General features: G+C 39.6%; 1 protein-coding gene, 1 long non-coding RNA gene and 4 other non-coding genes across 6 annotated transcripts; all 6 read left to right on the top strand.

Annotated features, from left to right (window-relative positions):
- The first annotated feature begins 6,439 nt into the window (after window positions 1-6,439).
- Window positions 6,440-15,559, top strand: LOC133460787 (uncharacterized). Its single transcript, XR_009784153.1, has 6 exons — window positions 6,440-6,566; window positions 7,611-7,707; window positions 10,367-10,463; window positions 12,306-12,402; window positions 13,624-13,725; window positions 15,329-15,559. It is a non-coding gene; the product is annotated as an uncharacterized LOC133460787 (long non-coding RNA).
- On the top strand, window positions 7,751-7,882 carry LOC133461661 (small nucleolar RNA SNORA9). The gene has a single exon (XR_009784219.1). It is a non-coding gene; the product is annotated as a small nucleolar RNA SNORA9 (small nucleolar RNA).
- On the top strand, window positions 10,507-10,638 carry LOC133461659 (small nucleolar RNA SNORA9). Its single transcript, XR_009784217.1, has one exon. It is a non-coding gene; the product is annotated as a small nucleolar RNA SNORA9 (small nucleolar RNA).
- On the top strand, window positions 12,446-12,577 carry LOC133461664 (small nucleolar RNA SNORA9). Its single transcript, XR_009784222.1, has one exon. It is a non-coding gene; the product is annotated as a small nucleolar RNA SNORA9 (small nucleolar RNA).
- Window positions 13,768-13,899, top strand: LOC133461665 (small nucleolar RNA SNORA9). The gene has a single exon (XR_009784223.1). It is a non-coding gene; the product is annotated as a small nucleolar RNA SNORA9 (small nucleolar RNA).
- Window positions 15,560-16,511: 952 nt separating the features above from the next.
- LOC133461359 (uncharacterized) lies at window positions 16,512-35,564 on the top strand. Its single transcript, XM_061742245.1, has 4 exons — window positions 16,512-16,590; window positions 18,160-18,282; window positions 31,923-32,148; window positions 34,258-35,564. The coding sequence occupies exons 2-4, from the start codon at window positions 18,208-18,210 to the stop codon at window positions 34,782-34,784; spliced, it is 828 nt and encodes a 275-aa protein (XP_061598229.1). The 5' UTR covers window positions 16,512-16,590; window positions 18,160-18,207; the 3' UTR covers window positions 34,785-35,564.
- Window positions 35,565-60,948: the final 25,384 nt, after the last annotated feature.

The following is a 60,948-nucleotide window of genomic DNA, read 5'->3' as shown; positions in this document are numbered from 1 at the left end:
CTGACCGAGCCGCCTGATAACATCAAGGACATTGGCTGAGGAGCAGCTCTGAGCGAAGTTCACGGACTTACCGCTACACACACACTTGCTGATAACCACACCTCCCTCATCTCAACGCCTTCCCGGCCCCCCCCTCTTATCAACCCCCCCCAACAGTGTCCGGGTTTGGAGCGCCACGAAGCCGCGGCGATCACTTGGATATACTGTGCCGGGATGATGATTCTGATTAATTTTATATGTTAATTGTTTAATAAAAGATGATCTGTGGACTTCAGTCACCATGATTCAGGGGCCCCCAGGGGTCTAGAGACGGCCCTGGGTACCAGGACCACCTGACAGGAAACCCCCCCGTTTCCCTGAGTCACTCTGAGGCGAGTCATGTGACCAGGTCATGTGACCCGACAGCTGCGAGTCATGTGACCGGGTCGTACCCCGTCCCCCCCGTCCTGCAGCGAGCCGCATGACTGGGATCAGGCTAATACCTGACAACTAAACCGCTGGACATAATCCCGCCTTTATGCCCCGCCCACCCGCAGGTTTAACCTGTTACCGTGGAAACGCTGCAGGAAACCTGGGAAGGATCAGAGGCTGAACGGAGAAGTTTAACAAACGCAGCCCCCCCGTCTCGGGTCACCTTCTACACACTTTAGTGGATTTGTCTGGGAGGCGAGAGACGGCCGCAGGAATCCAGAGGTTCAGGTGTTTTTCCGTCACCTGCTGCTAACGACTCCAGAGACGTGAGTAAAGGCCTCGCTGGGACCTGAGGAAGTTTCCACCGTCGTCTCTGGTGTTTACACCGAGCAGATCCATCACCCCCCTGGACCGGGGAGGAGGGAGGTATCGCCATGGCAACGGCCTCATCACCGGCGCCGCTGCTCCATGAGCGGTGTGTTCTCTGAGCTCCAGAACAGTTTGATCCTCTGGTGCTGCTTCCTCTCAGGACAGACAGGAAGTTCAGCTGATGGATGGAGGAGAGGAACACGTGAGGGTGGGGGGGGGGGGCTAGGAGACCGTGGGCGGTGGGGGGTAATGACTCCGAGAACATCCTCCTCCTCCAGCCCGAGCAGATAACAGCTCTGACTCACTAGCCCCTTTCACACAGAGATTCCGCAATATTGGTGTAAAGAAGTCCTGCCAATACGCCGCCTTTGTTGGTTCACACAGAACCATACAACGCCGGCATAACGCCGCTCCCGTCTGTAAATTCACACAGCATGCCGGCGTTCCGCAATCAGAGGCGTGACGACAGCGTCAGCGTCTAGTGGCATGCCGGCATGCCGGCTGTGTCATTCACACAGACCCCGTTTCGGCTCTGTGACTACCTCCGCTGCCGGCTTATTGGTGGGGCCACTTGGCCCCCCCATTCCGCCTCCGTGACTTTCACACAGAACAGCGAGGCGGCTTAAAGGCGCAACGTTCCCGCCTCGAACTGGCTGTGTGAAAGGGGCTATTGTTGAGCTGAAATCACCTGCTGGAAACTCCTGGGGGGGCGGGGCTATAATCCTGTCTGCTGCAGGGCTGGATGATTGGGGGTGTGGCTATGATGAGTGACAGCTGCACAAACAGCTAGCAGGCACCACGTTAGCAACTTCTGAGTGACGTCCAGCGCAGCTTTCTGAGCTAGCTTTGTCTGCTAGCTTGGTCTGCTAGCTTGGTCTGCTAGCTTGGTCTGCTAGCTTGGTCTGCTAGCTTGGTCTGCTAGCCACCACTCCTGGTTCTGGTTGATTATCGTGGACGGATTCAGAACTATCAGTCGGGCCGGTCCAGCGAGGGCTAGACAGTTTATCTAAACCAGGGATCAGCAACCCGCGGCTCTAGAGCCGCATGCGGCTCTTTAGCGCCGCCCTAGTGGCTCCTGGAGCTTTTTCAAAAATGTTTGACCTTTTTCTTCTTTTTTTCTTCTTTTTTTTCTTTTTTCTTTTTTTCTTTCTTTTTTCTTTTTTCCTTTTTTTAAATCTTTTTTCTTCCTCTTTCCTTTCCTTTTTAATCTCAACATTTTGACTTTTCTCGAAATTTTGACTTTTTTCTCGACATTTCGACTTTTTTTCGAGATTTTTATTTTTCTCTCGACATTTCGACTTTTTTCTCAACATTTCGACATTTTAGATTAAATTTTGACTATTTCCTTGACATTTCGACTTTTTTCTCGACATTTCGACTTTTTTCTCAACATTTCTACTTTTTTCTCGACATTTAAACTTTTTTCTCGAGATTGTACTTCAACATTAATCTCGCCATTTCAAAGTTTTTCTCGAAATTTAGACTTTTTTCTCGACATTTCGACTTTTTTCTCAAAGTGCATAATGCAAAAAATAAATCTTTCCCCAGTTCTAACTAATATAGACACATCCAGCATGTGTTTCTTAAGGCTTATACAAGACTTTTCATTTTTTGCAGCTCCAGACATATTTGTTTTTTGTGTTTTTAGTCCAATATGGCTCTAAAACATTTTGGGTTGCCGACCCCTGATCTAAACCATCCATCACCTATAAAGGCTGAATTATGGTTCTGCGTTAAACCTACGCTGTAGAGTAGCGGTTACTAACTAAATAAACAGGAAAAAACAATGTTAACAAAACTGGCAGCCCACCCTTACTACACCCAAGTAACTAACTACAAAACACACACAAGGTCTCAGGCCAAAGGTGTGTCCGGTTTGGAGAGGGGGAGGATGAGAGTCTGCAGCCCGCCGGCGGCCATCTTGGATCCTTATGTATCAGATGGTACCCGGTTTCAGCCAATCACCGCCCAGGGCATGGAACCTTCCCACCAATAGGGCTTGGTCGCCAAGTTGCGTTCTGGGACGCGGCGGACATTTTGGCAGCGTTGTGAGTGTAAACAAACAGCAATGTAGTAGCACCAAGTGAACAGACGGAACGCAAAAAAAATGTTAAAAAGCTGGAAAGGAACTGGAATTTACCGGGATACCTTAAACAAGGAAGTCAGGGAGCGGAATATGGAGAAAATAATGATTATAAACGGTCTGGATCCATATGAAATCCCTACTGAAGAATGGAGCTCCTCGTCGGAGCTGCACTCTTTATAAGGATTTACTGCCGCAGTTCTGCAGAACCCACGTCTTACTACCTTGTTTAGGAGTGTTTGGCAGCTGCTTTGGTAAATGTTTGACTCGCCATGTGTTTCAATAAATTAGTATAATAGTACAACATACAGTACATGTTTTGTATGACTCTTACTTTTTTCTTTTCTTTTTTTTTGACTGCTATATTATGCAGAAGAGGCTCTGAGGCGTGAGCAATATTTTTCCTCGTGGGATTATTTTTTTCCTCTGCAGCTACAAATAGAATTAATATTTTTTCCTCAGAAAACTAGTTTTATCTGAAGATTGGGGTTATTCGCAGCGCAGAGAGCTGGCCAGCAACTGCGTTTAGCTGGAGAAGTGTGGAATAAAACCCGTGTTTTGATCCGACCCCGGTCTGTGTGTGTTTGTGGTTTATTGTGGAAGGTGTTTGGTCATTACAGCCGCGATCCAACCGAGCCGACGACTCTTTTTTACTTTAGATAATTGGCCGGGAGAGTTGAAGGTTCTGGGATCTAGGGAAAGAGGAGAGGTTTACCAAATCTGGCATCACTACTAAACTTATTTGGCTCCAAGAAGGCTGTAGAATCATTTTGGGAGGTACATTTTAGCACATTTCATTGTAGCTATGGATTTAAAGCTCATTAAAAGTCGCCTTGTTTATATCAGGGCAGGGATGTTGTGAGTGGAGCATTCCAACCACTACCCCAGAAAACCTCCCTCTTTTTCACAGCCCAATGTTGGCAGGTATGCCTATCTGCATATTACAACTGACACAAGAAAAGCATAGGGGAAACACACACACACACACACACACACACACACACACACACACACACACACACACACACACACACACACACACACACACACACACACACACACACACACACACACAGCAGAGAGACTAGTAAATATGACCACAGTCATCACAGCGAGCTGGTCGGGTGATCGTCCAAACGTGACTGGAACAGGAAGTTCCAGGAAGTTCCAGGAACTCCCTCCTCACGGGGATCAGGGGGATCAGATTAGACTCCAGTCAGACTCCAGGTGGACCTGATCTGCAGATCAGAGTTAGTTCCTCGTGTTCCACTGGTTCCTGAACAACAGTGATGACTGTGTGAATCCCATAATAACCTCCGTCAGCTGACGGATGTTCCTCACATGCCGACCCCGAGGAGTCAGCTGTTGTTACATAACTCAGGGAGAAGAAGAAGTGCTGCCCGTCATGTGCTGCTCAGACGGAGGAGACGGGAACGGAGAGAACAGAGAGGTCGTGACCTCAGAGGGTGGGGGGGGCGAGACGTCCAATCAGGTCGGCTTCATTAGCCGTCTGGAGTCTGGTGGTTTCTGTTTAAGTAAATGAAGTTGAGAACTTTAATGCAAACAGAAGGCTGGTTCACGTCAAACCTCTCTGGCCGCACTCAGTTCATTCAACTAAAGTCCCTGAAATCCATCCCCTCCTCCATCACTTCTGGTGTGCCCCAGGGCTCTGTACTGGGGCCCCTACTCTTCATCATCTACCTCCTTCCCCTCGGCAATATCTTCCGCAAATTCAACATTAATTTCCACTGCTATGCTGATGACACCCAGCTCTACCTCACCACCAAACCCTCTCTCCCGCCCACCTCCCTTACTGACTGCATTTCTGAAATAAAAACCTGATTCACCCAAAACTTCCTTAAATTAAACAGTAATAAAACAGAGGTTCTCCTCATTGGCACCAAATCCACTTTATCCAAAACCGACAGCTTTTCTCTTACCGTTGAGACTAAGAATACAAGGAGCCGGCTTCGGGAGACTAAGAAAGGGAGAGGCCGGCTTCGGGAGACTAATAATACGAGGAGCCGGCTTCGGGGAGACACCAGGTCCTCGGCACTGGCTGAGGGGGAACCCGGGACCATCACAAGAGCAGGAATAGGGGGTGGTGTGCCCGGGACCACGGCCGAAACAGGAACAAGCTGGGGCTGGTGCCGACGTTGCGCCCCCCGGGCTCGAACACACCTGGCCCCCTCGAGCCAGGCGTCTTCCCGGGAAGGGGGACTCCTCCTCGACCCGGCGCATGTTCTTCTCCGACTCCTGGCAGAAGAATTCAAGAAGGGTGAGGTGCTTTCCCACCGGGTCCATACCGGCTGGTCCGTTCTGTCACAGAGTGGTTCGTTGAGGACCCAAACGCAGGAGAGCAGGAGGCAAGAGTTCCAAAAAGCAGGATTTATTCAACGGCCAAAAACCAAAAACACTTCTGAGCAGGATCAAAAAACCAAACAGGAACAGAAACAAGAAAACTGGGTAGAACAGACGAGGAGAACATGGAGGGAGGAAACAGTACGGACCAGCAGGAGCAGGGAAAGACAAGTCGTCTAGAACTTCGGCTGTGACATTTCACGAGTTCACAAAAGAACACGAGCACAGACAAGTACACGAACACGGAAACGGCTGCTAGCCTAAAACACAGCAAGGGGCGCCGCTATTTTCATTTAATTTAATTTCATTTCTCATTTATTTGTTATAGAGGGACAATGTACATTAATGAACATTTAAAAAATGTAAATGCACCCAATTGTAGCCAAAAGGCTCATTTCCATTAGCAGTCCCCCTGCCAGAAAGAACACAAGGCGTAGTGGTAATTGGTATTACCTCCGTTAGCGAGCTATCCGTTAGCGAGCTATCCGTTAGCGATTATTGTTCCGTCGGCTATTTACTGATGCTGTTTTATTAAGCAATAACTATGTTTGTTTAGTTATTTAAGTGTTTAAATGATGAACGATAAGTGGATGATAAGTTTTCTGATGAACTCTCAACACTCACAGAGTCTCAGAGTAATCAATCGCTCTGCAATAATAGTAATAATAATAACCACAATCATCTGCTGTAACAATGCACCTTTCAATATCCATGTCTACCTCATATGTTAATAAGAGCGAAAATAACCGACGTCAAATCCCTGTTTGACCTGATTTGGCCAATAAACCTGATTCTGATTCTAAATAATTGTATTTATGGATTTTATTTCTTTATTTTTATCTGTTTTTTTGTTTTCCTGAGGTGTGGCTCTTTATCTCCTCTAAAATTACCAGACCTTTCAGGTTATAAATGATGCTGTAAAATGATACGGCTGTTTTTGTTTGTCAGAACAATCGTTTTTAAGGGAACACGGTGTTCCACATCCATAAAAGACACATTTTTACTGTTATCGACTTCTCTGTGCTCAAATAGCTGCTTGTGTCAACATTTATTCGTTATTAATCGTTTCTTCGACGTTTCTTTGGGGTATTTTGTGTCTAGCAAAGATAAAAATGTTGATGAAGGTTTTTCTGTAACGTTCCACCGACCCCTGCTGGAAACCCCGGGGCATCGTCCCGCGTGACGTCACATCCGGACCGGAAAGCTCGTCCTCGGCCAGTTTGACGGAGCAAGATGGCGACGCGCGGACGTGAGAGCTCGGCGCTCGTTTTAAATCCTTCTCCATCCTTCATCTATGATCAACATCTCACTTTTCTGACGCCCCGGGTCGTTGGTAAAAAAGGTGAGTTGTGTTTTAAAGTCGGTTTTGATGAGTTTCTGTTCGTTTTTAAGCAGTTTCTGCGGGTTTCAGCAGGAGTCACGTGACCTCAAAGTACTGATTATTCTAACGATTATTCTTATTCTAAATTCTTATTAGATGAATAAAAGCCATAATGTATCAAATCATTATAAAAAATCTTTAAAACATAGTTAATTTAACTTTTGTTGCACAGCAAAATAGACGTATAGAGTAAAATTATACAAAATAACTGTCTAAACAGAACTCCCCCTGTAAAAAATTACAAAAGATTAAAAAAAATTAAGTGAAACAAAACACAATGTTTAGCAATGCACTGCATGTTATCCAAATGTGTTAAAAAATGTGTCCAAATGTTCAATTAATAAAAACCATGATGTATCAAATAAATATTTAAAACATCTTAAATAGTTTATTAAACACCGTTTTGCACACACAAAATTCAAATATAGAATAAAATTATACAAAAATAAAAGGCCTGCATGTTTTACTCTTACAGTCCAACAAAAATCTGTCATGTAAAAAAAATTACAAAAGATTTAAAAAAAAATTCAGCGCAGCAAAGTAGCCGTGCACAATGTTTTGCAATACACTTAATTACATATTTTTATTCCATTAAATAAGTTGAATCACCAAGGAAAGTTTTTTTTATGGCGGGTGGAACTTAAAAAAAAGTTGTTTTCGGTAGGAATCATTTTCCGGTGGCACTTTAGCTTCTGCTAACCGATGGCACGAACTACTCTAAGGATTAATTGGACAATTTTTCTAATGCTTATTTTTCTGATGTTCAATTAATAAAAACCATAATGTATCAAATAAATATAAAAATAATCTTTAATCATCAACTCTAACTCTAAAAGGTGTTTGGGTCTGAATTTAAAGGATTCACACACTTTTGACGACTTAGGGATGTTTTTTGGGCCTTTTTGCAGAACTTTGTTGCAGTGAGGAGATTGAGATGTGGATTAATTATTAAACTGCTCTGTTCTGTTTCAGATGTGGATTAATTATTAAACTGTTCTGTTCCAGATGTGGATTCATCACCAGTGCCGTGAGTTGAGGCGTCTGGGCGTTTTTGCGTCTCTGTCTCCCTGAAGCTCCAGCCTTCAGCGTGGTCACGTTAACGGTAATTTCCCTCCGTTTCCTTCCCTCACGTGTACGTGGCTGGACTGCAGAGCTCCAGCGAGGCCCAGCCTGCCGTGGCTCCGCCCTTTCCTGACGCTTCTGCTACAGAGACGGGGGCCGTTTGAGGCCCCGCTGTGGCCCCTCACGGCGGGGTTATAGGTTGGCCCCCGACAACATCTTATCTAAGGAGTCATTGGATTATTTTTCTTTTTTTTTTTATTGATCTTTTTAGAAAAGAAAACAACATACAATGACAACATGGACACAAATAATCAAAAATACGAATTATGCATTATACATTGTCCCTTTTTTTTTTTTTTTTTAATAAATAAACACACAGAACTAAGAACAGAGTCTCTGTAGAGTTAAATAAAAAAAAATAAACAGATGAGCAACAAATGAACAATGGAGGAGAGTATGGATGAGCAAATGCGGTATACAAAAACAAATGCAGTGATAAATGCAAATGCCCATCACTAATATCCCATTAACTGGAAATAATTAAAAAAAAAAGCAAGCAGCATAAATAACAATAATCAAAACAAATAAATAAATGAAAGAAATGAAAAGAAAATTAAGGTAAGGGGGAGGGATCAGTCAGTGGGTAGAGTCTTCAATGAGTTAAAATAATCTACGAAAGATTGCCATTTACGAACAAATTTAGATGAGTTGCCTTTTACTGAATATCTCACCTTTTCAGATTTTAGAAAAAACATAACATCACTAAGCCAAAGAGCAATAGACGGAGACTTGGGGGATTTCCATGAGAGTAGGATACGACGTCTTGCTAAAAGGGATGTGAAAGATGTGAGGAGTCAACCGAAAGTCCGAATATTGCTATGAGGGGGGCCATAACAACATTTTTCACCAGAACTTTAGACATGATCACAGAATAGTCACTCCAAAATTTCTGTAACCTAGGACAGGAGAAAAACATGTGACTTAAATTGCAGGGAGAGCCCTGGCATCTGTCGCATAAGTCTGCAACATTCGGATATATTTCGGATCATTGGATTATTTTTCTAACGATTATTCTTATGTTGTTCGATAAATAAAAACCATAATGTATCAAATAAATATAAAATATTGTTAATAATATAGTTTATTAAACACAGTTTTGCACACACAAAATAAAAATGTAGAATAAAATTGTACAACAAATAAAAGGCCTGTTTATTATCAGTCCAACAAAATTTTCTCCTGTAAAATAAATAAATGCAGAAGATTTAAAAAACGCAGTGCACAATGTTTTGTAATGCACAGCATATTATCCAAATGTGTTAAAAATAACATATTTGGATAGAACAAGCCACGGTTTCAAACTAAATTACATATTTTTATTGCATAAAAAAGTCTAATAACAAAAGGAACCTTTTTTTGGCAGGTGGAACAAAAAATACGTTGTTTTCTGTAGGAATAATTTTCTGGTGGCACTTTAACTTCTGATAACCGGTAAAAAAAAAAAAAAGGTTTGTCCGAAATGCCATACTAAAAAGTATACTTAAATTCGGCACACTTTGGAGTAAATATCAGTAGTGTGCATTAATTCAGACGTACTATTAAGAGCGCACGCGTCACTTCCTGCCGTTGGGAGGGGGAGTTGTTACCATGGTAACCTGTCACAGCAGCAGCACCGCTATTTCCTGTTTATTCTGGCCGAAACAAGATGACATTATATAATATTATACTTATGACATATACGTATCACTTAGCAACCAAACACCGCTGCATTGCATTGTGGGAAGTTTCTGCTCGGCTAGTGTCCATCAATCCACACTAATACATTTCTCCAGAATGAGTATGGATAGTACATACTACTGAGTACGTTCTAATGTTTCGGACGCACTAAAATATCTCGCACACTCATTTTGCTGCTCATTAGGGAGGAAGTTTGCGATTTTGGACGCAGCCCAACAGTTTCATGTTGGTACGAACTAATCTATGGAGTAATTGGATGATTTTTCTAACGATTATTCTTCTGTTGTTCGATAAATAAAAACCATAATGTATCAAATAAATATAAAAATCTTTAGTAATATAGTTTATTAAACACAGTTTTGCACACAAAAAATAAAGATATAGAATAAAATTATACTTGTTTTACTCTTGCAGTTCAATAAAAATCTCTCCTGTAAAAAAAAAAATAAATAAATAAATAAATTACAAAAGATTCAGCGCAACAAAACACAATTGTGTTTTGCAATGCACTGCATGTTATCCAAATGTGTTAAAAAATAATATATTTGGATAAATCAGCACTGTTTCACACTTAATTACATATTTTTATTCCATTAAATTAGTTGAATCACCAAGGAAAGTTTTTTTTTTTTTATGGCGGGTGGAACTAAAAAAAAAGTTGTTTTTGGTAGGAATCATTTACCGGTGACAGTTAGCTTCTGCTAACCGCTTATTTTTCTGTTCAAATAATAAAGACCATAATGTATCAAATAAATATAAAAAATATATAATAATGCTACTGGTATCAACTCTAAAATGTGTTTGGCTTTGAATTTAAAGGATTCACACACTTTTGACGACTTAGGGATGTTTTTTTGGGCCTTTTAGCAGGAGTTTGTTGCAGTGAGGAGATTGAGATGTAGATTAATTATTAAACTGTTCTGTTTCAGATGTGGATTAATTATTAAACTGTTCTGTTCCAGATGTGGATTCATCACCGGTGCCGTGAGTTGAGGTGTCTGGGCGTTTTTGCGTCTCTGTCTCCCTGAAGCTCCAGCCTTCAGCGTGGTCACGTTAACGGTAATTTCCCTCCGTTTCCTTCCCTCACGTGTACGTGGCTGGACTGCAGAGCTCCAGCGAGGCCCAGCCTGCCGTGGCTCCGCCCTTTCCTGACGCTTCTGCTACAGAGACGGGGGCCGTTTGAGGCCCCGCTGTGGCCCTTCACGGCGGGGTTATAGGTGGGCCCCCGACAACATCTTATCTAAGGAGTCATTGGATTATTTTTCTAACGATTATTCTTCTGTTCGATAAATAAAAACCATAATGTATCAAATAAGTATAAAATATCGTTAATAATATAGTTTATTAAACAGGTTTGCACACACAAAATAAAAATATAGAATAAAATTGTACAACAAATAAAAGGCTTGTTTATTATCAGTCCAAAAAAATTTCTCCTGTAAAATAAATAAATGCAGAAGATTTAAAAAACGCAGTGCACAATGTTTTGTAATGCACAGCATATTATCCAAATGTGTTAAAAATAACATATTTGGATAGAACAAGCCACTGTTTCAAACTAAATTACATATTTTTATTGCATAAAAAAGTCTAATAACAAAAGGAGCCTTTTTTTTTGGCAGGTGGAACAAAAAAAAAGTTGTTTTCTGTAGGAATCATTTTCTGGTGGCACTTTAACTTCTGATAACCGGTTAAAAAAAACAACGGTGTGTCCGAAATGCCATACTAAAAAGTATACTTAAATTCGGCACACTTTTGAGTAAATATCAGTAGTGTGCATTAATTCAGACGTTCTATTAAGAGCGCACGCGTCACTTCCTGCCGTTGGGAGGGGGAGTTGTTACCATGGTAACCTGTCACAGCAGTGGTAGCAGCTGCGCTATTTCCCGTTTATTCTGGCCGAAACAAGATGACATTGTATAATATTATTAAATACGAATATTATAATAATATACTTATGACATATATGTATCACTTAGCAACCAAACGCCGCTGCATTGCATTGTGGGAAGTTTCTGCTCAGCTAGTGTCCATCAATCCACACTAATACATTTATCCAGAATGAGTATGGATAGTACATACTATTGAGTATGGATAGTACATACTAGTGAGTACGTACTAATGTTTCAGACGCACTAAAAAATCTCGCACACTCATTTTGCTGCTCATTAGGGAGGAAGTGTGCGATTTTGGACGCAGCCCAACAGTTTTTCATGTTGGTACGAACTAATCTAAGAAGTAATTGGATGATTTTTCTAACGATTATTCTTCTGTTCGATAAATAAAAACTATAATGTATCAAATAAATATAAAAAATCTTTAATAATATAGTTTATTAAACACAGTTTTGCACACAAAAAATAAAGATATTGAATAAAATGATACTTGTTTTACTCTTGCAGTCCAATAAAAATCTCCTGTAAAAAAAAATAAATTACAAAAGATTCAGCGCAACAAAACACAATTGTGTTTTGCAATGCACTGCATATTATCCAAGTGTGTTAAAAAATAATATATTTGGATAAATCAGCACTGTTTCACATTTAATTACATATTTTTAATCCATTAAATAAGTTGAATCACCAAGGAAAGTTTTTTTTTTTTTATGGCGGATGGAACTAAAAAAAGTTGTTTTTGGTAGGAATCATTTACCGGTGACAGTTAGCTTCTGCTAACCGCTTATTTTTCTGTTCAAATAATAAAGACCATAATGTATCAAATAAATATAAAAAATATATAATAATGCTACTGGTATCAACTCTAAAAGGTGTCTGGCTTTGAATTTAAAGGATTCACACACACTTTTGACGACTTAGGGATGTTTTTTTGGGCTTTTTTGCAGGAGTTTGTTGCAGTGAGGAGATTCAGATGTGGATTAATTATTAAACTGTTCTGTTCCAGATGTGGATTCTTCACCAGTGCCGTGAGTTGAGGCGTCTGGGCGTTTTTGCGTCTCTGTCTCCCTGAAGCTCCAGCCTTCAGCGTGGTCACGTTAACGGTAATTTCCCTCCGTTTCCTTCCCTCACTTGTACGTGGCTGGACTGCAGAGCTCCAGCGAGGCCCAGCCTGCCGTGGCTCCGCCCTTTCCTGACGCTTCTGCTACAGAGACGGGGGCCGTTTGAGGCCCCGCTGTGGCCCCTCACGGCGGGGTTATAGGTTGGCCCCCGACATGAACATTTGTAGCCTCAATCAGTCCTGCTGAAATAAAAGTGGCTGTAATAATTTACCAGGATGAAGATTAGAACAAATCCTGGGGGCAGTTCAGAGTCATCTTGTTTACATTCCACCAGGGAGATTGTGACCAGCGGTCGGCCCAAGACCGCTCTGTCAAGGGCAGATTATAGAATCAGCAATTATTTTGAAAACAGGCAGCCTCAGTCATTTTCCGTCTGCCTTTCAGTCTCTGGTTAATCAGCGGCGACTCCAATCAGACGAATTGTGATCACTTCTGGCCAAGCTGAGCTCCCAACTTCTCCAGGTTGTTATCAATCTTGTACCATGGAAACGGCTGCTACTGCTGCTGTGACACGTCACTTCCTCCCAACGGCAGGAAGTGACGTGTGCGCTCTTAATAGTACGTCCAAATTAATGCACACTACTGATATTTACTCAAAAGTGTGCCGAATTTAAGTATATTTTTCAGTATATACTTTTTAGTCTGGCATTTCGGACGCACCGTAAAAGTTTTTCATGTTGGTACGAACTAATCTAAGAAAAAAAAGAGATGAAAACAGAATTTGGTTTCAGTTTGGGCCGGTAGAAAAGTAGTATTGTCATTTAGAAAGGTTTACAATGACCAGGGGTGGGGGACCGCAGGCAGGTGGAAGCAGCACGGGATGACCAGAGGGGGGGAGTAATTGGACGATTTTTCAAACGTTTATTCTTCTGTTCAATTAATAAAAACCATAATGTATCAAATAAACATAAAACATCTTTAATAATGGTTTAAAATATAATAATAATAATAATTGTAAAACATTTAAAATTGCAAACACTGCAAATTATCCAAATATGTTTAATACATTAAAAATAACATATTTGGATAAAACGGGGAACTGTTTTACACTAAATTGCATATTTTTATTACATAAAGTTTAATCACAAAAAGAACCTTTCTATGGCGGAAGGAACTTAAAAAACACTTGTTTCTGGTAGGAATGATTTCCCGGTGACACATTAGCTTCTGCTACCGATTAACACCAGTGTTTGTGTTTTCCAGGTTTCTGGTGACGGTAAACGGAGTTGTAGCAGAAAAGGCGTGTGGGCGTTTCTGCGTCTCTGTCTCCCTGAAGCTCCAGCCTTCAGCGTGGTCACGTTAACGGTAATTTCCTCCGTTTCCTTCCCTCACGTGTACGTGGCTGGACTGCAGAGCTCCAGCGAGGCCCAGCCTGCCGTGGCTCCGCCCTTTCCTGACGCTTCTGCTACAGAGACGGGGGCCGTTTGAGGCCCCGCTGTGGCCCCTCACGGCGGGGTTATAGGTTGGCCCCCCACAACTAATCTATGGAGTAATGGGCGATTATTCCAACGATTATTATTCTGTTTGAATAATAAAAACCATAATGTATCAAATAAATCAGTGGTTCCCAACCTACTTGTGTCTAAGATCAGCCGGCCCCCCGAGCCGAACGTACTAGCCCCAAAATAGTCTTTAATTGAAAAAAATGTACATTAATTATGTTTTTTTGATACATTTCTCTCTGGTTTACTCTGTATACATATGACTGTTTTTCTCCAATGTATAAAATACGCACTAAAGGACATAAAAGTATTTCTGAAAAATGTCTCTTTTAATATGAGACCAACATTTTTTAACGTTTTTCCTTTAACAACCTGTGGGAGTAGATTAAATGTTGAGTAATTATATAATAAGGAATGAAATAATTTCCTGTGTTTGTCACCAGTGTATAAAAAACAAAAAATATTCAAGACATTCATGAATAATTCCTAACAATGTCTTATGAATGACTCATTCTCAAATATAATTTTTACAACTGCATAATTTCAAAGCAGACAAAGTTTCGCGCCCCCAGAGATCTCTGGCGCCCCCCCAGGGGGGGGAGGACCCCAGGTTGGGAGACGCTGAAATAAATAATAAACTGTTATTAGAGATTTTTTATAAACATCCAGTGTTGCACAGCAAAATAAAAATATAGAGAAAATTATACAAAATTCAAAGGCTGATTTAACAGTGTTTCGTTGGACTGTATATTATCCAAATGTGTTTAAAATAACATATACAATACCTATTTCAGGGTTCGTACGTTTTGAAAAAACCTGGAAAAGTCATGTAATTTTAAAATGTCATTTTCAAGGCCTGGAAAGGTTTTGGAAACATAAGTTCACCTCCAACAGTTATTACAGTTATATTAGATTACTATAATATGTGTACTACAACATATTGCTGGTATATCATTGTTAGTTTAAACAGGTTTATTTTGTATAAAATCATCCACTGTAGGGACTTTTTACATAGTTTTATTCCTATATTTCATTCATACATTGATGTTTTAAATGCATAGTCATGGAAACTTGTTGCCAAGTCTTGGGAAAGTCATGGAAATGTGTTGGTTGAAATGTGTATGAACCCTGATATTTATATTCCATAAAGAAATCTAATCACAAAAGGAACCTTTTTACGGTTGGAATTTAAAAAAAACAAGTTGTTTTCGGTAGGAATCATTTTCTGGTGGCACTTTAGCTTCTGCTAACCAATTTTTTTTTTTTTTGAAAAACAAAAAACATGTTTTTCTGCCGGTAAATGGAGTTCTGACCAGAAAACATCAAATGTAGGTGTTGATACAATGCCAAGAGGGAAAGACATCAGTAGCAGTTGTTTTCATCATTTCTCTAATACTGAGACCGATTACTGTCCGGGTCGGGATTCTGGCGTCAGAAACCTGAAATGTGTGTTTGTTCTTCTGCAGGTGGAGGTGAGACCTCTGGTGGTCATGTGACCAGGGATCATGTGACCAGGGATCATGTGACCAGGGATCATGTGACCAGGGATCATGTGACCAGTGTCGGGTCGTACGTGGAGAGGAAAGGAGCGGCGTCTCCTTAGGTCCGATGATTTCCTGCAGGTTTCATCCTCCAGAAAGACTTGGAGGAAAATGTTGAAGCTTCTACGCTGCATTTGAAAATAAAATTCAAGTTATTTATCATCCGTGATATTACTGTCGTCTGTTGGAGAAGTTTATTATCCTTAGATGAAAGCAAGATCAACTCATGGAGGAGAAAGACGTGTCCAGGTGAATTCTGGGACAGATCTGTATCTGATGGACAGATGAGTGAAATAATCTCCATATTCAGACAAATCTGTTGTCCCAACTGCCAAAACGAATTACGGTAATTGCGTGTGCAGTAATGGACTTGGAAATAAACAGTTTTTTTTCCACATCTCAAAAGAGTAGAAAACAAAAATGCAAGTAAAATAAGTAGACATTGCTCGTTATTCTAATTGAATAATTCCTCTCCTTTTCTACGCTCCATTATGTGAATTTAAATGCTTAATTTATTTTGTTATTCGTATGCACCTTTTAATTCTTAGAGCGCCTTTTTTTTTTTTTTTTTTTTTGTATTTCTTACAAGAATCCCCATTTTTAATTTTAATTTTCCTTTCTTTTAACTTTGAGAGTTTGTATATCTTCAATACATTTTTATTTGAAAAAAAGCCGCTCCAATTTTGAAAAGCTTAAAAGAAACGTTACAAAAGTACAAACTCAAAGCCTTTTCTGTTTTTCCCTTAATAAAACTATTACTCACTTCATTAACTCCCCTGGACATCTGAGACTAATTCACGGCCTCAAACTGAATTATTCAAATACCTTTTCCTTTACATGACCATAAAAAAAAAAATATATATATAACATTTAAAAAATGTATATTTTTTTTATTTAATATTTTTAATATTTAAAAGGTTCTGCTTAAATCCATATTTAGGTCATTTTGTTTACTGGAGATATAAAAACTTTTTATAAAAAATAAGTTTTAGTACCAAAAAAACATCTGATCTAAAGTAGAAAAGTTAAATATATTTTAACCCCACCGTTAATTTTATCAAATGCCGTAAAAAGCGTTTTATTTTGAAGGTTGAAAAGGCGGATGTGACGTCATCGCTCCGTGTCGCAGCAGAGTAAAAACAAAAGTGTTGAAGTTTGAGTTTGAATTAAAGAAAAGTGATTAAACGGTAAGTTATCATTTATATTTCTCTTAATGTTTGTTGACGTGGATCGTCTGGACATTTTAATAAAGTTTCGGAGGGTTTTTCTCTAAGTTTGTGGCTGATTTTTACCTGAAACCTGAAAGACTCACCTGAGTTTTACCTGCGACGCAGCTGGACCTTTGATCTGATTTATTATTCTGTACATGTTAAAGACAATTAAACCTTTTCTGTCCGGTTTAACCAGTTTAACTCGTAGATAAAACGATCTGCTTCCAACTTTCACCTGCTTTTGCTGTTTTAAAATAAGTAAAATAAAGAAAGTTAAATCTCAGCAGCTAAAAGGTGATTAAAGTAGAACCGGTATCAAAATAAAAAAAGAACAGAAGTGTAAAACTACGTTTTTATCGTCAAATATGCTGAAACATAACAAAAGTAAGTTAATATGATCAGTTTGACAGAATCCTGCTGTTCTCGAGTTAAAACCTCCAACATTTAAACTAATAACTTCTGGACCTTTTTTTATTTTATTTATTTTTTTATATTTATTATTGAAATCTACAAAACTACAGGTATCAGTAACAAACAGCACATTGTTGACATAAAAGTATATAAATTACATCAGGGGTAGTTATATATATTAAATAAAAGAAAGTAATTACAAGAGATGGTTTAAGAAAATATAAAAATAAATAAATAAGTAATACATAAATCGAGAGTACAAAAAATAAATAGATAAATAAAACAGGGGTTTCAGGAAAAAACTTTTCATAATGGCTCAATAAGGTAGTAATTTTTTTGTTATTTAATAAAATCTGAGATTTAATCAGATTTAAGCAAAGAGTTAAGTTCCAGGAGAAAATGAGCTTAACAATCTTAGCTTTGCATAAAGGATAACAAAGTTTATCAGGTATTCAAGAGCATAATCTTTTAGTAATTTAGTTTTCTTATTTACATTTATTTATTATTGATTATTATTTTGTTTTGTTTTTATTACTGTTTCATGTTCGAATGTATTGATCCTTATTTTAATTTATTTTTATTCTAATTAATTTAGTTTAGTTTAGTTTATTAAGAATCCCCATTAGCTGGTACTGTAGTTACCGACTAGTCTTCCTGGGGTCCACAAAGAACAACAACAAGAATATAAAACAGTCAATCATCATCCACAATATACAATTATAAAATATCTGATGTTAAAACACTTAAGACAAACATTTAATAATTATATGAACCTAAAATTCATTTGCACTAAAAAACACAAGGGAACCATTCGACATACAGCCAAGTCAACATTATAATCTAAAATCTAAAATAAGATTTAAGTTTCTTTTTAAATACTTGTTTACTTTCTATAAGACAGAGATAGTGAGGCAGATTATTCCAAAGGGTTATTGCTCTATAGATAAAAGATCGCGATAAGGCATTTGTTCTTGGGTGAGGCACCTCCAGCTGACCTTTAATTAGTTGGTGTTTTGCTGATATTTTAATTTATTTTTATTCTAATTAGTTGGTGTTTTGCTGATATTTTAATGTATTTAGCTCTCTTGTTTGTATTTACCTGTTTTATAGAAGTGAACTGCTTGTTTCTCTCAGGTCATTCACTCAGAAAGTGGGCGTGGCTTGAGTGTGATTGACAGCTGGATGCCCCGCCCCTGGTGGTTCCTGCCGATGGCGGCCTGCTCGGAGCTCCGCCCCCCGGCCCCGCCCCCCCGGCAGGTAGATCGGTGCTGGTTCTGACCCGGATCTGAGCCGGTTCTGTAGCCGGTGCTGGTTCCTGGTTCTGACCAGAGGTGTTTAGTAATGAAGTACATGTACTTCCTTACACTACTTAAGTAGTTTTTTTTTGAGGATTTGTACTTTACTTGCGTTTCTTTTTAATCAGGACTTTAACTTCACTACATTTAAAAGTAAAAAAATATACTTTTACTTCGTTACTTTGACTTTTGCCACCTTGTTATTCGTTACCAATTAAAATAATTAAGCAATTACGGTATATTTAGCAAGAAAGACAGTTTATTTTTGGTGTTTTCTAAACCACATTTAATTCACCTGAAAGTGAAATAAAAAACAAGGGAAGGATCATTTTTGGTTTTGTTGCTTCTTTTCATGCGTACTATAAAATACTTGTACTTTTACTTTTGATACTTGAGTATATTTTTAAACAAGATACTTTAGATACTTAAGTACATTTAACGTGAGATACTTTAAGACTTTTACTCAACTCATTTTCTTACGGGTGACTTTAACTTTTACCAAAGTCTTTTTCAGTTTATGGTATTTCTACTTTTACTTAGTTACTTTTTTCAAGTACTTTATAAACCTCTGGTTCTGACCCGGTTCCGGTTAGGGTTTCCACCCGTCCCTTGAAATATGGAATTGTTCCGTAATTGGGAATTAAAAGTTGTGTTCCGTATTGAACCAATACGGACATTTATTATGCTCTTATTTATTGATGTCATAATATACAGATGAAGGTTGGAACATTTGAATATATTGCAAAACTTCATTCGTAGTAAATTTAACTAAAGGTGAAACAAATATATTATTTCCCACTACATTCAAAGTGATATTTCAAGTCTTTATTTGTTATAATTTTGGTGATTATGACTCACAGTTTATGAAAACCCTAAATAAAAAAATCCCCCAAAAATTTTAATATTTTATGAAATTAAACGATTCAATAATCAAAATTATAACAAATAAAGGTTTAACATATCTTGCTTTTCATGTAATAAGACTATGTAATATAGTAGTTTCACCTTTTAAGTTGAATTATTGAAATAAATGAACTTTTACACCATATTCTAGTTGAATTATTGAAATAAATGAACTTTTACACCATATTCTAGTTGAATTATTGAAATAAATGAACTTTTACACCATATTCTAGTTGAATTATTGAAATAAATGAACTTTTACACCATATTCTAGTTGAATTATTGAAATAAATGAACTTTTACACCATATTCTAGTTGAATTATTGAAATAAACTAACTTTTACACCATATTCTAGTTGAATTATTGAAATAAATTAACTTTTACACCATATTCTAGTTGAATTATTGAAATAAATTAACTTTTACACCATATTCTAGTTGAATTATTGAAATAAATTAACTTTTACACCATATTCTAGTTGAATTATTGAAATAAATTAACTTTTACACCATATTCTAGTTGAATTATTGAAATAAACTCGCTTTTACACCATATTCTAGTTGAATTATTTAAATAAATTAACTTTTACACCATATTCTAGTTGAATTATTGAAATAAATTAACTTTTACACCATATTCTAGTTGAATTATTGAAATAAACTAACTTTTACACCATATTCTAGTTGAATTATTGAAATAAATTAACTTTTACACCATATTCTAGTTGAATTATTGAAATAAACTAACTTTTACACCATATTCTAGTTGAATTATTGAAATAAATTAACTTTTACACCATATTCTAGTTGAATTATTGAAATAAATTAACTTTTACACCATATTCTAGTTGAATTATTGAAATAAATTAACTTTTACACCATATTCTAGTTGAATTATTGAAATAAATTAAATTTTACACCATATTCTAGTTGAATTTTTGAAATAAATTAACTTTTACACCATATTCTAGTTGAATTATTGAAATAAATTAACTTTTACACCATATTCTAGTTGAATTATTGAAATAAATGAACTTTTACACCATATTCTAGTTGAATTATTGAAATAAATGAACTTTTACACCATATTCTAGTTGAATTATTGAAATAAATTAAATTTTACACCATATTCTAGTTGAATTATTGAAATAAACTAACTTTTACACCATATTCTAGTTGAATTATTGAAATAAATTAACTTTTACACCATATTCTAGTTGAATTATTGAAATAAATTAAATTTTACACCATATTCTAGTTGAATTATTGAAATAAATTAACTTTTACACCATATTCTAGTTGAATTATTGAAATAAATTAACTTTTACACCATATTCTAGTTGAATTATTGAAATAAACTAACTTTTACACCATATTCTAGTTGAATTATTGAAATAAATTAACTTTTACACCATATTGTAGTTGAATTATTGAAATAAATTAAATTTTACACCATATTCTAGTTGAATTATTGAAATAAACTAACTTTTACACCATATTCTAGTTGAATTATTGAAATAAATTAATTTTTACACCATATTGTAGTTGAATTATTGAAATAAATTAAATTTTACACCATATTCTAGTTGAATTATTGAAATAAACTAACTTTTACACCATATTCTAGTTGAATTATTGAAATAAATTAACTTTTACACCATATTCTAGTTGAATTATTGAAATAAATTAAATTTTACACCATATTCTAGTTGAATTATTGAAATAAATTAACTTTTACACCATATTCTAGTTGAATTATTGAAATAAATTAACTTTTACACCATATTCTAGTTGAATTATTGAAATAAACTAACTTTTACACCATATTCTAGTTGAATTATTGAAATAAATTAACTTTTACACCATATTGTAGTTGAATTATTGAAATAAATTAACTTTTACACCATATTCTAGTTGAATTATTGAAATAAATTAACTTTTACACCATATTCTTCACCTGTATGTATATTATACATCTGGGCTGATGTGGACATACAGAGCATAGGAGGTTATTTCAGTTGCTAGCATGGTTGTCTGTCTGTACAGTCATGCAAGTTCAATGCTATTAAAGCACTTTAAAATTTAAATCAAAACATCTGGTGTAGAATAAAATACAACATCTAAATATAACAGACAGAGTTCATGTATCCAGATATCTGAACATCTTATAACTAGGTAAACATCAGGCCAGCCGGCCGTCACACATGTCTGGTGATAAAAAGACAAAAACAAAGGCACCTCTTAGTTTCAGGATGGCTAAATTTTAAAGTTTGTGCAAGGTTATATTTTTTTTTAAAGATTTAACACATTTAAAAAAAAGACTTACTCATAAATTAGAGTTCAATTCCTTATATCCTTGACATGGACAAAGGACAAGTCCACCCATAGATAATCGACAATAGATAGAAATCATTATATAGAAGCAAAACATGCAAATGATCAATAGGTAGATCCCCCCCCATGTGAAACCAAAATCAAAACATGATTAACTACTGTATTGATCATATGCAGGTAACCAGGAATCCCCTAATGTAGGTAAAACAAAAAAAGAATACAAACAGGATACAAAAAAATGATGCAGACAAATTACTGAAAACATAGATCCATCCTAGTCAAATATGTGACTCTGAATATGAAACTCTACAATCATGGAATTGATTAACTGGTCTCTCAGCACAATTGACCAAATTTTTGCGACCAGAAGTCAGGGGGTAAGGGAGCCCTCCTGCCCCGATGGGACGTTTTTTGCTGGATACACAATGGATTCCTGGAAACATTGGAAACCTTTGTGTCTCAAGATTCTGTCTGTCGAGGACGTTGAAGATGCTTCATAGTTGGATTTATGATAGCAGGATTTCTTCTAATCGGAGGCGGGGGATTCCTAGTCTACCGACAAACGCGTAAGACGTCGACAGCTGTTTTGGCTCTTTCAGAGCTGCTGGACGTGGCTGAGGGGACAAGCAAGCCGATCAAAGCTCTGACTTTAACGTTTGGGGAGCAAAGCCGTAAGCTGGATGCGATTCTTGAACAGAATCGCAGGCTGGCGGCGTCTTTGAGCTCATTGGCAAGATGGGGAGGACCTTGGAGAAGTTGGAAGCTTGGCTTGGTGGGAATTGATCACTAATTCATCTGTTTGGAGTCGCCATTGATGAACCAGAGACTAAAGGCAGGACGGAAAATTACTGAGGCTGCCTGTTTTTGCAATATAATTGTCGATTCTATAATGTGGCCTTGACAGGGCGGTTTTTGGCCGATCGCTCTGGTCACAATCTCCCTGGTGGAATGTAAACAAGTGACTCTGCCCCCACTAGCCCTCCCCTCTCAGGAACATCTGTGGACCTGTTTCAGAACTGACCGAGCCGCCTGATAACATCAAGGACATTGGCTGAGAGCAGCTCTGGGCGAAGTTTACGGACTCATCGCTCACACACACACTTGCTGATAACCACACCTCCCTCATCTCAACGCCTTCCTCGGCCCCTCCTCTTATCAGCCCCCCCAACAGTCTCCAGGTTTCGAGCGCCACGAAGTCGCAGCGATCACTTGGATGTACTGTGCCGGGACTCCCCGAGGTGTTTTTTGCACCTTGATACTGTGTATTATATTCAGTGTGAAGATGTCCCCCCCCCCCCCCCATCCCAGTGTTACCCTTGGAAAAACAGGCGCACAATACCATTGTGTCGCGCCGGTGTATCCGAAGTCAAAAACAGTTTTCTAAGCTGACTTAATAAACCAGATTCTGATGTTGTGCAACTCAGGTAGCTAAGCTGATCAGTTATCGAAGGCTTATTAATAATTTTATTCAAGAATTATTAATAATTAATAAAGTCGACTATTTATCAAATTGAATGACCAATATGATAAATAAAATCCTCGGGGCACCACCCTGGGGCCTTAGTCCAGAGAAAATGATAACTTAACAGCAGAATATCAGTCTCAAAGTAATTACTATACCCAGTTATTAATTGAAGGAGTGAAATCCGAACACTGGCTCTGCTCAAACAATCAAATGTGACCAAATTGCACGAAACAACAAAAAACCACTCATTAAAAATCAATCAGAATTTATTTACATACGGGTATCAAAGCAGATGTAAATAAATACCCAATAAATCCTGATGGCACACTACATTATTATAAAACCATTAATTAACTAGAAAAACAACAATCAATAAAAATGAAATGAAAGTTAAATGCATGGAGTAAAAAAAAAGAATCAAATGTAATAATAAACATGGTATCAACGAACATCTACGGTTCAACAACGTGGGTGAAAGATGGCTGCAGTATTTAAAGATGGCGGCACTGTAACCACGCCACGTGCCATTAGAACGGATGTTGATCCCGGTGTTTAAACCGTGATCAACTGGCGAAACAGCGCTTTAAAACGTGAATGACTAGCAGAAAGTGGCGACAACAACATAATCGAACACAATAATGATAGCAATGATAGTGATGTATGCAGTAAACTCAGCTCTGAACACATATTTAGCTCTGGAACTGTTACGTCGACTGCTGTCGCCGTGTTTATTATGTATTATATTTAGTTTTGGTATTATGATTTTAGTGGTATCGTAGTATAAATATATATAATATATATCTATTGGCTTATGTATATATATTTATATGAGGTCTGTGTATTGCTGAACACTTGAGTCTTCACCATTATAATAGAATAGAGAGCGCCTTCTATTATGTATAATGTGTTTTGCTCCACTGCAGGTCTGTTTGCCTTGTTAATGCCATCAGCAAGTGCTGGCAGTAGTTAAGGGTCTGCTGATTGCCTTGTTAATGCCATCAGCAAGGGCTGGCAGTAGTTAAGGGTCTGATCACCCCTTGGCTGTCCTATTGGTTGTCGGTCATGTGACACCCAGTGGCCATGGGTGCCCAGAGTACTATATATTCAGTCTGAACCTGACAATCGAGGAGGAACACCCCTATGGTCTTCCTCCGACCCGCCGCTACTATGTATACATGTTAACCACTAACTGTTAAACTTTTGTGTTGTTTCTCCCTTGGGAAAGGAGAGTTTTGTTTATGTTAACCTTTTGTGTTGCTTCTCCCTTGGGAAAGGAGAGTTTGTTTACGTTAAGCTTTTGCCCTTTTGATTCTGTTTATGTTCATTGTCTTTTATTTTTAGTTATAGAGTCATCAATCTTGTAAACGTGCCTAAAGCACACTTTTAGGAGAAATTGCAATAAAACTTCATACTCTGACCATAGTTTCCGTTCCTCCTTAAACATGTTACCTACTCACCTTACCCCTAGACAGATGGGTTTGTAACATGATTGGGGGCTCGTCCGTTCTAATACATTTAAAAGTTTCGGTTCAGTTGGTTATGTTTTCTGGTTGGCTGTGTAGCCTGTTGTTTTTGTTTTGTGTACTAGTAGACCTAGGCGGTTCGGTGGATGCTGCTGCGAATAGTGAGTACGTTGCTCGCTTTAGTTTGAGTAGAAGACTTCGTTGCAATGTTATGGCCTCAGATTCTGATAATGCTTGCGTTGATATCCTGTCGCTAAGAGAGTTAGAACAGTGCAATTATTGGGAGTTATATTCCATTGCTAAGAGATATCGCGTTCCTTTCCCGCAAGGTGCCAAAAAGAAGGATAAAGTGTTTGCGGCTGTGCTCAGAGAATTAACTAAACGTGGTGTTATAAAGATGACATCGGAGGGTGACACAGAGGAGCTTACTGTGACAGAAGCTAATACCAGTTTGTCTGGTGCCTTTAATGTGTTGGACTTGGGTGACGGTGAGTCCGTGGGGGCTCAAGCTCAGGTTCAACGACACACTGTGGCTGGGGGGAGTCCTACCGAGGGCGTAGGGGGGGTTTCGCGTCTCCGGGAGCTTGAGTTGCAGCGCGAGATCGAAGCAATCCGCTTAAAAAGCGAGGAATGCAAACTGGAACAGCAAAGACAGCAAATATATCTTGCACGCCTGCGAGACCGAGCCTACCCCGAGCCGGTGTCCGCAGTGTCACCCGCCCCCCAGCAACAGCAACAGCATGGAGATGTGTCAGCTCCTGGGTCCAGAGATGTATCATCGTTTGATGTGAGCAAGCAAATAGCCTTGGTGCCTGCGTTTAAGGAAGGCGAGTTGGACAACTACTTTTGTGCTTTTGAGAGGATTGCTAGGGCAGTGCATTGGCCAAAAGAGTTCTGGAGTCTGTTACTCCAATGTAAATTGACAGGAAGAGCACAGGATATTTGTAGCGCGCTATCAGTTGATGAGAGCTTGGACTACGATAGAGTTAAGGCTGCGATTCTTAATGGATTTGAGAGAGTGCCCGAACATTATCGGCAAAAATTTAGGTTTGCTGAGAAGTCTGCTACTCAAACTTATGTTGAGTTTGGCCGAGAGAAGGCCATGCTATTCAATAAATGGTGTAAAGCAAGCAACGTTCAAACTTTCGAGCAGTTGTGTGATTTAATTTTGTTGGAAGAGTTCAAGGCATGTATACCGGAACGTATTGTGGTGTATCTTGAAGAACAAAAAGTTGATTCAGTGTCTAAGGCGTCTATTAGAGCTGATGAGTTTGAGCTAACGCATCGTGCAGGCGGCTCTTTTGGCCACCGTGAGGTGAGTGGTCTTGACAAACAGAAACGGCACAGAGACAGGGGTGCAAAAACGAACAGTCCACAGAGGGGCGCCGGTGGAGCGCCGGACATTCGTGCCTGTTTCTATTGCCACGAAGTAGGCCACTTAATTTCGCGGTGTCCAAGAGTGCCACCTAAACAGCAAAAGGATGGTGTAAATCCAAAGAAAGCTAAAGGTGTTGCGTTTATACGTTCTGTGCCTCGGTCTGCTACCGCGACAACTGCGGCTGTCAGGGAGGAGACTGAAGCATGTTTTGGCCCTTTCATGCTGGAAGGAACAGTGTCTCTGTCAGACGGGGAGGAGGGACGAGTGCCTGTCACAATTTTACGTGACACGGGCGCCTCCCAATCCCTCATTTTACAGAGCGCGCTGGCTTTCTCAGAGTGTTCATTTAGTGGTGCTGATGCCTTGGTGCTCGGAGTTGAGATGAAATCCTCTCGTGCGCCACTGCATACGCTGCATTTACGTTCGCCACTTGTGTCTGGTTTTGTGCAAGTCGGGTTACGTGAAAGTTTGCCTATCGAGGGCGTGTCCTTGATTCTGGGAAACGATATTGCCGGTAAAAAAGTGTTTCCTTCACTCGAGGTTATTGAAAAGCCTGCCGCTGCGTGTGTGCGTGCAGAGCCAACCACTGTTTTCCCAGCTTGTGCAGTAACTCGGGCACAGACCAGAAAGTTTGATGACGTTGTTGCATTGGGTGACACGTTTTTATGTGCCGAGAAGCCGACGGTGGGTGGTGCTTCACGCAGACGGCGCAAAAAGGCTACAGGGAGTCTGTTACAAGTCAAGGCTGACTTTGATTTCAGCATCGACAGGGATTCGTTTGGCGACGCACAGAAAGGTGATCCCTCGCTCTCTATGTGTTGGGAGGCGGCTAATAATAAAGGGGATGCTGCCGCTCCCAGCGCATATGGGCTAGAGGATGGCATTTTGGTGCGCCGATGGTTCCCTGCCGCTGTTGGTGATCAGGGGTGGAATGCCGTAAGCCAAATCGTTGTGCCTCAGAGTTTTCGTGCCCAGATTCTCAGTGTGGCTCATGACAACATTGCGGGTCATTTGGGTATTCGCAAAACTTATGAGCGCATCCTTCAGTATTTCTATTGGCCTGGGTTGAAATCATCTGTGGTGGAGTTTTGCCGCACCTGTCATGTGTGTCGGATGGCTGGCAAGCCAAACCAGATGATTCCGCCTGCGCCATTGAGACCTATACCTGCTGTAGGAGAGCCGTTTGAGCATATTATGATCGATTGTGTTGGACCGTTGCCAAAAACAAAATCTGGTAATCAGTACATTCTTACCGTCATGTGCACTGCGACGCGATATGCTGAGGCGTTTCCTTTGCGCACACTGAAAGTTAAACCAGTTATTAAAGCGCTTACTAACTTTTTTTCTACTTTCGGGTTTTGCCGGTATTTGCAGAGCGACCGCGGTTCCAATTTCATGTCAAATATTTTTGCTCAAATTGTGTCCGTACTGGGTATTGAACACAGACAGTCCTCACCCTATCACCCGGAATCTCAAGGCGTGCTTGAACGTTTCCACCAGACCCTAAAATCGATGATGAAAAAATTCTGTCACGAAACGGCAAGGTCGTGGGACGAGGGTTTGCCATTTTTGATGCTTGCGGTACGAGAATGCGTGCAGGAATCATTGGGCTTTAGTCCTGCCGAGTTGGTGTTTGGCCATACGGTGCGTGGTCCGCTGCGTGCATTTAGAGAAGGCCTATTGGCAAAGGCGCGTTTGCCTATTCCTAACATTTTGGATTATGTTTCAGCATTTCGCGAGCGCTTGCACAAAGCCAGGGAGTTGGCTAGTGGGTTCTTGAAAGAGGCCCAGGGTAAAATGAAGGAAAGATTTGACAGGAAAGCTGTACGAAGAGAGTTCGCAATAGGCGAGCAGGTGTTGGTTCTGCTGCCATTGCAAGGTTCAGCTTTTACCGCCAAATTCAGTGGTCCGTATGTGGTTGAAAAAAAATTGAGTGAAACTGATTATGTGATTCAGACGCCAGATCGTCGTAACAAATCAAGGGTGTGTCATATTAATATGCTTAAGCCGTATCTGACTCGTGCTGATCCAGATACAGCTTCGGTCCCCACAGTTGTCGCCTGCTCTGTATCTGAAGCAGTGCCCTCGTTCTACTCCCCCGAGAGCGACGGATTGCGTGTTAAAAATGCATCTGTGTCACGTTTGCAGAACTCCGACATTTTGCATGATTTGGACGGGTATTTAAAGCATTTAAATCCACAAGCGCGAGCCGACATTATTGATTTGGTTAATGGTAATGTGAATCTGTTTTCAGATACTCCATCACGCACCTCAGCCCTTTCTCACGATATAGTGTTGAATGATCCATGCCATCCTCCGATTAAGCAACACGCTTATCGCGTAAATCCCACTAAGCGTGTTATGATGAAAAAAGAGGTTGACTATCTGTTAAAGAACGGGCTGGCGGTTCATAGTAACAGCGCGTGGTCAAGTCCTTGTATTTTGGTTCCAAAAAATGATGGCTCTCAGCGCTTTTGCACTGATTTTCGTAAGGTTAATAATATAACGCAACCAGACTCTTATCCGCTTCCACGGATGTTAGACTGTGTTGATCGGGTGGGTTCGGCTAAATTTGTGACAAAATTGGACATGTTAAAGGGATACTGGCAGATTCCACTCAGTGCCTGTGCGTCGGAGATCAGTGCTTTTGTGACACCGGACGGTTTATATCAGTATACTGTAATGCCGTTTGGCTTGAGAAATGCGCCAGCAACTTTCCAAAGAATGATGAATACAGTCCTTAGAGGGGTTGACAACTGTGAAATTTATTTGGATGACTTGGTAGCGTATAATGATACGTGGGATAATCATATACATACATTGAAGCAGATTTTTGAGCGTTTAAGCGAGGCTAACTTGACTCTTAATCTGTCGAAGTGTGAGTTTGGGTGTGCGACCGTAACTTATCTGGGTAGACAAGCTGGTCAGGGACAAGTGCGTGCAGTGAACGCAAAAATTCAAGCAATACTCGAGTATCCCGTGCCTAAAACTAGGCGAGAGCTCCGCAGGTTTCTGGGCATGGCAGGCTACTACCGCGGGTTTTGTAAGAATTTTGCTGCTGTCACTGCACCTCTAACTACACTCACTAGTGTGAAGAGGGTATTCAAATGGTCGCCTGTTTGTGAGCAAGCCTTTCAGTCTTGTAAAGCTCTCCTTTGCAGTACTCCTGTCCTGGCAGCTCCAAACTTTGCCAAGCCTTTCAAGCTGGAGGTCGACGCCAGCGCGTGTGGTGCCGGTGCTGCCCTGCTGCAAGAAGACGACGAGGGTGTAGACCATCCCATCTGCTATTTTTCAAAAAAATTCAGTTCGGCACAAATTAATTACAGTACAGTGGAAAAAGAGGCGCTTGCCTTATTACTTGCTTTACAGTATTTTGAGGTATATGTTGGCTCAAGCCCGTTGCCTGTTTGTGTGTTCACTGATCACAATCCTCTTGTTTTTCTAAGGCAAATGCAAAACTCAAATCAGAGGCTGATGCGGTGGTCGTTACTACTCCAGGACTTTAATGTGGAAATCCGCCATAAGAGGGGGTTGGATAACCTCCTAGCAGATGCTTTGTCCAGGGTGTAGTATGCTTCGGTCCTTGTTGGGAAGTTATTTGGGGGAATAACTTCCTTTCGGGGGGGAGGTGTTACGTCGACTGCTGTCGCCGTGTTTATTATGTATTATATTTAGTTTTGGTATTATGATTTTAGTGGTATCGTAGTATAAATATATATAATATATATCTATTGGCTTATGTATATATATTTATATGAGGTCTGTGTATTGCTGAACACTTGAGTCTTCACCATTATAATAGAATAGAGAGCGCCTTCTATTATGTATAATGTGTTTTGCTCCACTGCAGGTCTGTTTGCCTTGTTAATGCCATCAGCAAGTGCTGGCAGTAGTTAAGGGTCTGCTGATTGCCTTGTTAATGCCATCAGCAAGGGCTGGCAGTAGTTAAGGGTCTGATCACCCCTTGGCTGTCCTATTGGTTGTCGGTCATGTGACACCCAGTGGCCATGGGTGCCCAGAGTACTATATATTCAGTCTGAACCTGACAATCGAGGAGGAACACCCCTATGGTCTTCCTCCGACCCGCCGCTACTATGTATACATGTTAACCACTAACTGTTAAACTTTTGTGTTGTTTCTCCCTTGGGAAAGGAGAGTTTTGTTTATGTTAACCTTTTGTGTTGCTTCTCCCTTGGGAAAGGAGAGTTTGTTTACGTTAAGCTTTTGCCCTTTTGATTCTGTTTATGTTCATTGTCTTTTATTTTTAGTTATAGAGTCATCAATCTTGTAAACGTGCCTAAAGCACACTTTTAGGAGAAATTGCAATAAAACTTCATACTCTGACCATAGTTTCCGTTCCTCCTTAAACATGTTACCTACTCACCTTACCCCTAGACAGATGGGTTTGTAACAGGAACGCTCTCAATTAAACTAGTACACTCAGACTCAAGACCTCACGCCTTCCGGTCGGGATCGGGAAGCTGCGGGTTCTGTCGGGGTTCCAGTCCGATGCGGCCTTGTTTCTCTCGGCTCCACCATGCGGCTCAGCTCGGCTCAGTCCTGTGGAGACCCCACGGGCAGGACGATCCTGCAGGGGTTCCCCGGGGCGGGCAGCCGCTCAGCTTGCTCTCCACGTTCTTCCTTTGAAAAGAGATGCAGTCTTGCTGCGTCTCACAGCCGGGCAGGTCTCTCCGATCACGGAGCCAGTCCACTGGAATCAGGGCCGTCGCTGTCTTTCACCAAGGCGCGGGCTCACGGACCTGGAAGAGTCTGGCTTCCGGGCTAAGGGAACTGAAGCAGAGAAAAGGTTAGGAGGAGCAGGAGGGACGGAGCGCTGCCTCTCCAGGCCAAGCTGGAGCGAGGGCATGCAGAGCATGGGCCGGCCGTGGAGCAACGCTCCGCTGGATCTTCTCTCCCCCTCCCAGGGGGGGAGGAGGAGATGGGATCTTTGGCCCGCAGCCAAAGGTCTAGCTGCTCAGGACGGAAGGTTGGTCGGAAGAGAGCGAAGAAGAGGGCAACTGCAGGGTTTTGATCCTACGCGCGCTGCGGTGACGTCATCGGTGCCTCGTTTGTGATTGGATGCGCGCCGCTTGTAGGCGCCGCCCCCCCACGCAAGGCATGCTGGGGGTTGTAGTTCATGGCAAGGTGGCCATTTTAGGAGGCACATTAAAGCGGGTTTCAGGCTGGGGGGGGGGGGGGGTTGCTGGTATTTATAGGTTTTGGGTCTGTTCAAAGAGGCAGTACCCCCCTTTGAGGCCTGGTTTCCTGGGTTTTCGCTGTCCTGCTTTGATCTGGGCCATGCAGCGGGGGTCGTAAACGGACTATCTCGAGCCAGAGATAACCAGGAGGTTAGCAGCAGGGGGTCATAAAACTGACTTCAGGAAGAAGGGCCAAAGTCTGGCTTTACTGGTCTTCATAATCCTGAAATTGTTCATATACATTTATAAGTTCAGAGTTCACATGGGCATATGGGCGACGCCCAACACTGATTCTGATGTGGAAGGGTAAATATCTGAAAAGCGAAATGTGCTGGAAACGTAACGACGGTTGATGCTAAATTCTAGAATGCTAGATTCTGCTGCTTGTTTTTAAATCACTGAATGGCTTGGCTCCCCAATACCTTACTGAACTTCTCCACTCTCACACACCAGCCAGAGCTCTGAGGTCGTCAAGTCAGTTGCTTTTAGACGTCCCGAAATCCAGGCTCAAAACTAGAGGTGACCGAGCTTTTGCGGTGGCCGGCCCTAAGCTGTGGATTTTATTGTTTCTACACTGTGTACTGTGTTTTTCTTTTGGTATTGTTTTATTTTCTTGTATGCTGTACAGCACTTTGGTCGACCTTGGCCGTTTTTAAATGTGCTTTATGAATAAAATTGACATTGACATAAATAAATCTGCACTAGGAGCTAAAGTCTCCTCTCTGGGTTTTCCTGGATCTCTGTTTTGAGCCCAGAACCTGTTGAGATGTTGGACGTGTGTGACCTGTTTTACCCTCCGTTTCTGAAAGGTGGCAGCCCTAGTTCTGACCTGGTTCTGACCCGGTTCTGTTCTGTTTCCAGACAGATGTCCCGGTCGAGGCCATGGTTCACGTCCAGAACTTCCCCGACCCGGCGGCGGCGGTTCGACTCCTGCGGTCCCGCGGGTTTGAGGTGACTGAGCTGGACTGGGGTCAGGTCCGAGCCCCGGTCCTGGTCAGAGGTCACTTCCTGCAGCTCCGGGACGTGAAGGACGAGCTGGAGCAGCTGCTGCAAGCTCCGCCCCCCGACCTGCTTCCGCCCAACAAAGGCATGTTCTTATTTATATTTTTGTTTATTTTGTTTTCTTATTTACATGTATGAATTATTAGGGCCCGAGCACTTGCAGTGCGAAGGCCCTATTGTATATGTAGGAATTCTTCACGTTATTATTATTTTTCTGACAAAAGGAAGGCCTTTTTGCCCCCCTAAACGTGCCCAAAAAGTCACCAAATTTTGCATGCAAGACAGGCCTGGCGATAAATTTGATATTTCATGGTTTGCATTAATGGGGGTGGCAAAATGGCTCAACAGCGCCCCCCGGAAAACTTTGTTCCTCAAGCCCCATAATACGGTTTGGCGAAATCGAACAGGAAGTCGGCCATTTTGAAACGGTTGTGTCATTTTGACGCAATTTATGCTATTCCTTCGGCAGTTAATACGGCCCGAACCGTAACGTGCACCCAGGTGTGTTATACATCAAAATGTGCGTCCCCATCTTGCAACAACACGACATTACTTTTCTCTTTCAAAAGCGTTACCGTGGCGACGCTAGACGCGAAAAAGCGCGCCCCCCCTTCATCTGATCGGTCCATATTTGATAGTTCTCCAAAAGTCACCAAATTTTGCATGCAAGCCAGGCCTGGAGATAAATTTGATATTTCATGGTTTGCATTAATGGGCGTGGCCTAACGGCTCAACAGCGCCCCCTAGAATACTTTTATCTGCCATAACTTTTGAAAGGTTTGACATAAAGAGTTGTGGGTGGTGTCATCGGACTCGGTATAAAGTCCTTGACCATAATTGGTGAAAATTAGCCCCGCCCCCTCTTCTGATTGGTTGTCCCTATTTCCTGCTATAACATTTGAATGTTTTGACATAGAGAGTCGTGGTTGGTGTCATGGGACTCTGTAATGAGTCCTTGACCTTCATTGGCCTGAACTAGCCCCGCCTCTTCTTCTGATTGGTTGTCCCTTTTTTCTGCTATAACTTTTGAATGGTTTGACATAGAGAGTCGTGGGTGGTGTCATTTCTGATATGCTTATGGGGGCGGTGGCCGTGAGTGCGAGGGCCCGTTCATCGCTGCTTGCAGCTTTAATTATTATTATTATTTTCCTGACAAAAGGAAGGCCTTTTTGCCCCCCTAAACGTTCCCCAAAAGTCACCAAATTTTGCACCAAGCCAGGCCTGGTGATAAATTTGATATTTAATGGTTTGCATTAATGGGCGTGGCCTAACGGCTCAACAGCGCCCCCTAGAAAACTTTGTGCCTCAAGCCCCACAATACGGTTTGACGTACATGCACGAAAATCGCTACACACCTGTATCATGTCGCAACTTAAAGAAAAGTCTCTTGGCGCCATGGCCCAAACCCAACAGGAAGTCGGCCATTTTCAATTAATCGTGTCATTTTGGCGCAATTTATGCCATTTCTTCGGCAATTAATACGGCCTGAACTGTAACGTGCACCCAGATGTGTTATACATCAAAATATGCGTGTCCATCCTCTGACACCACGCATTACTTTTCTCTTTCAAAAGCGTTACCGTGGCGACGCTAGACACCAAAAAGCGCGCCCACCCTTCATCTGATTGGTTCAGACAGAAAAAACTTTGTTCCTCAAGCCCCATAATACGGTTTGACGTACACGAACGAAAATCGGTACACACCTGTATCATGTCGCAACTAAAAGAAAAGTCTCTTGGTGCCATGGCCGAAACCAAACAGGAAGTCGGCCATTTTGAACATTCTGAATTAATCGCGTAATTTTGGAGCAATTTATGCCATTCCTTCAAGAATTAATACGGCCCGAACCGTAACGTGCCCCCAGGTGTGTTATACATCAAAATGTGTGTCTCCATCCTGCGACAACACGCATTACTTTTCTCTTTCAAAAGTGTTACCGTGGCGACGCTAGACGCCAAAAAGCGCACCCCCCCTTCATCTGGTTGGTCCATATTTGATAGTTCCTACTTTCTGCCATAACTTTTGAATGGTTTGATATAGAGAGTCGTGGGTGGTTTCATCGGACTCAGTTTTGAGTCCTTGATCTTTATTGATGAAAGTTGCACAAGCGAGGGCTCGTTTATCACTGCTGCAGCTTTAATTTATTTTGCTCTTTTGTTTTTATTTATTTGTCCCCTCTGCTTGTTATTCTCAGGTCGTTCCCGTCACTCAGGAAGTGGGCGTGGCCCCGACGGGCCCCTCCCCCTCCTCGTGGACTCTGACGTGTTCCTTTACGCACGGCGGGTCATGGCGGGGAAGCTTAATACCCTGATGATCCTGCACGGAGCCAGCATGAGCTGGAAGAAGGAGGGGGAGGAGACCACGGCCGTCACCGTGGCAACGCCGGAGGTCCAGCGCCGGCTGCAGGTCATCCTGCAGGACCTGAGCCGGTCCCTGCGGGTCCAGGACCTCCGTCTGGGGGACCTGGACCAGGACATGCTGGGAATCATCCGGATGAACGGGGGCGTTAACGGGTCGGTTCTGGTCCAGTTCCTGGGGGACCGGGTCCGCCTGGTCGGCCCGTCAGAGGAGAGCTGGAAGCTGAAGCAGTGGCTGCTGGGAAACCCGGCCCGGGCACTGGGACTCGGACCCAGGAGGGGACCGGTCCAACGGTTCTGGGGGCTCGTACGGAAAACCTTCACTTTAAAAAAAAAAAAAACCCAGACGTTTAAAAAGCGGTAGAAGTAAAAATCTGAGCCAAAAAGACGATCCGGGTTTTACTGCTGTCGTCGTCAAGGAGATGATTGACAGGCGCAGTGTGGTGGCAAAAATTGTTGTTCGTTCAAAAAAGTGTTCAAAAATTAATGTCAGGACACAATCAGCTGTCTTTCTGGAGTTTTAATAAAAAAACATTCATGAATGGGGTCACACGGAGCAGCTGATCAGACGAGCAGTCAGCCATGAAATCAACTAGAGATGTTTAAGCACACGCTATCTTATACTTTCAGCCAGGCTGGGAAAAACTAGACAAAATATCACCCTGGCAACCGTGTCAAAGGAGCATGACCTCGGCAGCATGGGAGTGTTCACTTGAAAACAGGATTTGTGACGAAATATATATGTTAAATTTCCCATTACATTCCACTCTTTTTAGCATTTTTATGCTAAACCATAATAAAATAGGAAATTGCAATGACCTACCCCGTGACCTCTATGCTCTGTCCCGCACCAGCCAAACGCTAGCACAAACGCTAGCACAAACGCTAGCACAAACGCTAGCACAAACTAGGGTTGCCACCCGTCCCGTAAAATACGGAATTGTCCTTTATTTGAGAAAAAAATGTTGCGTCCCGTATTTAATTAATACGGGACACGATTTGTACCGTATTTTCATTAACTTTTACACCATATTCTAGTTGAATTATTGAAATAAGTTAACTTTTACACCATATTCTAGTTGAATTATTGAAATAAATTAACTTTTACACCATATTCTAGTTGAATTATTGAAATAAATTAACTTTTACACCATATTCTAGTTGAATTATTGAAATAAATTAACTTTTACACCATATTCTAGTTGAATTATTGAAATAAATTAACCTTTACACCATATTCTAGTTGAATTATTGAAATAAATTAACTTTTACACCATATTCTAGTTGAATTATTGAAATAAATTAACTTTTACACCATATTCTAGTTGAATTATAGAAATAAATTAACTTTTACACCATATTCAAGTTGAATTATTGAAATAAATTAACTTTTACACCATATTCTAGTTGAATTATTGAAATAAATTAACTTTTACACCATATTCTAGTTGAATTATTGAAATAAATTAACTTTTACACCACATTCTAGTTGAATTATTGAAATAAATTAACTTTTACACCATATTCTAGTTGAATTATTGAAATAAATTAACTTTTAGACCATATTCTAGTTGAATTATTGAAATAAATTAACTTTTACACCATATTCTAGTTGAATTATTGAAATAAATTAACTTTTACACCATATTCTTCACCTGTATGTATATTATAAATCTGGGCTGATGTGGACATACAGAGCATAGGAGGCTATTTCAGTTGCTAGTATGGTTGGTGTCTGTACAGTCATGCAAGTTCAATACTATTAAAGCACTTTAAATCAAAGCATTTTGTTTTTTCATATAAAATAAACACATTTTTATGCAGTTTAGAAGTTTTGGGGCTTTTTTTTTGGCTCCTGCGCTCCTGAAATCAGGGCGTCCCTTATTTCTATTTCTGAAAGGTGGAAACCCTAGCACAAACGCTAGCACAAACGCTAGCACAAACGCTAGCACAAACACTAGCACAAACCCTAGCACAAACGCTAGCACAAACCCTAGCACAAACGCTAGCACAAACGCTAGCACAAACGCTAGCACACCCAGTCTCAAACTTGGGAGTTTAAAAACCCCGGCAGAGGATCACAGGTTACGGGAACAGAAGAGCCAAAACCCCTCCCTCCTTTCACAAGAGGAGGGTAAAAAGACTAATCCGTCTAGCTAAACTGAAACTAAAATAAAAGGGAAAAACCCCAATATGACGAGGAAAAAAGTCCCATAATGAAATATAAACTAATCTACTTTAAACAATAACAAAACAAATCACATTTAGCACAATAGTCCATGAAGGAAAGAGAAATCAAAAGCACTGTGTGACCAAGCAGTAAGGATAAAATGTGAGGAAAAAAAAGGTAAAATCATAAAAAAGAAGTGATAAATTCTCCATACGAAGTTGCTCCAGATCAAAAAACGATAAACGGGAAACGAGTCGTTATCTGTTTTTTTTTTCATTATTCATTTGAGCATGAAATCTAAAATAATCACCTGTCTGGGTCTTTATTGTGGTTAAACTTAAACTTTGACACTACAGAAGAAGAAAAAGCTGCTGCCTGCGTTAGCGTTAGCGTTAGCGTTGACGTGACACGTGACCAGAGACGCCCAAGGCATAAGTGAACTAAAATAAAAAATGTAATTGTTTAACTTAATATTTGATTTTTAAACAATTTCTGGTTCCTTTGTTCATTTACATCTGTTTGTTTGATTTTATTAATTTATTGTATTTAATAATGTCTGTTTCTGTAAATTTGAATGTATTATTATCTGGAGAACATGTTGATGAGGTTCTGTTTCTCTAAGTGGTTTTAATTATAGTTCTATTTCTGTAGTACTTTGTTGTTGCAAATTGTTGTTGCAGTTTATTTAAAACCAAACATAAAGTAGATAACGTGTTTACAGTAAATGGTTTATTAAAGATCTATTTGATTATTGTGTTTCTTTTATTCGGCCTACACTGTAGACGACACTCAGTATCATTTAGTTCTAACTCACTTTAAATATTAATGTAAATCAACCCCAGCTCTTGTAGATGAATCTGCCCGAGCCTCCAGGGGGCCCTAGGGGGCCTTCTATTACTGCCAATAATACTGATTATTGATCACTATTACTGCCAATAATACTGATTATTGATCACTATTACTGCCAATAATACTGATTATTGATCCCTCTATCACTGCCAATAATACTGATTATTGATCCCTCTATCACTGCCAATAATCCTGATTATTGATCCCTCTATTACTGCCAATAATCCTGATTATTGATCCCTCTATTACTGCCAATAATCCTGATTATTGATCCCTCTATCACTGCCAATAATACTGATTATTGATCCCTCTATTACTGCCAATAATCCTGATTATTGATCCCTCTATCACTGCCAATAATCCTGATTATTGATCCCTCTATTACTGCCAATAATCCTGATTATTGATCCCTCTATTACTGCCAATAATACTGATTATTGATCCCTCTATTACTGCCAATAATACTGATTATTGATCATTCTATCACTGCCAATAATACTGATTATTGATCCTTCTATTACTGCCAATAATACTGATTATTGATCCCTCTATCACTGCCAATAATACTGATTATTGATCCCTCTATTACTGCCAATAATACTGATTATTGATCATTCTATTACTGCCAATAATACTGATTATTGATCCTTCTATTACTGCCAATAATACTGATTATTGATCCCTCTATCACTGCCAATAATACTGATTATTGATCCCTCTATTACTGCCAATAATACTGATTATTGATCATTCTATCACTGCCAATAATACTGATTATTGATCCTTCTATTACTGCCAATAATACTGATTATTGATCCCTCTATCACTGCCAATAATACTGATTATTGATCCCTCTATTACTGCCAATAATCCTGATTATTGATCCCTCTATCACTGCCAATAATACTGATTATTGATCATTCTATTACTGCCAATAATACTGATTATTGATCACTCTATCACTGCCAATAATACTGATTATTGATCCTTCACCACTATAAACTTATTTCATGTTCTTCCCTGTCATTACAAATACACTTGTAAAACTAGATGTAAGAACTTTTAGTTGTAGTTAGATTGTAATCCACAGGGATTAAGATCATGGAAGAGAAAACAGATTAACAAACTTTCATGAATATTGATCAGTCAGCAGCTACTGGCCACACAGAGAAGCAGCAGGTCAAAGGTCAAAGGTCAGTGTTGTTTCATCAGCCTGGCAGGTTTTTACCATCTATGGTTTTTAATCTGAAATGGTAGTGTGTGTTTTTGTACAATAACATTCGATAATGTATGAATCATCACTCACACATTAAAAAAACTATATACCATATTTTCTGGACTATAAGCCGCATCTGCCCTATTAAAAAGAAAATAAAAATTAAAAAAAAGATATACAAGCCGCACCTATTTAAAAAAAAGATATTTAGCCGCAGATATTTCTGTTGTTAGATTGTATATTTACTACATGTACAGAAGGATTCTGAACTGTAAATGATGTACATGTTTGTACCTAAATAGATCTTTCCTAACAGTGTCTTTTAACACGGCAGCAACTTTGCTGATTAAAACGGGACAGAACCAAGAGAAAATAACCAGTATTTATTTATCTATTTATCTGTTGGAAATCTGCTTCTACTTCTATCTGCTAAAGAAGAAGTAGCGTATTCTTCTTTGCATTTATTTTGTCTTAGTTTTGATTCTAATTCCGGTTAGAGCGCCCCGAGCATTTATCGAAATGTCGAGAAAAAGTTGAAATTTTGAGAAAAAAGTTGAAATTTTGAGAAAAAAGTCGAAATGTCGAGAAAAAGTTGAAATTTAGTGAAAAAAGTCAAAATGTCGAGAAAAAGTTGAAATTTTGAGAAAAAAGTTGAAATTTTGAGAAAAAAGTCAAAATTTCGTGAAAAAAGTCAAAATGTCGAGAAAAAAGTCAAAATGTCGAGAAAAAAAGTTGAAATGTCGAGAAAAAAAGTTGAAATGTCGAGAAAAAAGTCAAAATTTTGAGGAAAAGTTGAAATTTTGAGGAAAAAAAGTTGAAATTTTGAGGAAAAAAAGTTGAAATTTTGAGAAAAAAGTCAAAATGTCGAGAAAAAGTTGAAATTTTGAGGAAAAAAGTCAAAATGTCGAGAAAAAAAGTCGAAATGTCGAGAAAGTTATCTATTGATCTGTTTGAATTCTGCTTCTACTTCTATCTGCTAAAGAAGAAGTAGCGTATTCTTCTTTGCATTTATTTTGTCTTAGTTTTGATTGTAATTCCGGTTAGAGCGCCCCGAGCGCTGGAAGAAAAATCCACAGAATAACTGCACCTTTGTATAAGCTGCATCGATGAAAACCTATGAAAAAAGTAGCGGCTTATAGTCCAGAAAATACGGTATATTTTTTAACTCTTGGGGCCATAAGCAGCCGCTTATGGAGCTTTTCCACTAGTACCTGCTCAGCCTGATCCACTCACCTCGTCCTTGTTTGTTTTTAGACACCCAGGTGAGAAGTAGGAGGTTTGGAGAAGCTGCTAGAACCTGGAGGAGATGATAGATAAAGATGTAGAACCTGGAGGAGATGATAGATAAAGATGTAGAACCTGGAGGAGATGATAGATAAAGATGTAGAACCTGGAGGAGATGATAGATAAAGATGGAGAACCTGGAGGAGATGATAGATAAAGATGTAGAACCTGGAGGAGATGATAGATAAAGATGGAGAACCTGGAGGAGATGATAGATAAAGATGGAGGAGATGATAGATAAAGATGTAGAACCTGGAGGAGATGATAGATAAAGATGTAGAACCTGGAGGAGATGATAGATAAAGATGGAGAACCTGGAGGAGATGATAGATAAAGATGGAGGAGATGAAAGATAAAGATGTAGAACCTGGAGGAGATGATAGATAAAGATGGAGGAGATGATAGATAAAGATGTAGAACCTGGAGGAGATGATAGATACAGATGGAGGAGATGATAGATACAGATGGAGGAGATGATAGATAAAGATGGAGGAGATGAAAGATAAAGATGGAGGAGATGATAGATACAGATGGAGGAGATGATAGATAAAGATGGAGGAGATGAAAGATACAGATGGAGGAGATGATAGATACAGATGGAGGAGATGATAGATAAAGATGGAGGAGATGAAAGATAAAGATGTAGAACCTGGAGGAGATGATAGATAAAGATGGAGGAGATGATAGATAAAGATGGAGGAGATGATAGATAAAGATGGAGGAGATGATAGATAAAGATGTAGAACCTGGAGGAGATGATAGATAAAGATGGAGAACCTGGAGGAGATGATAGATAAAGATGTAGAACCTGGAGGAGATGATAGATAAAGATGGAGAACCTGGAGGAGATGATAGATAGATATATAGATGATAGATGAGCTGCTGGATCTGGGGCTCGTGTTCCATAAATTAAAAATGAGAGATAAAGAAGCTTCAAGCGGCGAGGATATTTTTGCAGTGCAGACGTCTGACCACACGAGGGCGACGCTGCAACACGAAGCTCTGGTGTCTCCTCCGCCTCCTCTCTATTGAGATGATCCTGAAAAAAATCATCAGCACCAAAATCATTACAAGAGGGAAAAAAAGAGAGGAGAAAGGAAAAAAAGAGAAAAAAAGAAAGAAAAAAAGGTGGAAAAAAGGCGAAATTTCAAGAAAAAAGGCGAAATTGCGAGAAATTGCTTTCTCCTCTTCCTCTTCCTATTTTTTTCCTTTTTTCCCTCTTTTTTCCCTCTTTTTTAGCCTTTTTCCGCCTTTTTTTTCTTGTTTTCCCTTTTTTCTCGTTTTTTCGCCTTTTTTTGCTTCTTTTCCCTCTTTTTTTGCCTTTTTTTCTCTTTCTTTGCCTTTTTTTTCTCTTTTTTTGACATTTTTGGTTTTCCTTTTTCAAGGCATCCCTTGAAAAAGGTCTATGATCTGTAAAGCGACCTTGGGTTCCTTGAAAGGCGCTATATAAATGCAAGTTATTATTATTATTATTATTATTATTATTATTATTATTATTATTATTATTTTTCCTCTTTTCGCCTTTTTTTTCCCTTTTTTCCCCCTTTTTTCCCCTCTTTATTTCCCTTTTTTCCCTCTTTTTCCGCCTTTTTTTTCTTGTTTTCCCTTTTTTCGCCTTTTTTTGTTCTCTTTTCCCTGTATTTTTCTTGATTTTTTTCTCCTCCCTGTCCCTGGCCCCGCCCCCTCAGTGTGACGTCATCACTGAGCTGGTTCAGCAGCAGGAACAGAACTCCAGTCCTCGAGGGCTGGTCTAAAACCTGCAGGTTTTAGATGTTTCCCTGCTTCATTGCACCATGATACAAGTGACTGAGGCTGTGTCCCAATTCAGGTTCTGGCAGAGGTGGCAAATCCGGCTTCAGAAAGTAAAAGTCCTACCATGTATTTGTTCTGTCCATTCACTCAACCAGCTGATTCTAATCAGCACAGCTCTTCAGCCAGGTAGATGAGCTAATTAGTGAACTCACCTGGTTTTAGTGAATGGACAGAACAAATATATGGCAGGACTTTTACTTTCTGAAGCCGGATTTGCCACCTCTGGGTTCTGGTCCTTCTGAGTCCGGTCTTCGTAGGCCACGCCTTCCAAGACCGTGAAGGCGTGGCCTACGAAGACCGTGGAGGCCAATCCGAAGGCTGGACGGACGCTGGTGAAATGAGACGGTCTAGCCTGAGGGGGATTTCCTGGTTGTACCAGCTGTTCCCGCCCTGGTACTACGTCACTAAACAAAGTAGAAAGAAAGATAGACAGAAAGAAAGAAAGAAAACACGATTTTGTTTTTCATGTTGTTGGAGGAGGAAGAGAGGCGTGTCCGCCGGTGGAAATAATATATTTTTCTGAAAAAATTTGAATCTGAAAATATTTTTCTGGAAATAAATATTTTTCTGACTGCAATGCATCTTGGGATCTGGTGGTGGAGGAAACACCGATGGATCCTTCAAACAGCGGGAAAAGAAGCTGCATTTGAAGGACCTTCCAAATGGGACAGCCTTCGCGCCGCTGTGACGTAATCGTCTTCAAATCCAGCCCTGGAAGGACCAGAACCTGAATTGGGACACAACTTGAGAGTCTACAGGGGTTACCTTACCCTAACCCTAAAACAACAACAGACTGAGACCCCGTCCACACGTAGCCGGGTATTTTTAAAAACAAATATTTCCCCCCTCCGTTTATAAAAAAATTTGCATCCACACATAACCGATGATCTGCGTTTTCGACCACTTCATAAGCATTCTAACCTGTAGATCATCTGCGGCTCCCGGGAAGCTGCACCTCCGCGGGCACCGTAGGGTGCGCGTCGCCGCGTAACCTACAGCGTAGGCTCTGTGTCGGTGTAACGGTGTCAAGAGCAGAGACCATTTATTTAATAAATGGCTTGGAGAACAGATGGTGGATCATCTGTAGAACTGTAGTAAAGAAAAGTCGCACGTCAGAGCAGATTTGTTGTTGTTTTGGCGCATAATGTGACGTTCGAAAACGCAAAACTCCGGTTGTCTCCGTCTACACGCATCTACATAAACGGAGTTTTCAAAAATCTTCACTTTGCCCGGAGTTTTTTTAAACCTTCGTTTATTTGCGTTTTCATGTGGATGACAGGTCCAAACGTAGGAAAATATCCCCGGTTTAGCAGATACCGGCTACGTGTGGACGGGGTCTCAGTGATACATGGGAGGAAATTTTACTCTTACCCTCAAAAATCTCAATATGCAACAGACTCAGAGAAATGCAGTATAATATTCTACAGAATATCTATATATCTCCATATATATACAGTAAATATACAGCAGGGGCCTCTCCAAACTGTCAAAAATGTAAAACTAGATTAGGAACAAGATTGCACTGTCTTTGGGAAGGTTTCTGGCGGACTATGTGTGGAGGTTAGTGTGATAATAGAACAACAATTACAGCCAAACCCACTACTATGTCTACTGGGAAGTGTCCCTAAATCACTATCACGGCATAAAAACACTTTACAGTGTTATAATGCACTGGAAAGTGTCGGAGTTCCTGGGAACTGCCTGAAATACTGGACTCACTGAGGACCTTGGGAATCTTTACTTTGTATGTATTCTGGATCTGCTACATATTTTAATTTTAAATGTATTTGTATATATACTGCACTGGACATGTATAATTTTGAAAATGTATAATAAAAAGAATGTTAAAAAAATATATATATAACATTTAAAAAAAATATATATATTTTTTTTATTTAATATTTTTAATATTTAAATATATAACATTTTTATTTAAATATAAATATTCTTTTATTTCTCCCGTACTGTTTACAGAAGCTGCAGATCATCCGGATAATCAGCAGACGGAACAAACGGTTCTGCTTAAATCCATATATATTTTGTTTTCTTGAGAGATAAAAACAAAACATTTTATAAAAAAAGGCTTTTATTGAAAAGTTAAATATATTTTAACCCCACCATTAATTTTGCCAACTTGCAGTAAAAAGGGTTTTATTTTGAAGTGGAAAAGCCGGATGTGACGTCACCGCTCTCCGCTCCGTGTCGCAGCAGCGTAAAAACAAAAGTGTTGAAGTTTGAGTTTGAAGTAAAGAAAAGTGATTAAACGGTAAGTTATCATTGATATTTCTCTTTATGTTTGTTGACGTGGATCGTCTGGACATTTTAATAAAGTTTCGGAGGGTTTTTCTCTAAATTTGTGGCTGATTTTCACCTGAAACCTGAAAGACTCACCTGAGTTTTACCTGCGACGGAGCTGGACCTTTGATCTGATTTATTATTCTGTACTTGTAACAATTAAACCTTTTCTGTCCGGTTCGGTCCAGAAAACCAGTTTAACTCGTAGATAAAAGGAGCTGCTTCCAACTTTCACCTGCTTTTGCTGTTTTAAAATAAGTAAAATAAAGAAAGTTCAATCTCAGCAAAAGTAGAACCGGTATCAAAATAAAACAGAACAGAACTAACTGTAAAACTACGTTTTTATCGTCAAAGATGCTGAAACATAACAAAAATAAGTTAATATGATCAGTTTGACAGAATCCTGCTGTTCTCGAGTTAAAACCTCCAACATTTAAACTAATAACTTCTGGACCTTTTTTTTTAAATATATTTATTATATAAATCTACAAAACTACAGGTATCAGTAACAAACAGCACATTGTTGACATAAAAGTATATTAATTACATCAGGGGTATTTATATATATTAAATAAAAGAAAGTCATTACAAGAAATGGTTTAAGAAAATATAAAAATAAATAACTAGATAATACATAAATCGAGAGTACAAGAAATAAATAGATAAATCAAACAGTTTCCAGCGTTTGAGGAAAAACTTTTCATAATGGCTCAATAAGGTATTGCTTTTTTTTATTATTTAATAAAATCAGAGATTTAAGCAAAGAGTTAAGTTCCAGGAGAAAAGGAGCTTAACAATCTTAGCTAGTGATTTTGCAAATTTTTGTTTGTGAATAAAAAATGTTGATATAGGATAACAAAGTTTATCAGGTGTTCAAGAGCATAATCTTTTAGTAATTTAGTTTATTTTGTTTTCTTATTTACATGTATTTATTATTGATTATTGATTATTATTTTCACTTCTGTTTCATGTTCGAAACAAAAGTTCAATTCAATGATAAACTTCACCACAAATGACTGAAGTATCAAAGTATCAATGTTTTAGTTTGAGAATCCAGTTTAGAGCTGATAGATCTGGTATCGGAGGTATCCATATTCAAGTATTGATCGTTATTTAAATTTATTTTTATTCTAATTAGTTGGTGTTTTGCTGATATTTAAATTTATTTTTATTCTAATTAGTTGGTGTTTTGCCGATATTTTAATGTATTTAGCTCTCTTGTTTGTATTTATGTTTTATTTAAGTGAACTGCTGGTTTCTCTCAGGTCATTCACTCAGAAAGTGGGCGTGGCTTGAGTTTGATTGACAGCTGGATGCCCCGCCCCCTGAAGGTTCCAGGTGATGGCGGCCTGCTCGGAGCTCCGCCCCCCGGCCCCGCCCCGCCGGCAGGTAAATCGGTGCTGGTTCCCAGCAGTGTTGTTTTTGGCAGCCATTTTGGATTTAGATTTATGCTGCGTCCGAACTTCCTCCCTAATGAGCAGCAAAATGAGTGTGCAAGATTTTTTAGTGTGTCCGAAACATTAGTACGTACTCAATAGTATGTACTATCCATACTCAATCCGGATAAATGTATTAGTGTGGATTGATGGACACTAGCTAAGCAGAAACTTCCCACAATGCAATGCAGCGGCATTTGCTAAGTGATACATATGTCATAAGTATAATATTATGTATAATAATATTAATATTATAATATTGTTATATAATAATATCATATAATGTCATCTTGTTTCGGCCAGAATAAACGGGAAAGAGCGGAGCGGTGCTGCTACGCTGCTGTGACAGGTTACCATGGTAACAACTCCCCCCCCTCCCAACGACAGGAAGTGCCGTGTAGCTCTTAATAGTACGTCTGAATTATTGCACACTACTGATATTTACTCAAAAGTGTGCCGAACTTAAGTATACTTTTTAGTAGTGATGCACCGATTGTTCGGTAACCGAAATTGTTCGGCCGAAAATGGCAAAAAAACACTTCCGGTGTTCGGTGGAATAAGTGGGTAAAAAAACCGAACAATTAATAACGGCGTTGTAAAATAAGGAAATAGACTGGCCGCTCCGTAACGGTTGCACCACAAACATAAATCGTTGGCCAACCAAAAACTAACCCCATAAGAATTTTACCAACATTCACCAGGAGGTGGAACCAAAACAACATAATGCTGGAAATTAAAACGTGTTCAGTTTTTTATGTTCAATAAATATTTTCTACCTTGTAATTTTGTAAAAGATTTTTTTCTTTGAAAAGCCTAAATCAAATGTATTTGATTTATGCAATGGTGAAAAAATTGGCAAAATAAATGAAAAACTGCAAAGAACTTTTTCTTTTCGGTGCATCACTACTTTTTAGTACGGGATTTCGGACGCACCGTTAGTCTTTTGGACGAAAATGCTTATTAGTTTTAGTCACATTTTAGTCCTTTCTATATGTGATAGTTTTAGTCTAGTTTTAGTCGACGAAAACTCAAAAAGGTTTTAGTCCAGTTTTAGTCAGTTATAGTTAAAACAAGAAAGTATTTTCACCAATATTTACAATAACAAATGTATATTGTGTTTTAGCCTAAAGCTAGCAGACTCTACGTATGATAAAGCTGCACAAATAACTGACCAGTTTAACATATCAACGTGCTGACGGAACAAACACACACAGTGGACACACCGTCACTGGATGTAAACATGGTTAAACATGCTAACGCTAACGTTACAAAAACAGCCACGTGTGCTGTTCATTTAGACACGTGGGGAACAGCAACACGTCTCAAATGCTAAATTCTAGTCTACGTTTCAGTCACTCAAACATGGGTCAATATGAACTTATTACCGTATTGGCCTGAATATAAGACGACCCTGATTATAAGACGACCCCCTCTTTTTCAAGACTCAAGTTTGAAAAAAGACTTTTTGAACACCAAATTCAATTTTCATACAGAAAATAATGACAGTACATCTGAAACAAATGATTATAACAACATATTGGAGAGAAAAAGCATGCCTTTTTTTTTTTTTTTGCCTCATTCAAATCCTCATGTTGAAGTTTGCATCCTAACTTCTCAGCTGCCGGTTCACTTGCCGATCTTCCACCCACTTTTCTCGTTTCTCCATCTTCTGTTATCTCTAGGGATGGGAATTGATAAGATGTTTTCGATTCCGATTCCATTTTCGATTCTGCTTAACGATTCGATTCTTTATCGATTCTCTTATCGATTCTCATTTGGAAAAAAGGAGAAGAAACAATTTTAGTATCAACTTTGTTTTAATAAAACAAAGTTGATACTAAAATTGTTTCTTTGTTTCTCCGATCTTTTTTGTTCAAAGATATAAAACTTTTATATCTTTGAACAAAATAATATAAGTGAGGTCTTAAGACGCCCCCAGCCTTGGGCTCCTCGATGGTGCCAGGGGGTCCCCACAAAATGATTTGTAATATACAGTAAAATATGTATTTAATATAAAATAATAATAATAAAATAAATATTCTTCCGTAGAAATTAACTAAAAACAACAAATTATTTTGTAGCAATTACACAAGAATGTCCAGTAACATGTTCAACACCACAAACTTAGTCCCTGCTGGTGACATTCATCTATTCTGGCCTGATACTCTTCCCTGCCTTGATGAAAGGAGAATCTAGCGGTGACTGCTCTTTAACTTCTCCATAGATTAGGGTCGCCACCCGTCCCGTAAAATACGGAATTGTCCTTTATTTGAGAAAAAAATGTTGCGTCCCGTATTGAACTAATACGGGACGCGATTTGTACCGTATTTTCATTAACTTTTACACCATATTCTAGTTGAATTATTGAAATAAATTAACTTTTACACCATATTCTAGTTGAATTATTGAAATAAATTAACTTTTACACCATATTCTAGTTGAATTATTGAAATAAATGAACTTTTACACCATATTCTAGTTGAATTATTGAAATAAGTTAACTTTTACACCATATTCTAGTTGAATTATTGAAACAAGTTAACTTTTACACCATATTCTAGTTGAATTATTGAAATAAATTAACTTTTACACCATATTCTTCACCTGTATATTCTACATCTGGGCTGATGTGGACATACACAGCATAGGAGGATATTTCAGTTGCTATATGGTTGGCTGTCTGTACAGTCATGCAAGTTCAATGCTATTAAAGCACTTTAAACTTTAAATCAAAGCATTTAGTTTTTTCATATAAAATAAACAAATTTTTATGCAGTTTAGAAGTTTTGGGGCTTTTTTTTTGGCTCCTGCGCTGCTGAAATCAGGGCGTCCCTTATTTCTATTTCTGAAAGGTGGCAACCCTACCATAGATGAGCTGATGAGCTGCAGCTGTGTCTGGAGCGCCCGGCACGTCCGCGTGGCCGAGAGCGCAGCTCTTCTAAAGCCTGAATTATGGTTCCGCGTTAAATCGACGCAGAGCCCTCGGCGTAGGGTACGCGGCGACGCGTGCCGTACGGTGCGTGTAGCCGCGTACCCTACGCCGAGGGCTGTGCGTCGATTTAACGCGGAACCATAAATCAGCCTTACCAGACGCCGGCTGACTCCGCGCTCCCAGCGGATCAGCCGGCTGAGTCCTAACAGTTTCCCCCCTTTGGTAAAATGTCCACATTGCAAGTATTGTCGCCCTGTTGTCGTCCTTTTTGGTAAAATGTAACCAAACTTTCGAGCGTTTATGCCGCTTTGTCCCCGTGTTTTCCTGCTGGGCGCGAATGCGCACGTTGTTCAACGTGCTTGGTGACGTCATTCACGCCCACTGGAATCGATTAGGGAATCGTTTGGGAAAAAGGCAAACGATTCCAAGGAATTGAAACACTGGGAACCGGTTCTCAACAAGAGCCGGTTCTCCATTCCCATCCCTAGTTATCTCATCTCTTATTTTCTTCTCTTTTCTTTCTTATACTATTTTTATTTTTCTTCTTGGTGATAGGGGTTGGCTTTGTCCTGGGGACTTAAGTTCAGCATTTACAGATATCTGGCTCCCTCTAGTGGTGTGATGGTGTAACGTCTAGACCCTGAATGGAAGACGACCAACACTTTTTCAGTCTTATTTCAATGCAGAAAACCCGTCTTATATTCGGGCCGATACTTATTACACTTGCAGCCCGACCAAAACCCCTTTGTGTAGCTACTACACACAGGCTACCAGTAACACACACATAAGCTACTTTAGCTAAACTAAACTAACTTTAGCCTGGGTTAGCAGCGCAACCAAGCTAATTCTAGACTGAAGTCAGTAATTGATCACATGAAATTGATCACAAGCCGATTGTTGAGTAACACTGTAGCTATGATAGCTATGGGGTTCTTTCCACCGACATTTATCTCCGTCTCCCTCTACGATGCATTCTGTTTTCTTTCTGCTTGATTATATTGAAAATATGTCCATATATCATCTAGTCGTTTCCAAACAAGGATAGGTTGCAGCTGATATTTTTAAATTTTTTACTGACGTGTCAAAGGCAGAAATGTTCTGCATTTTGAACGTCTGACCAGAGGTGGTAGTAACGAGTTAAATTTACTCCGTTACATTTACTTGAGTAGGTTTTGGGAAATGTTGTACTTTTAGGAGTAGTTTTGGATCACTATACTTTTTACTTTTACTTGAGTAGATTTGTGAAGAAGAAACTGTTCCTCTTACTCCGCTACATTAGGCTACGTTGAGCTGTTACTTTTCTTTTATCCCTTTTATCCACGTACGCGTCAATCTCTCTCTCTCAGAGAGAGGGGCGCATTTATTGTCATGGAAAAAAGGTGTGTCAACGAAATAATTTGTCATCGTTGATGAAAACAACACTGGTTCTGACCCGGTTCTGTTCTGTTTCCAGACGGATGTCCAGGTGGAGGCCACGGTCAACCTGCAGATCTTCCCCGACCGGGCGGCGGTGGTTCGACTCCTGCGGTCCCGCGGGTTTGAGGTGACGGAGCTGGACGGGGGTCCGGTCAGGGTCAGAGGTCACTTCCTGCAGCTCCGGGACGTGAAGGACGAGCTGGAGCAGCTGCTTGAGGCGCCGGCGCCGCCCCGCCCCGGCGGGACCCTGCGTGAGCATGTTAATTATGATGATGCATGTTTTTATTTATATTTCTGTTTATTAATGTATCTGTAGGAAATGTTTTTCTCGTTTTTTTTATTTTTCTTCTGACGAAATGAGGGCCTTTTTTTCCCCTAAACGTGCCCAAAAGGCACCAAATTTTGCACCAAGCCAGGCCTGGTGATAAATGTGATATTTCATGGTTTGCATTAATGGGCGTGGCCTAACGGCTCAACAGCGCCCCCTAGAAAACTTTGTTCCCCAAGCCCCACAATACGGTTTGACGTACATGCACGAAAATCACTACACACCTGTATCATGTCACAACTTAAAGAAAAGTCTCTTGGAGCCATGGCCAAAACCGAACAGGAAGTCGGCCATTTTGAACATTCTGAATTAATCGCGTAATTTTGGAGCAATGTATGCCATTCCTTCGAGAATTAATTCAGCCCGAACCGTAACGTGCACCCAGGTGTGTTATACATCAAAATGTGCGTCTCCATCCTGCGACGATGCGCATTACTTTTCTCTTTCAAAAGTGTTACCGTGGCGACACTAGACGCCAAAAAGCCCCTTCATCTGATTGGTCCATATTTGATAGTTCCTACTTTCTGCTATAACTTTTGAATAGTTTAACATAAAGAGTCGTGGGTGGTGTCATCGGACTCAGTTTTGAGTACTTGATCTTTATTGGTGAAAATTGCACGCGCGAGGGCCCGTTCATCGCTGCTTGCAGCTTTAATTATTAATATTATTAGTGCCACGGGGCATGCACCGCAAGGCACTCCTGCTCCATAGCTGTGCAGCAATGGAGAGGAGTGAAGCCCCGAGGCCTCTATTGTTATCCTGCATGTTTCTTATTATCATTTTTTTTTCATTTTCCAGACAGATTTCGGTTCACTACTCCTCCTACAGATTTCAGACGACCGAGGCGCATCATATATCAAAACGTGCGGCTCGATCGGGAATGGTGTGCTATGACTTTTGGTGTTGAAATTCCCATTTTTCCCAAAGTTATTCCCAAAAAAACGGCCAAAAAACCCATTCAAAGCGGATGGGAGGACGTAAAAAAAAACCCGGAAAATTCACCTTTTTTCTGAGTGACCTAACTTTCTCATACCTGCACGTAGAAATGTCATTCAAACTTCAAAACGGAGGAAAACTTCTCTTCTCTCTCCAAACACCAAACAGTTTTTTCCTAAGATGTACACTTTTCAAAATATGAGCCCTCAAGCGAGGACTGGAAATCACTTTTTCGTCAAATCTAGAGTGCGGATGTCAGTTGGTAGAGTGTGAGAAGCAGTAAAAAATAACCCAAATTTGTATTTGTAACAAATCATCAGTCAACGCGTGGCCAAACCGTAAAAGCTTGACAAATAATTTTTGGTCAAAATGTAGACATAGGTGTTTGGATTCATAAAATGTGACTTTGACAGTCGGGGTATGCACAAAATTCAAACAGGGGAGGCTAAAGCTGCGCCAATTCCTGCCTCAGTACCTATTGACTGCAATGTAATAAAAAGTTTTCTTCAAAAGAATCTCACTCCGTCTTCGCACTGAGCTTACTCACTCATTTTAAGGAATATCTGAATAAAATTAAGATTGTCAGAATCTGCCGGTTTCTGTGTCTCTCACAATGTTATCGTTTTTTGGCTACGACCTACGGTTTTCTCACAAATCGGAGTGATTTCAGAAGCCAAAATCTGGGTTTTTCTCACAGCCAAACCGGAAGGTTCTAAGTCGAGGTTCTTGTTGCCGGGGCAACCAGAGCTCAGCTGCTGACTCATTCAGCCAGAACTGGTCACATGACTCAAATGTGTTTTTATTTATTTGTTTTAAATAAGTGAACTGACCCCCCCCCCTCTCTCCTCTGCTTGTTGTTCTCAGGTCGTTCACGCCACTCAGGAAGTGGGCGTGGCCCCGACGGGCCCCTCCCCCTCCTGGTGGACTCTGACGTGTTCCTTTACGCCCGGCGGGTCAGGGGGGCGGAGCTTAAGGCGCTGATGACCCGGGACGGCGCCAGCATGACCTGGGAGGACGGGGAGGAGACCACCGCCGTTACCGTGGCAACGCCAGAGGCCCGGCGCCGGCTGCAGGTTTTCCTGCAGGACCTGAGCCGGTCCCTGCGGGTCCAGGACCTCCGTCTGGGAGACCTGGACCAGAACCAGAACCAGGACCAGAACCAGGACCTGCTGGGAATCATCCGGAGGAACGGGGGCGTTAACGGGTCGGTTCTGGTCCAGTTCCCGGGGGACCGGAGGATCCGCCTGGTCGGCCCGTCAGAGGAGAGCTGGGAGCTGAAGCAGAGGCTGCTGGGAAACCCGGCCCGGGGGGCGGGGCTTAGCGGGGGACCGGCCCGGGGGGCGGGGCTTAGCGGGGGACCGGCCCGGGGGGCGGGGCTTAGCGGGGGACCGGCCCGGGGGGCGGGGCTTAGCGGGGGACCGGCCCACCGGGGGGCGGGGCTTAGCGGGGGACCGGTCCACCGGGGGGCGGGGCTTAGCGGGGGACCGGCCCACCGGGGGGCGGGGCTTAGCGGGGGACCGGCCCACCGGGCCTCCAGGGGGAGGAGCCGGTCTCTGCCGCTGCCCAGCAGGGGCGGGGCCACTGTGGGCGGGGCCACTGGTGACGGACAGCAGGGCGGTTCCGCCGGTCCGGATGGGGGCGGGGCTACGGTGGGCGGAGCCACAGTGGGCGGGGCTACGGGTGACGGACAGCACGGCGGTTCCGCCGGTCCGGATGGGGGCGGGGCTCACCAGGTCCGGGACCAGAACCGGTCCGGGAAGGTTCTGCAGAGACAGAAGAAGAAGAAGAAACGCTGGCCGTGGTTGGAATTCGTACTGAAAATATTTAAAAAGTAAAAAACGGAACCAAAAACACGATCCAGGTTTTACTGCTCAAGTCGTCAAGGACCCGAGCCTCCGCGGGGCCCTAGGGGGCCCAATAATCCTGATTATTGATCATTCACTTACTTCATGTTCTTCCCTGTCGTTACAAATACACTTGTAAAACTAGATGTAAGAACTCTTAGTTGTAGTTAGATTGTAATCTACAGGGATTGAGACCATGGAAGCAACAACAGATTAACAAACTTGCAGAAAATTCTTTCAATATTATTGATCAGAGTCAGTAACTGCCCCTACTGGCCACACAGAGAACTACAGATAAAAGGTCAAAGGTCACAGTTGCAGCAGTGTTGTTTTTACCATCTATGGTTTTTAATCTGAAATGGGAACAGATTCATCTACAAGAGCTGGGGTTGATTTAATATTTAATATTTAAAGTGATATAGAACTAAATGATACTGAGTGTCATCTAACGTTTAGGCGACTAAAAGAAACAAAATAATCAAATAGATCATTTATGAACCATTTACTGTAAACACGTTATCTACTTTATTTTTGGTTTTAAATAAACTGCAACAACAAAGTACTACAAAAAATAGAACTCTAATTAAAATCACTCAACTTAGATAAACAGAACCTCATCAACATGTTCTCCATATAAGAATACATTTAAATGTACAAAAACAGACATCATTAAATAGAATAAACAAATCAAAAAAAAAATCTAACAAATACTTAAATAATGATGTAAACTAACAAAAGTACCAGAAACAAGGTAACGGAAATGGTTTAAAAATCAAATATTAAGTTAAATAATTAGTTCTGAAAACCATGTAAAAATGTGCAAAACCTTTGGCAAAATTAGGGATAAAAAAATGAATGTAATAAATGTGCAGTGTAGACGTCTGGCCACACGAGGGCGACGCTGCGCCACAAAGCTCTGGTGTTGAGCTTTCACATTTCACTAAATTGTTATTAAAGATGTTGTTTATTTTAGATATAATGAAGTTACTTAAGATGTTTATCATCATCATGGTATTAAGTATTTCCTGTCATTCAGGTAAATTAATGGTGCAATATTCTACTTTGATGCTGTTTTTTTCCAGTATTGATGTTTTTATTAGAAAGAATTACAGAATGATGATGAAGATGATGCTACTACTGATGAAGGTGATGATGATGATGATGCTGCTACTACTGATGAAGGTTTATTTCAGTCCTCCGTTTTGACGTTAAAACTCTAAACTCTAATCTTCTTCCTCTGCACTTTGAACCTGAGTTTTGGTGAAAAATCTCATGAAGGAGAAAGTTGTTAATTTCAGAAGTTTGTTTTATGTGTGAATTAAAATATGAATGAGTGAAAAACTCACATGAAAATGATGAAGAATAAAACTATTTGTCTGCGTGTGTAGAGCTTAATTTGAATGTAACTTTATTTAAACAGTGTCTGTTACAACAGAAACTGTCTCCAGAGACCAACACGACCCCCCTTTAGAGGGGGAGAGACCAGGAACAGGTCCTGGTCCCCCCTGGTCCTGGACCTGGTCCTGGTTCTGGTCCTGGTTTAACCCCCTGGTGGTCGCTACAGGAACTGCAGGTTCTGGTTCTGGCCTCGGTGGTTCCGTGAGACCAGAACTTTCTCCGGGTTCAGCTGAAGTTTCTCCGTGTTTTTGACCCACATGGAGCAGAAACACGGAGGAGGAAGAGGAAGTTCTGGAGATGCCACAGCAGAGAACTGGACCGGTCCTGGTCCGGTACCTGGTACCTGTTTAGCGTTTCCACCTTTCACAAATACAAATAAGGGACGCCCTGATTTCAGCAGCGCAGGAGCCAAAAAAAAAGCCCCAAAACTTCTAAACTGCATAAAAATGTGTTTATTTTATATGAAAAAACTAAATGCTTTGATTTAAAGTTTAAAGTGCTTTAATAGCATTGAACTTTCATGACTGTAGAGACAGAAAAACCATATAGTAACTGAAATATCCTCGTATGTATGTATGTATGTATGTATGTATGTATGTATGTATGTATGTATGTATGTATGTATGTATGTATGTCCACATCAGCCCAGATGTAGAATATACAGGTGAAGAATATGATGTAAAAGTTAATTTATTTCAATAATTCAACTAGAATATGGTGTAAAAGTTAACTTATTTCAATAATTCAACTAGAATATGGTGTAAAAGTTAATTTATTTCAATAATTCAACTAGAATATGGTGTAAAAGTTAATTTATTTCAATAATTCAACTAGAATATGGTGTAAAAGTTAATTTATTTCAATAATTCAACTAGAATATGGTGTAAAAGTAAATTTATTAAATAATTCAACTAGAATATGGTGTAAAAGTTAATTTATTTCAATAATTCAACTAGAATATGGTGTAAAAGTTAATTTATTTCAATAATTCAACTAGAATATGGTGTAAAAGTTAATTTATTTCAATAATTCAACTAGAATATGGTGTAAAAGTTAATTTATTTCAATAATTCAACTAGAATATGGTGTAAAAGTAAATTTATTAAATAATTCAACTAGAATATGGTGTAAAAGTTAATTTATTTCAATAATTCAACTAGAATATGGTGTAAAAGTTAATTTATTTCAATAATTCAACTAGAATATGGTGTAAAAGTTAATTTATTTCAATAATTCAACTAGAATATGGTGTAAAAGTTAATTTATTTCAATAATTCAACTAGAATATGGTGTAAAAGTTAATTTATTTCAATAATTCAACTAGAATATGGTGTAAAAGTTAATTTATTTCAATAATTCAACTAGAATATGGTGTAAAAGTTAATTTATTTCAATAATTCAACTAGAATATGATGTAAAAGTTAATTTATTTCAATAATTCAACTAGAATATGGTGTAAAAGTTAATTTATTTCAATAATTCAACTAGAATATGGTGTAAAAGTTAATATATTTCAACAATTCAACTAGAATATGGTGTAAAAGTGAATTTATTTCAATAATTCAACTAGAATATGGTGTAAAAGTTAATGAAAATACGGTACAAATCGTGTCCCGTATTAGTTCAATACGGGACGCAACATTTTTTTCTCAAATAAAGGACAATTCCGTATTTTACGGGACGGGTGGCGACCCTATACCTGGTACCAGTGTTCGGGGGGTTCAGGTAGAGTCGCCAACCGACCCTTGAAAACCGTAATCGTCCCGTATTTATAAACTAAAGTCCAGTATTGAGCTGAAAAGGGACGCACTTTGTCCCGTTTTACTGTGAGAGTCAGAAAATAGTCATAAAACGGCATTGAGTTATGAGTTCTGTTTTTCTGTTTTACTCCAACTGCAGCTACAGTCGTGGCCTTTGAGGGACAAATACGTTTACAAGTTTTATACAGACTTTCTGTTTGCACTTTTGTTTTTGCACTAAAAATGTGAATTATTACAGAACGGATGTTCTGCTTTCTTTCTATTGTTTTCTATTAATTTATACAATTTTAAGTTAAGCAGGACAGGTTTCTGTTTAAGAAAAGATACTTATTTTATTCAGTTCATTTTGTTATTTTGTATTAAAGTGAATTGCTGGATAATAATTGTGTTCATGGTATTCAAAAATATCTAATTCAATTCAGGTTCGAGTCAAATACCGTATTGTATCCTGTATATAAGACGACCCCGATTATAAGACGACCCTCTCTTTTTCAAGACTCAAATTTGAAAAAGGACTTTTTTTTAACACCAAATTCAATTTTTATACAGAAAATAATTACAGTACATCTGAAACAAATGATTATAACAATATATTCGAGAGAAAAACCATGTTATTTTGCCTCATTCAAATCATCATCTTGAAGTTTTGCATCATAACTTCTTTGACCCTCTTTTCTCCAGATTGTCACTACGTTTCTCCATTTTCTCTTCTGTTATTTTCTTCTCTTTTCTTTCTTACCGCTATTTTTATTTTTCTTCTTCGTGACAGGAGCTCGCTTTGGCCTGGGGAGTAAAGTTCAGCATTCACTTTAAAGATATCTGGCGCCATCTAGTGTTGTAAATGGGTATAACGTCTAGACCCCGAATGTAAGACGACCCCCACTTTTTCAGTCTGATTTCAATGCAAAAAACCCCGTCTTATATTCGGGCCAATAGGGTAGTTAAATCGTTTCACTCACAAGAAAAAGAGGCTAAAAAAATTCCCCACGCCAGGAAGGAGAAGGCAATCGGGTCGGCCGGCCCTGACGGTGAGAGTTCCCTTATTTATTTTACAGGGAGTTGGAAACCCCAGGTTCAGGTCCAGCAGGAACCTGGTACCAGGTTCAGGGGGTTCAGGTCCAGCAGGAACCTGGTACCAGGTTCAGGGGGTTCAGGTCCAGCAGGAACCTGGTACCAGGTTCAGGGGGTTCAGGTCCATCCTGGTAAAGTCCCTCCTCCTCCACTTCCAGCCAGAGTTGGTGTAAAAGATGCCACTGATGACTCAGAGACCTTTATGTTGACTAAAGAAGATGAAACGTGTTTGATGAGACGAGATAAGTTCAGGTCTGGTTCCCCCCCGGGTTCTGGTACCGGTTCACGTCCTCGTCTCCTCTCAGAAAACTGTAAATGATGCATAAAATAACAAACTCAAATAAATGAAAACTCACCAAACTCACGTCTCAAATTGCATCTTGAAACTCAACTCAGGGACAGTTTCTTCCCCAAAGCTGTGAACTTTCTGAACCAATAAACTACCTCATACTGTACAATACTCTCTATCCATTATGCAATATTCTTCCATCCATTATGTGCATTATTATTCTCACATTCACTCATTTTCATAGTGTATGTATATTTATGTTTCCTGTTTCTTATTTTGTTGTTTACACAGTCTTTGTTTCCAGAGTCTTTACATGTGTGCACTTTTACGGAGCTGCTGCCTGATCTGATTGTACCATTATACCACTATTCTATTCTATTCTATTCTATTCTATTCTATTCTATTCTATTCCACCTCTTCAGAACAGCTTTTAATGTGTGGTTGTTTCTTATCCTTGATCTTATCTTTTTATCCTGTGGTTTTTAATTTTTTAATTTTCTTGACCCCGGGTTATTATCTTTGTGTCTGTGAAGCGTCTTTGAGATCTTTTAAAAGCGCTCTATAAATAAAATTGATTATTATTATTATTTTTAAGAAAGCTTATAGCTAAATATATCTTTTATATACTCTATTTTTAAATATATAAAAAAAGTTCATGTTATTTTTCTGCTCTGTAGGATTTTGAGATTACTAAAAGTGCGTTAGGCTATAAATACAATTTATTATTATTATTATTATTGTCATTATTATTATTATTGTCATTATTATTATCATTATTATTGTCATTATTATTATTATTATTATTATTATTGTCATTATTATTATTGTTGTTGTTACTATTATTATTATTGTTATTGTCATTATTATTATTATTATTATCATTATTATTATTATTATTATTATTAATAAATAACATAAATATGTCCCACATGTCCAACACATCCTCAACATTACACCAGTAAAAATACACTTTCCATTCATTGTATATAAATCCCAGTGAAAAACTACATTTCCCATGATGCCTTGCCCGGGGCGACTCGGTGGCGGCGCTTCAAAGGAACGCGGTTGAAAACGATGCGACGCAAAACTTTTCAGGTAAAAACGTCTTTTTAGAACTTTTAGACAAACTTTTAGAAGCTTGTTTTATGAGATAGAATTAAGAGATAGAAAGTCATAATTATGAGATAAAAAGTCGAAATCATGACTTTCTATCTCATAATTTCGACTTTCTATCTCATAATTAATTTTCTTTTTATGTCATAATTATGACTTACCGTGGGGATATTTTTATTTTTAAGGCTAAGATTTCATCTTATTTTTTTCTTTTTCTGGCGGAAATGAGCTTCCATAGTTTTTTTAGTGTAAGAGCTGAAGTTTCACTCAGGAAACTTTCCCGTTGCTCATCATGAGAAGAAGCAGAAAAGTGCTGAGTCACGCCGGCGCTGAGTCATGCTCCGAGCTATCAACCGTTGCTCCCGGTGATCCATAAATCAGCCTTCGCTGATTTATGGATCTGCGTGACACCAACGCAGAACCTACGGCGTCGTTTTAACGCAGACCCATAAATCAAGCGAAGCTGCAGTCTGTCAGCGGTGACACTGACACATCGGGTCGGAGAGGATTTGGTCATGATGTTTAACCTGTGTTTTGTGATTAATGCCGCGTTCCATTTGTCCTCGGAAGTGGGGATTTCCCAGTTCCCAGTTGGATTTTTCAACTGGAACGCCCCTGGAAGTGGGATTTCCCACTGGGAAAGTGGGAGAGTCTTCACCACCCCCGAGTTCACATTCCAAGATGGCTGCCCCGGTTGTAAACAGTAGAGAGCTCTCTAAAAATTCGTAGCACTTCTTTCTAGTTTTGGTCACACTAAATCAGTCGTATACAAGTATTGTTCGGCATATATATGCTGCTATAGTGTAATTTACATTTTTCATGTGGTATATGCGAACTACAAACTTGTTTACCTACTTTGTAACTGGAACGCTGATAACTTGGCTGTGACGTCATTCCCAGTTCCCAGTTCCCACTTCCGAGGTAAATGGAACGCAGCATAATAAAAACGGTTTTTTAATGATTTTGCGTTGGATCAATGTAGCAAATAAAATCGTTGGGACCATACAGCTCCTCAACCATCAGATACATGATCAGTTCAGGTAAAAACGGCAGTTAAATCAGCAAAAATGTCAGTTTGCTGGATGAAATATATTAATTCCTGATAACATAAGTGTGTTAGTGACAGCTCTGCTCATGTGTGCATGTGAATGAGTGAACGTTTGTGTGAACATGAAAGTACAATCTGCATTGAGGGTTCTCGCTTCAGGAATCCCGGTCTGTGATTGGACGCTGCCTCGGCGTCACCGCTGCTCATTTAAATAAAGTTCAGATTTTTCAACTTCAAATTGATGTTCTGGACTCCTCCAACGCCTCCGTGGCCTCTCGGGCTCAACAGTTTCACCCTCGGGTCCGTTTCTTTAAAACCCCAGAGAAAGGAGGAAGAGGAGGAAGAGGAGGAAGTTCTGCGGTTGCTCAAGCAGCAGCAGCAGCAGAGAAGACGAGAGGAAATGTTGTCACTGTTGAGGTTTTGTTTCCCTGTTCGGGTGAAAAACCTCCCCAACGTTTCTGACGAGAACCTGACGGATAATTAACCGAAGATAAAAACCTGACGGATAATTAACCGAAGATAAAAACCTGACGGATAATTAACCGTCGATAAAAACTAATGGAACATAATCGTGTTTATTTGAGAGAAACTGTGACTCAGTGCGTTTACATGGGAAGTTTAATTCCTCTTTAATTCAGAATTAAAATTAAATCCGATTTAAAATGAGTAAAAATGACCATGTAAACACCTAATTCTGAATGAAAATGGCCATTCCAAATTAAACTTAATTCCCAAGTAAGTGGCTGGTTTATTCCGATTTTAAATCCAAATAGAATAATTCAACGATAATGTAAACACTCATTAAGAAATAGAAAAATAAATAAATAAATAAAAATTAAACAAAACAAAAAATAAATAAAAGAAAAGGAAAAAAGAAGAAAAGAAAAAAAATAAATAGATAAATAAAAAAAAGTAAAAATGAAAAATAAAATAAATTAAAAAAAAGAACAAAATATTATATATAATACATAATAATTTCGTGAATAAAGTCGAAATTTCGAGAATAAAGTCGAAAATAAATTAAAAAAAAGAACAAAATAAAATTAATAAAAAAGAAAATAAATAAATAAAAAATAAAAGAAAAAAAATGTATACACTCATTCCGCTTTAAATTAATTCCGGTTTCTTTTGTTTTTCCTTTTTTATGTTTATTGTGATTCTATTAGCCTATTGATTTTAAATGGAAATATTAAGTGAATGTATTGTTATTAGCGTATTTTGAAATATTGATATTTTTATATAATACTGTGATTTTGATGTTATATTGTTATTGTTTATGTTGGCATTTGTATTGGTTTAACACCAGGACGATCAGCCGACTCACATTTCCA

The sequence above is a fragment of the Cololabis saira genome, chromosome 15 (assembly GCF_033807715.1).
Source record: "Cololabis saira isolate AMF1-May2022 chromosome 15, fColSai1.1, whole genome shotgun sequence".
In the NCBI taxonomy this organism is placed as follows: domain Eukaryota; kingdom Metazoa; phylum Chordata; class Actinopteri; order Beloniformes; family Belonidae; genus Cololabis; species Cololabis saira.
Note: the sequence above shows the minus strand (reverse complement) of the source record. Positions and strands in the feature narration are given on the sequence as shown.

Coding starts and splice junctions, on each gene's coding strand:
- LOC133461359 (XM_061742245.1), top strand. CDS start 18,208: ATGCCCCGCCCCTGGTGGTTCCTGCCGATGGCGGCCTGCTCGGAGCTC. Junction 18,283..31,922: donor CGGCCCCGCCCCCCCGGCAG/GTAGATCGGTGC, acceptor TTCTGTTTCCAG/ACAGATGTCCCGGTCGAGGC. Junction 32,149..34,257: donor CCTGCTTCCGCCCAACAAAG/GCATGTTCTTAT, acceptor TGTTATTCTCAG/GTCGTTCCCGTCACTCAGGA.